Raw genomic sequence first — 71,815 nt, 5'->3', positions numbered from 1 at the left:
ACTGTGCGGCCGAGACATGTTTAACATGCTGACCCCGTGTTAGTTAAGCCTGACACCAGTACTGTAGGTCTCAGTAGTGTAGGCCTCAGTGGTGTAGGCCTACACGGGGGTAAGAGGAATAATGTTGCCTCTGCCTCTACGTTATCACGGGGAGGAGTAGCGCGGCCTGATTCCCGTGTGGATGTAAACGTTCTCGTGTCGGATGCTCTCTCGTTGATGGTGAACAACACGTGGCCGTTTGGACAGCGTTCACTGACGGGAAACCGCGGACCCCACTGGCCGGGACACGTGGGGACCCTCCCGGCCGGAGCCTGACGCGCGGGCGGTGGATACCTCAGGGCTGCTTTGTCCATATGCAGGTGACCAGTCAACTGGACGGTAAACAACCTCCCCGCCAGCGGTGTAGGCTGCGGGGCGACCCGGAGACTCCTGCAGGGACGGGCCGCTGGCCGACGGGCAGGTGATCCGTGACCTGTCTCCCTGCTGCTCATAGGGTGTGCAGACACGATGAACTCGACACCGAACCGCCGACCATCCCGTGATATAGGCCCCCGGCGCCCCGCGGGGAGAGACCGGTTACCGAATCTACTCTCCGGTCTCCCGGGGAGCAGACGGAGGAGCGCGTGAGGAGAATCATAAGAACGGAATAAAAGCCGAGACTGGGCGACTAGACACATCGAATATTATGATCAACACGTAGAACATTATGATAAACACAGAACATTATGATAAACACATAGAACCTTATGATAAACAGAACCTTATGATCAACACGTAGAACCTCATGATAAACATACATTAGGATCAACACATAGAACATTATGATAAACAAATATAACCTTATTATAAACATGGACCATTAGGATCGACACTTGACATTAGGATAAACATTATGATCAACACATAGAACATTATCACATATAACATTATGATAAACATATGATCAACACATAGAACATAATGATAAACATTATGACAAACACATAGAACATTTTGATAAACACAGAACATTATGATCAACACATAGAAAATGATGATCAACACATACAACATTCTGATTACTTCTTAACAGGTACTCTGTTTCTGCACTGCGTGCAGTCATCGATGAGCCATATAAGGGCCGTTCCGGCAGGCGGGTTATGGCATAGCGGCGTGTTAAAGGCCTCTTATGACTGGAAGGGTTCGTCCTCCAGGCAGACCTAGTAGATAACGATCTATTTAGCGGTCAGGAGGGGAGAAAACATTGAGGATGATTAATAACGTATTAATATTTTATTGACCGCTTAAAACGCAACCGTGACGTCATCCCTCCCTCTACGCAGTCCGATTCAAAGGTCTTCTGGGCGCGAACATATGTGTGGAGATGCTTCCAGATAAGCGCGCGTTATCCACAACTAATTACTACGCAGAGGTCTCATCCATGCTCTTAATTTATTCATTTCCTTTTATATTTAGCTCGTTACTCTGTTGGGCCGCGGGGACGCGCCTCCAAAAGGCCCGTAGTGCACGGAGACGGACCGGAGGGGCTTGTATTGGCCCTTGGGCTTATGAAGAAAATCATTAGCCGTATTGGCGGCGCTATTACGCGCAGGGGTTAATGGTTCAATCCATGTTAAGTGCTGGCGGTGAACTTGTGAACTGGACAAGCTGCGCCTCGGAGCGACGTACCGCGGCGGCTCCTCGACACGCATCGCTTGGCCTCTAGCGACACCGCGCGGCGGGGCCGCGCACCGCTCCTGACAGCTGCGCGTCCACGGTTCTGCAGGCAGGAGACCCGGGAGAGAAAGATGGAGGGGTTTGATCGCAGAATGTTTCCGCTGTCGGAGCAGTCAGAGTGTTGTGATTCCGTGTGAAGACAGATGGCTGAGATTTAAATTTCGGAGTCACATGGTAGATGACGGTATTCAAACTGCAGCACAAGTGATTTTGTAATGAAGGCTTAATGGAGTGGGACGCGTTGTACACTATGGGTTTAGACCAGTAGACTACTAGACCATTATACTGTGGGTTAAAACCATACAGTGGGTTTAGACCAGTACACTATGGGATTAGACCAGTACACTATGGGATTAGACCAGTACACTATGGGTTCAAACCAGTACACTATGGGTTTAGACCAGTATGCAGTGGGATAAAACGAGTATCCAGTGGGTTTAGACCAGTATATAGTGCTTTGGGACCAGTACACTATGGGTTCAGACCAGTATGCAGCGGGATTAGGCCAGTATGTAGTGGGATCAGACCAGTATGCAGTGGGATTAGACCAGTATGTGATGGGATCAGACCAGTATGCAGTGGTATTAGACCAGTGGTGGGGACCCCCCAGGGAGGGGGTCTCTGTTGGCTCATTAAGCCGTCGGTCTCTCCCGGTCTCCCCAGGGGTCCTGACTAAATGTTTCAGGTGATTGTTGGATTATAATAATAATTTCTGGTGTGAGATCCTGGATTGAGTCAACACACTGCTTCTCATTCTCTCTTCTGAGGGGGGGGGGGGGGGGGGGGGACCGGCCCCGGTCTTCAAGAATTACCGGTTGGCTTGAAGCCCCAGATCCTGCCTGCGTTCTGCACGCTATCGAGGGTGATGGTGGAAGACTGTTGTAACACAACGACACAACATAACACAACAACACAACATACAGTGGCACAACACAATAACCAACAATACAATCTAACACAACTACACTACACAAAATAACGTATACCACTTCCTTACGGGTTGGAGTAACACACTGAGCCACCCGCGTGGATAGGGGACCACCTAGAGGTCTGCTGGGGTAGTACACCCCCACCCCACACAAACACACACACACAGACCCACACACACACACACACACACACACACACACACACACACACACACACACACACACACACACACACGACACACACATACACACACACAGACACACACACACACACACGACTCACACACACACACACAAACACACACAGACACACACAGACACACACACACACACACACACACACACACATACACACACAAACACACACACACACACACACACACAGAGACACACACACACATGACACACACATACACACACACACAGACACACACATACACAAACACGTACACAGACACACACACACACACGAATCACACACACACACACATACACACACACACACACACACACAGACACACACACAGCGACACACACACATGACACACACATACACACACACACATACACAAACACGCACACACAGACACACACACACACACACACAGACACATGCACACACACACACACAGACACACACATACAGACACGCACACACACACACACACGAATGACACACAAACATCCAGACACCAACACGGACACATATACATAGACACACGTTCACACACAAACTAGAATCCTGTAAACTAGTTTGTGTGTGTATGGGCGTGTGCGTGCATGAGAGAATACCAGGGTCTGAGTTTAAACTAAGACGATTTTTGTGTGTGAGAGAGAGAGTGTGTGTTTGATTTGTGTGAGTGAGAGAGAGTCTCTTTAGTTGTGTGATGTCACATGTTTAAGGACATAAGACGTTGTCAGCAGGAAGTTGCATGCTTCGAGACAGAACGTGACCTTGGTCTTGAGGAAATGGATGGTGATGCTGTTGTTCTCCAGACAGTGGACTTTGAGCCTGCTAGAGTCCACTGTCTGGACAGGCTCGGGTAGAGCAACGTTTCCATGGTGATGGAGAAGATTTCTGTCAGACTCAGAACCCGACTCTCTGGGAGAAATAAGTTATCAAATCAATATCAAATCAATATCACATCAATATCACACTAATATCATATCAGTATCACATCAATATCAAATCAATATCAAGTAAATATCACGTCAATATCCCATCAATATTACATTAATATCATATCAGTATCACATCAATATCAAATCAATATCAAGTCAATATCACGTCAATATCATGTCAATATAACATTCATATCACATCATTTTCACGGCAATATCACGTCAGTATAACGTTATACCACATGAATATCACGTCAATATAACATTAATATCTCATTTATCTCACATTAAATTAACATCATTGTAAAATAACCTAAACTTGCTCTCTTTTAGAAACACCCCAAATAAGTCACCTGCAATTCACCACATCACAAACATGCATGGATCACACAAACACTACACTGAAAAGGAACACTACATCACCGCAGCCATGTGCGGCCCCATGGTGTCCACTAGAGGGCAACCTCCGCCTGTACAATAGTGTCCACTAGAGGCACCATCGCGTCCACTAGAAGGCGCCCTCCGCCTGTACAAGACGTCCTTTAACCCAATATCATCCCACTGCAGACGCAAATGGGCGTTCTCGTGTGGTGGGGGTTCCCGTTTACGCAGACTGGAACGCCCCCTTCTTATTTTTCGTCGCCTGTATTAAAATACTTGATATTACTTGATATTACTGTATTAAAATGTCAAAGTGTACTACTCTGAAACCATGTAAATAGTGTTGTAAATAAACTTCCAAAGCTTTTCAAATCTTCTTTGGAAAATAACTTCACATGGTGTGTCTTTTTACAATTTATTCGTTACCAACATTCGTATTGTTGATCAGTGTTGATCATCAAGTTACCGGACTGCTACCCATGCAAGTGAGCGGAGCGTTCCACGGCATGGAGAAGACCCGTGTATTAAAGGCCTATAAAATGTCTGTTTATGGCATAGATTTCTCCTCAGATTAGGCCAATTAAGCAATGATAACAAAAACAAAAAAAACACAAACGCTCGATCAAAGCTCGATTGACCCGATCAAAGTTTGATTGACCCGGGTCGGGTCAATCAAAACCCTCATTGTTCAACATGAATTGGCTAAACAAATGACCACTGTAGCATATTTAAACACAATTCAAATTGTGCAGAGAATTTTTTCCATTGATCATTATCATTGGCGACTGGCGATCAAACATGTTGGTGGGGCACAGTAATAGACAGGGGGTCTGAGGTTCTCCCCCCACCCCCCCATAATTTCTTTGGAATTTAATAGATTTGATTTCCTGTATTCTGGTGCATTTTGGGGATGGCCACTACCTATTTACCTGCTTTTCATTGAGATTCATAGCCTACATCCTGACTTGCAGGACCTGGACAAGCTTACACTGCATATACAGACCTACTTCATGGCCATTCCACCAGCTTCTATTTGACCCATTGTTGTTATTCTGATATTGAGACAAATCATGATCACTGTCCTATAGCGTCCATTTTTTGTGAGTCTCAATGTCTACTTCAAATGCAGTTAGAAGTATGGGACAGTTGCTTCATTTTGTTTACATGCTACAGGCCGAAAGACTAAATTAATATGTAACTTACTTGCTCCTTTTCAGTATAACATTGCTTGGGGAGTCCAATTCCTCCACTGAAAAGGGTGGAAAGTGCTTACAACTCTCTGCTAGTTAGCGATCAATGACACTGTTGTTTTTTATTGGTCGTCATGAAAAAAAACACGAGGGGTAACACTGTTGTTTTTTGTTGGTCGTCATGAAAAAAACAAAAGGGGTAACACTATCGATATTAATCAAATAAAACATAGGGGCTAACACTGTTGTTTTTCTTTGGTCATCATGAAAAAAAACACAAGGGGTAAGACTGTCGTTTTAATCAAATTAAAAATAAGGGGTGACACTGTCGTTTTTTATCGGTCGTCATGAAAAAAACGTAAGGGGTAACAATGTTGTCTTTGTCAAATAAAATATAAGGGGTAACATTGTCGTTTTCTATCAGTCGTCATGAAAAAATATATAAGGGAAATAATGGAAATACACACATACATTTTATGTATATGCTATCATGTCTATTGTCACATATAACCACAGACCTATTTAAATTATAATTCTCAGTGGAAGGTGGAGAGAGCTGTGAGCTAACCCCCTGGAGACCGGGGTTCAAGTCTGGTTGATGTCCTTAGTTGGAAGACTCTTATCTCTATTTCATGTGAATTATAAAGTCAAGTATAACCTTTGTGATGACTTTATCCGGTGTCTTGATGGTGCATTGTTAAGGTCGGAGGATAACACTCCAAACAGCACATGTTCGGATCCCCGCAAAAATGTTGACAGGGGTGCCACTGTTGTTAATTATTGGTCAACATGAAAAAAACGTGAGGGGTAACACTGTTGTTTTTTATTGGTCGTCATGAAAAAAAACATAAGGGGTAATACTGTCGTTTTTTATTGGTCATCGTGAAAAAAAACGTATGGGGTAACACTGTTGTTTTTTATTGGTCGTCATGAAAAAAAACATAAGGGGTAACACTGTTGTTTTTTATTGGTCGTCATGTAAAAAACATAAGGGGTAACACTGTTGTTTTTTATTGGTCGTCATGAAAAAAAACCTAAGGGGTAACACTGTTGTTTTTCTTTGGTCGTCATGAAAAAGAACATAAGGGGTAACACTGCCGTTTTTTATTGGTCTTCATGAAAAAAAACATAAGGGGTAACACTGTTGTTTTTTATTGGTCGTCATGAAAAAAAACATAAGGGGTAACACTGTTGTTTTTTATTGGTCGTCATGAAAAAAAACATGAGGGGTAACACTTTTTTTTTTTATTGGTCGTCATGAAAAAAAACATAAGGGGTAACACTGTTGTTTTTCTTTGGTCGTCATGAAAAAGAACATAAGGGGTAACACTGTCGTTTTTTATTGGTCATCATGAAAAAAAACATAAGGGGTAACACTGTTGTTTTTTATTGGTCGTCATGAAAAAAATCATAAGGGGTAACACTGTTGTTTTTTATTGGTCGTCATGAAAAAAAACATAAGGGGTAACACTGTCGTTTTTTATTGGTCGTCATGAAAAAAAACATAAGGGGTAACACTAGTTTGTTGTTGGTCGTCATGAAAAAAAACACACGGGGTAACACTGTTGTTTTTTATTGGTCGTCATGAAAAAAAACATAAGGGGTAACACTGTGGTTTTTTGTTGGTCGTCATGAAAAAAAACAAAAGGAAAATAATAGAAATACACACACACATTTTAATGTCATTTATATCCTCTTTATTGGTAATAGATTATTGTATACTGTCATTGCCTCAGTGGTGCAGTGGAGTGCACTCTGCCTAACCCCCTGGAGACCGGGGTTCAAGTCCTGTTGATGTCATCTGTTGGAAGACTTTTATCTCTATTTCATGTGAATTATAAAGTCAAGTATAACCTTTGTGATGAATTTATTCGGTGTCTTGATGGTGCATTGTTAAGTTCGGAGGATAACACTCCAAACAGCTCATGTTCGGATCCCCGCAAAAACGTTGACAGGGGTGCCACTGTCGTTAATTATTGGTCAACATGGAAAAAACATGAGGGGTAACTCTGTCGTTTTTTATCGGCCTTCATGAAATAAATATAAGGGGTAACACTGTGTTTTTTTATTGGTCGTCATGAAAAAAAACATAAGGGGTAACACTGTTGTTTTTTATTGGTCGTCATGTAAAAAACATAAGGGGTAACACTGTTGTTTTTTAATGGTCGTCATGAAAAAAAACCAAGGGGTAACACTGTTGTTTTTCTTTGGTCGTCATGAAAAAGAACATAAGGGGTAACACTGCCGTTTTTTATTGGTCGTCATGAAAAAAAACATAAGGGGTAACAGTGTCGTTTTTTATTGGTCGTCATGAAAATAAACATAAGGGGTAACACTGTTGTTTTTTATTGGTCGTCATGAAAAAAAACATAAGGGGTAACACTGTTGTTTTTTATTGGTCGTCGTGAAAAAAAACATGAGGGGTAACACTTTTTTTTTTTATTCGTCGTCATGAAAAAAAACATAAGGGGTAACACTGTTGTTTTTTATTGGTCGTCATGTAAAAAACATAAGGGGTAACACTGTTGTTTTTTATTGGTCGTCATGAAAAAAAACCAAGGGGTAACACTGTTGTTTTTCTTTGGTCGTCATGAAAAAGAACATAAGGGGTAACACTGCCGTTTTTTATTGGTCGTCATGAAAAAAAATATAAGGGGTAACACTGTCGTTTTTTATTGGTCGTCATGAAAAAAAACATAAGGGGTAACACTGTTGTTTTTTATTGGTCGTCATGAAAAAAAACATAAGGGGTAACACTGTTGTTTTTTATTGGTCGTCGTGAAAAAAAACATGAGGGGTAACACTTTTTTTTTTTATTGGTTGTCATGAAAAAAAACATAAGGGGTAACACTGTTGTTTTTTATTGGTCGTCATGAAAAACAACACAAGGGGTAACACTGTTGTTTTTTATTGGTCGTCATGAAAAAAAACATAAGGGGTAACACTAGTTTTTTGTTGGTCGTCATGAAAAAAAACACACGGGGTAACACTGTTCTTTTGTATTGGTCGTCATGAAAAAAACATAAGGGGTAACACTGTTCTTTTTTATTGGTCGTCATGAAAAAAAACAAGGGGTAACACTAGTTTTTTGTTGGTCGTCATGAAAAAAAACACACGGGGTAACACTGTTGTTTTGTATTGGTCGTCATGAAAAAAAACATAAGGGGTAACACTGTTCTTTTTTATTGGTCGTCATGAAAAAAAACATATTTGAAAAAAAAATAACAAATGTCCTTGTCAAATAAAATATAAGGGGTAACACTGTTGTTTTTCATCAGTCATCATGGGAAAAAAACACAAGGGGTAACACTGTTGTTTTTTATTGGTCGTCATGAAAAAAAACATAAGGAGTAACACTGTTGTTTTTTATTGGTCGTCATGAAAAAAACCATAAGGGGTAACACTGTTGTTTTTTATTGGTCGTCGTGAAAAAAAACATGAGGGGTAACACTTTTTTTTTTTATTGGTCGTCATGAAAAAAAACATAAGGGGTAACACTGTTGTTTTTTATTGGTCGTCATGAAAAACAACTCAAGGGGTAACACTGTTGTTTTTTATTGGTCGTCATGAAAAAAAACATATTTGAAAAAAAAAAAAAAAATGTCCTTGTCAAATAAAATATAAGGGGTAACACTGTTGTTTTTCGTTGGTCGTCATGAAAAAAAACACACGGGGTAACACTGTTCTTTTGTATTGGTCATCATGAAAAAAACATAAGGGGTAACACTGTTCTTTTTTATTGGTCGTCATGAAAAAAAACATATTTGAAAAAAAAAAAAAAAATGTCCTTGTCAAATAAAATATAAGGGGTAACACTGTTGTTTTTCATCAGTCATCATGGGAAAAAAACAAAAGGGGTAACACTGTTGTTTTTTATTGGTCGTCATGAAAAAAAACATAAGGAGCAACACTGTTGTTTTTTATTGGTCGTCATGAAAAAAAACATAAGGAGTAACACTGTTGTTTTTTATTGGTCGTCATGAAAAAAAACATAAGGGGTAACACTGTTGTTTTTTATTGGTCGTCGTGAAAAAAAACATGAGGGGTAACACTTTTTTTTTTTATTGGTCGTCATGAAAAAAAACATAAGGGGTAACACTGTTGTTTTTTATTGGTCGTCATGAAAAACAACTCAAGGGGTAACACTGTTGTTTTTTATTGGTCGTCATGAAAAAAAACATAAGGGGTAACACTAGTTTTTTGTTGGTCGTCATGAAAAAAAACACACGGGGTAACACTGTTCTTTTGTATTGGTCGTCATGAAAAAAACATAAGGGGTAACACTGTTCTTTTTTATTGGTCGTCATGAAAAAAAACATATTTGAAAAAAAAAAAAAAAATGTCCTTGTCAAATAAAATATAAGGGGTAACACTGTTGTTTTTCATCAGTCATCATGGGAAAAAAACAAAAGGGGTAACACTGTTGTTTTTTATTGGTCGTCATGAAAAAAAACATAAGGAGCAACACTGTTGTTTTTTATTGGTCGTCATGAAAAAAAACATAAGGGGTAACACTGTTGTTTTTTATTGGTCGTCATGAAAAAGAACATAAGGGGTAACACTGTCGTTTTTTATTGGTCGTCATGAAAATAAACATAAGGGGTAACACTGTTGTTTTTTATTGGTCGTCAGGAAAAAAAACATAAGGGGTAACACTGTCGTTTTTCATTGGTCGTCATGAAAAAAAACATAAGGGGTAACACTAGTTTTTTGTTGGTCGTCATGAAAAAAAACACACGGGGTAACACTGTTGTTTTTTATTGGTCGTCATGAAAAAAAACATAAGGGGTAACACTGTTGTTTTTTATTGGTCGTCATGAAAAAAACATAAGGGGTAACACTGTTGTTTTTTATTGGTCGTCATGAAAAAAAACAAAAGGAAAATAATAGAAATACACACATACATTTTAATGTCATGTATATCCTCTTTATTGGTAATTGATTATTGTGTACTGTCATCGCCTCAGTGGTGCAGTGGAGTGCACCCTGCCTAACCGCCTGGAGACCGGGGTTCAAGTCCGGTTGATGTCATCTGTTGGAAGACTTTTATCTCTGTTTCATGTGAATTATAAAGTCAAGTATAACCTTTGTGATGAATTTAATCGGTGTCTTGATGGTGCATTGTTAAGTTCGGAGGATAACACTCCAAACAGCTCATGTTCGGATCCCCGCAAAAACGTTGACAGGGGTGCCACTGTCGTTTTTTATCGGCCTTCATGAAATAAATATAAGGGGTAACACTGTGGTTTTTTATTGGTCGTCATGAAAAAAAACATAAGGGGTAACACTGTTGTTTTTTATTGGTCGTCATGTAAAAAACATAAGGGGTAACACTGTTGTTTTTTATTGGTCGTCATGAAAAAAAACCTAAGGGGTAACACTGTTGTTTTTCTTTGGTCGTCATGAAAAAGAACATAAGGGGTAACACTGCCGTTTTTTATTGGTCGTCATGAAAAAAAACATGAGGGGTAACACTGTTGTTTTTTATTGGTCGTCATGAAAAAAAACATGAGGGGTAACCCTTTTTTTTTTTAGTGGTCGTCATGAAAAAAAACATAAGGGGTAACACTGTTGTTTTTTATTGGTCGTCATGAAAAAAAACTCAAGGGGCAACACTTGTTTTTTATTGGTCGTCATGAAAAAAAACATAAGGGGTAACACTAGTTTTTTGTTGGTCGTCATGAAAAAAAACACACGGGGTAACACTGTTGTTTTGTATTGGTCGTCATGAAAAAAAACATAAGGGGTAACACTGTTCTTTTTTATTGGTCGTCATGAAAAAAAACATATTTGAAAAAAAAATAACAAATGTCCTTGTCAAATAAAATATAAGGGGTAACACTGTTGTTTTTCATCAGTCATCATGGGAAAAAAACACAAGGGGTAACACTGTTGTTTTTTATTGGTCGTCATGAAAAAAAACATAAGGAGTAACACTGTTGTTTTTTATTGGTCGTCATGAAAAAAAACATAAGGGGTAACACTGTTGTTTTTTATTGGTCGTCAGGAAAAAAAACATAAGGGGTAACACTGTCGTTTTTCATTGGTCGTCATGAAAAAAAACATAAGGGGTAACACTAGTTTTTTGTTGGTCGTCATGAAAAAAAACACACGGGGTAACACTGTTGTTTTTCATCAGTCATCATGGGAAAAAAACACAAGGGGTAACACTGTTGTTTTTTATTGGTCGTCATGAAAAAAAACATAAGGAGTAACACTGTTGTTTTTTATTGGTCGTCATGAAAAAAAACATAAGGGGTAACACTGTTGTTTTTTATTGGTCGTCATGAAAAAGAACATAAGGGGTAACACTGTCGTTTTTTATTGGTCGTCATGAAAATAAACATAAGGGGTAACACTGTTGTTTTTTATTGGTCGTCAGGAAAAAAAACATAAGGGGTAACTGTCGTTTTTCATTGGTCGTCATGAAAAAAAACATAAGGGGTAACACTAGTTTTTTGTTGGTCGTCATGAAAAAGAACACACGGGGTAAAACTGTTGTTTTTTATTGGTCGTCATAAAAAAAACATAAGGGGTAAGACTGTTGTTTTTTATTGGTCGTCATGAAAAAAAACATAAGGGGTAACACTGTTGTTTTTTATTGGTCGTCATGAAAATAAACATAAGGGGTAACACAGTCGTTTTTTATTGGTCGTCATGAAAAAAAACATAAGGGGTAACACTGTTGTTTTTCTTTGGTTGTCATGAAAAAGAACATAAGGGGTAACACTGTCGTTTTTTATTGGTCGTCATGAAAAACAACTCAAGGGGTAACACTGTTGTTTTTTATTGGTCGTCATGAAAAAAAACATAAGGGGTAACACTAGTTTTTTGTTGGTCGTCATGAAAAAAAACACACGGGGTAACACTGTTCTTTTGTATTGGTCGTCATGAAAAAACATAAGGGGTAACACTGTTCTTTTTTATTGGTCGTCATGAAAAAAAACATATTTGAAAAAAAAAAAAAAAATGTCCTTGTCAAATAAAATATAAGGGGTAACACTGTTGTTTTTCATCAGTCATCATGGGAAAAAAACAAAAGGGGTAACACTGTTGTTTTTTATTGGTCGTCATGAAAAAAAACATAAGGAGCAACACTGTTGTTTTTTATTGGTCGTCATGAAAAAAAACATAAGGGGTAACACTGTTGTTTTTTATTGGTCGTCATGAAAAAGAACATAAGGGGTAACACTGTCGTTTTTTATTGGTCGTCATGAAAATAAACATAAGGGGTAACACTGTTGTTTTTTATTGGTCGTCAGGAAAAAAAAACATAAGGGGTAACACTGTCGTTTTTCATTGGTCGTCATGAAAAAAAACATAAGGGGTAACACTAGTTTTTTGTTGGTCGTCATGAAAAAAAACACACGGGGTAACACTGTTGTTTTTTATTGGTCGTCATGAAAAAAAACATAAGGGGTAACACTGTTGTTTTTTATTGGTCGTCATGAAAAAAACATAAGGGGTAACACTGTTGTTTTTTATTGGTCGTCATGAAAAAAAACAAAAGGAAAATAATAGAAATACACACATACATTTTAATGTCATGTATATCCTCTTTATTGGTAATTGATTATTGTGTACTGTCATCGCCTCAGTGGTGCAGTGGAGTGCACCCTGCCTAACCGCCTGGAGACCGGGGTTCAAGTCCGGTTGATGTCATCTGTTGGAAGACTTTTATCTCTGTTTCATGTGAATTATAAAGTCAAGTATAACCTTTGTGATGAATTTAATCGGTGTCTTGATGGTGCATTGTTAAGTTCGGAGGATAACACTCCAAACAGCTCATGTTCGGATCCCCGCAAAAACGTTGACAGGGGTGCCACTGTCGTTTTTTATCGGCCTTCATGAAATAAATATAAGGGGTAACACTGTTGTTTTTTATTGGTCGTCATGTAAAAAACATAAGGGGTAACACTGTTGTTTTTTATTGGTCGTCATGAAAAAAAACCTAAGGGGTAACACTGTTGTTTTTCTTTGGTCGTCATGAAAAAGAACATAAGGGGTAACACTGCCGTTTTTTATTGGTCGTCATGAAAAAAAACATGAGGGGTAACACTGTTGTTTTTTATTGGTCGTCATGAAAAAAAACATGAGGGGTAACACTTTTTTTTTTTAGTGGTCGTCATGAAAAAAAACATAAGGGGTAACACTGTTGTTTTTTATTGGTCGTCATGAAAAAAAACTCAAGGGGCAACACTTGTTTTTTATTGGTCGTCATGAAAAAAAACATAAGGGGTAACACTAGTTTTTTGTTGGTCGTCATGAAAAAAAACACACGGGGTAACACTGTTGTTTTGTATTGGTCGTCATGAAAAAAAACATAAGGGGTAACACTGTTGTTTTTTATTGGTCGTCATGAAAAAAAACATATTTGAAAAAAAATAACAAATGTCCTTGTCAAATAAAATATAAGGGGTAACACTGTTGTTTTTCATCAGTCATCATGGGAAAAAAACACAAGGGGTAACACTGTTGTTTTTTATTGGTCGTCATGAAAAAAAACATAAGGAGTAACACTGTTGTTTTTTATTGGTCGTCATGAAAAAAAACATAAGGGGTAACACTGTTGTTTTTTATTGGTCGTCAGGAAAAAAAACATAAGGGGTAACACTGTCGTTTTTCATTGGTCGTCATGAAAAAAAACATAAGGGGTAACACTAGTTTTTTGTTGGTCGTCATGAAAAAAAACACACGGGGTAACACTGTTGTTTTTCATCAGTCATCATGGGAAAAAAACACAAGGGGTAACACTGTTGTTTTTTATTGGTCGTCATGAAAAAAAACATAAGGAGTAACACTGTTGTTTTTTATTGGTCGTCATGAAAAAAAACATAAGGGGTAACACTGTTGTTTTTTATTGGTCGTCATGAAAAAGAACATAAGGGGTAACACTGTCGTTTTTTATTGGTCGTCATGAAAATAAACATAAGGGGTAACACTGTTGTTTTTTATTGGTCGTCAGGAAAAAAAACATAAGGGGTAACTGTCGTTTTTCATTGGTCGTCATGAAAAAAAACATAAGGGGTAACACTAGTTTTTTGTTGGTCGTCATGAAAAAGAACACACGGGGTAAAACTGTTGTTTTTTATTGGTCGTCATAAAAAAAACATAAGGGGTAAGACTGTTGTTTTTTATTGGTCGTCATGAAAAAAAACATAAGGGGTAACACTGTTGTTTTTTATTGGTCGTCATGAAAATAAACATAAGGGGTAACACAGTCGTTTTTTATTGGTCGTCATGAAAAAAACATAAGGGGTAACACTGTTGTTTTTCTTTGGTTGTCATGAAAAAGAACATAAGGGGTAACACTGTCGTTTTTTATTGGTCGTCATGAAAAAAAACATAAGAAAAAAAACACACGGGGTAACACTGTTGTTTTTTATTGGTCGTCATGAAAAAAAACAAAAGGAAAATAACAGAAATACACACATACATTTTAATGTCATGTATATCGTCTTTATTGATAATTGATTATTGTGTATTGTCTTCGCCCCAGTGGTGCAGTGGAGTACACTCTGCCTATCCCACTGGAGACCGGGGTTCAAGTCCGGTTGATGTCATATGTTGGAAGACTCTTATCTCTATTTCATGTGAATTATAAAGTCAAGTATAACCTTTGTGTTGACTTTTTTCGGTGTCTTGATGGTGCATTGTTAAGTTTGGGGGATAACACTCCAAACAGCTCATGTTCGGATCCTGCAAAAACGTTGACAGGGGTGCCACTGTCGTTAATTATTGGTCAACATGAAAAAAAACATAAGGGATAACACTGTCGTTTTTTATTGGTCGTCATGAAAAAAAAATAAGGGGTAACACTGTTGTTTTTTATTGGTCGTCATTAAAAAAAACATAAGGGGTAACAATGTCGCTTTTTATTGGTCGTCATGAAAAAAAACATAAGGGGTAACACTGTCGTTTTTTATTGGTCGTCATGAAAAAAAACATAAGGGGTAACACTGTTGTTTTTTATTGGTCGTTATGAAAAAAAACACACGGGGTAACACTGTTGTTTTTTATTGGTCGTCATGAAAAAAAAAAAAAAAGGAAAATAATAGAAATACACACATACATTTTAATGTCATGTATATCCTCTTTTTTGATAATTGGTTATTGTGTATTGTCATCGCCCCAGTGGTGCAGTGGAGTACACTCTGCCTATCCCCCTGGAGATCGGGGTTCAAGTCCGGTTGATGTCATCTGTTGGAAGACTCTCTATTTCATGTGAATTATAAAGTCAAGTATAACCTTTGTGTTGATTTTTTCGGTGTCTTGATGGTGCATTGTTAAGTTTGGAGGATAACACTCCAAACAGCTCATGTTCGGATCCCCGCAAAAACGTTGACAGGGGTGCCACTGTCGTTAATTATTGGTCAACATGAAAAAAAACATAAGGGATAACACTGTCGTTTTTTATTGGTCGTCATGAAAAAAAACATAAGGGGTAACACTGTTGTTTTTTATTGGTCGTCATGAAAAAAAACATAAGGGGTAACAATGTCGTTTTTTATTGGTCGCCATGAAAAAAAACATAAGGGGTAAAACTGTTGTTTTTTATTGGTCGTCATGAAAAAAAACATAAGGGGTAACACTGTTGTTTTTTATTGGTCGTCATGAAAAAAAACACAAGGGGTAACACTGTTGTTTTTTATTGGTCGTCATGAAAAAAAACTAAGGGGTAACACTGTTGTCTTTGTCAAATAAAATATAAGGGGTAACACTGTCGTATTTTATTGGTCGTCATGAAAAAAAACATAAGGGGTAACAGTAGTTTTTTGTTGGTCTTCATGAAAAAAAACACACGGGGTAACACTGTTGTTTTTTATTGGTCGTTATGAAAAAAAACATAAGGGGTAACACTGTTGTTTTTTATTGGTTCGTCATGAAAAAAAACATATTTGAAAAAAAAAAGAAAAATGTCCTTGTCAAATAAAATATAAGGGGTAACACTGTTGTTTTTTATTGGTCGGCATGAAAAAAAACATTTGAAAAAAAAAAAAAATGTCCTTGTCAAATAAAATATAAGGGGTAACACTGTTGTTTTTTATTGGTCGGCATGAAAAAAAACACAAGGGGTAACACTGTAGTTTTTTATTGGTCGTCATGAAGAAAAACATAAGGGGTAACACTGTTGTTTTTGTCAAATAAAATATAAGGGGTAACACTGTTGTTTTTTATTGGTCGTCATGAAAAAAACACAAGGGGTAACACTGTTGTTTTTTATTGGTCGTCATGAAAAAAAACATAAGGGGTAACACTGTTGTTTTTTATTGGTCGTCATGAAAAAAAACACAAGGGGTAACACTGTTGTTTTTTATTGGTCGTCATGAAAAAAAACTAAGGGGTAACACTGTTGTCTTTGTCAAATAAAATATAAGGGGTAACACTGTCGTATTTTATTGGTCGTCATGAAAAAAAACATAAGGGGTAACAGTAGTTTTTTGTTGGTCTTCATGAAAAAAAACACACGGGGTAACACTGTTGTTTTTTATTGGTCGTTATGAAAAAAAACATAAGGGGTAACACTGTTGTTTTTTATTGGTCGTCAGGAAAAAAAACATAAGGGGTAACTGTCGTTTTTCATTGGTCGTCATGAAAAAAAACATAAGGGGTAACACTAGTTTTTTGTTGGTCGTCATGAAAAAGAACACACGGGGTAAAACTGTTGTTTTTTATTGGTCGTCATAAAAAAAACATAAGGGGTAAGACTGTTGTTTTTTATTGGTCGTCATGAAAAAAAACATAAGGGGTAACACTGTTGTTTTTTATTGGTCGTCATGAAAATAAACATAAGGGGTAACACAGTCGTTTTTTATTGGTCGTCATGAAAAAAAACATAAGGGGTAACACTGTTGTTTTTCTTTGGTTGTCATGAAAAAGAACATAAGGGGTAACACTGTCGTTTTTTATTGGTCGTCATGAAAAACAACTCAAGGGGTAACACTGTTGTTTTTTATTGGTCGTCATGAAAAAAAACATAAGGGGTAACACTAGTTTTTTGTTGGTCGTCATGAAAAAAAACACACGGGGTAACACTGTTCTTTTGTATTGGTCGTCATGAAAAAAACATAAGGGGTAACACTGTTCTTTTTTATTGGTCGTCATGAAAAAAAACATATTTGAAAAAAAAAAAAAAATGTCCTTGTCAAATAAAATATAAGGGGTAACACTGTTGTTTTTCATCAGTCATCATGGGAAAAAAACAAAAGGGGTAACACTGTTGTTTTTTATTGGTCGTCATGAAAAAAAACATAAGGAGCAACACTGTTGTTTTTTATTGGTCGTCATGAAAAAAAACATAAGGGGTAACACTGTTGTTTTTTATTGGTCGTCATGAAAAAGAACATAAGGGGTAACACTGTCGTTTTTTATTGGTCGTCATGAAAATAAACATAAGGGGTAACACTGTTGTTTTTTATTGGTCGTCAGGAAAAAAAACATAAGGGGTAACACTGTCGTTTTTCATTGGTCGTCATGAAAAAAAACATAAGGGGTAACACTAGTTTTTTGTTGGTCGTCATGAAAAAAAACACACGGGGTAACACTGTTGTTTTTTATTGGTCGTCATGAAAAAAAACATAAGGGGTAACACTGTTGTTTTTTATTGGTCGTCATGAAAAAAACATAAGGGGTAACACTGTTGTTTTTTATTGGTCGTCATGAAAAAAAACAAAAGGAAAATAATAGAAATACACACATACATTTTAATGTCATGTATATCCTCTTTATTGGTAATTGATTATTGTGTACTGTCATCGCCTCAGTGGTGCAGTGGAGTGCACCCTGCCTAACCGCCTGGAGACCGGGGTTCAAGTCCGGTTGATGTCATCTGTTGGAAGACTTTTATCTCTGTTTCATGTGAATTATAAAGTCAAGTATAACCTTTGTGATGAATTTAATCGGTGTCTTGATGGTGCATTGTTAAGTTCGGAGGATAACACTCCAAACAGCTCATGTTCGGATCCCCGCAAAAACGTTGACAGGGGTGCCACTGTCGTTTTTTATCGGCCTTCATGAAATAAATATAAGGGGTAACACTGTTGTTTTTTATTGGTCGTCATGTAAAAAACATAAGGGGTAACACTGTTGTTTTTTATTGGTCGTCATGAAAAAAAACCTAAGGGGTAACACTGTTGTTTTTCTTTGGTCGTCATGAAAAAGAACATAAGGGGTAACACTGCCGTTTTTTATTGGTCGTCATGAAAAAAAACATGAGGGGTAACACTGTTGTTTTTTATTGGTCGTCATGAAAAAAAACATGAGGGGTAACACTTTTTTTTTTTAGTGGTCGTCATGAAAAAAAACATAAGGGGTAACACTGTTGTTTTTTATTGGTCGTCATGAAAAAAAACTCAAGGGGCAACACTTGTTTTTTATTGGTCGTCATGAAAAAAAACATAAGGGGTAACACTAGTTTTTTGTTGGTCGTCATGAAAAAAAACACACGGGGTAACACTGTTGTTTTGTATTGGTCGTCATGAAAAAAAACATAAGGGGTAACACTGTTCTTTTTTATTGGTCGTCATGAAAAAAAACATATTTGAAAAAAAAATAACAAATGTCCTTGTCAAATAAAATATAAGGGGTAACACTGTTGTTTTTCATCAGTCATCATGGGAAAAAAACACAAGGGGTAACACTGTTGTTTTTTATTGGTCGTCATGAAAAAAAACATAAGGAGTAACACTGTTGTTTTTTATTGGTCGTCATGAAAAAAAACATAAGGGGTAACACTGTTGTTTTTTATTGGTCGTCAGGAAAAAAAACATAAGGGGTAACACTGTCGTTTTTCATTGGTCGTCATGAAAAAAAACATAAGGGGTAACACTAGTTTTTTGTTGGTCGTCATGAAAAAAAACACACGGGGTAACACTGTTGTTTTTCATCAGTCATCATGGGAAAAAAACACAAGGGGTAACACTGTTGTTTTTTATTGGTCGTCATGAAAAAAAACATAAGGAGTAACACTGTTGTTTTTTATTGGTCGTCATGAAAAAAAACATAAGGGGTAACACTGTTGTTTTTTATTGGTCGTCATGAAAAAGAACATAAGGGGTAACACTGTCGTTTTTTATTGGTCGTCATGAAAATAAACATAAGGGGTAACACTGTTGTTTTTTATTGGTCGTCAGGAAAAAAAACATAAGGGGTAACTGTCGTTTTTCATTGGTCGTCATGAAAAAAAACATAAGGGGTAACACTAGTTTTTTGTTGGTCGTCATGAAAAAGAACACACGGGGTAAAACTGTTGTTTTTTATTGGTCGTCATAAAAAAAACATAAGGGGTAAGACTGTTGTTTTTTATTGGTCGTCATGAAAAAAAACATAAGGGGTAACACTGTTGTTTTTTATTGGTCGTCATGAAAATAAACATAAGGGGTAACACAGTCGTTTTTTATTGGTCGTCATGAAAAAAAACATAAGGGGTAACACTGTTGTTTTTCTTTGGTTGTCATGAAAAAGAACATAAGGGGTAACACTGTCGTTTTTTATTGGTCGTCATGAAAAAAAACATAAGAAAAAAAACACACGGGGTAACACTGTTGTTTTTTATTGGTCGTCATGAAAAAAAACAAAAGGAAAATAACAGAAATACACACATACATTTTAATGTCATGTATATCGTCTTTATTGATAATTGATTATTGTGTATTGTCTTCGCCCCAGTGGTGCAGTGGAGTACACTCTGCCTATCCCACTGGAGACCGGGGTTCAAGTCCGGTTGATGTCATATGTTGGAAGACTCTTATCTCTATTTCATGTGAATTATAAAGTCAAGTATAACCTTTGTGTTGACTTTTTTCGGTGTCTTGATGGTGCATTGTTAAGTTTGGGGGATAACACTCCAAACAGCTCATGTTCGGATCCTGCAAAAACGTTGACAGGGGTGCCACTGTCGTTAATTATTGGTCAACATGAAAAAAAACATAAGGGATAACACTGTCGTTTTTTATTGGTCGTCATGAAAAAAAAATAAGGGGTAACACTGTTGTTTTTTATTGGTCGTCATTAAAAAAAACATAAGGGGTAACAATGTCGCTTTTTATTGGTCGTCATGAAAAAAAACATAAGGGGTAACACTGTCGTTTTTTATTGGTCGTCATGAAAAAAAACATAAGGGGTAACACTGTTGTTTTTTATTGGTCGTTATGAAAAAAAACACACGGGGTAACACTGTTGTTTTTTATTGGTCGTCATGAAAAAAAAAAAAAAAGGAAAATAATAGAAATACACACATACATTTTAATGTCATGTATATCCTCTTTTTTGATAATTGGTTATTGTGTATTGTCATCGCCCCAGTGGTGCAGTGGAGTACACTCTGCCTATCCCCCTGGAGATCGGGGTTCAAGTCCGGTTGATGTCATCTGTTGGAAGACTCTCTATTTCATGTGAATTATAAAGTCAAGTATAACCTTTGTGTTGATTTTTTCGGTGTCTTGATGGTGCATTGTTAAGTTTGGAGGATAACACTCCAAACAGCTCATGTTCGGATCCCCGCAAAAACGTTGACAGGGGTGCCACTGTCGTTAATTATTGGTCAACATGAAAAAAAACATAAGGGATAACACTGTCGTTTTTTATTGGTCGTCATGAAAAAAAACATAAGGGGTAACACTGTTGTTTTTTATTGGTCGTCATGAAAAAAAACATAAGGGGTAACAATGTCGTTTTTTATTGGTCGCCATGAAAAAAAACATAAGGGGTAAAACTGTTGTTTTTTATTGGTCGTCATGAAAAAAAACATAAGGGGTAACACTGTTGTTTTTTATTGGTCGTCATGAAAAAAAACACAAGGGGTAACACTGTTGTTTTTTATTGGTCGTCATGAAAAAAAACTAAGGGGTAACACTGTTGTCTTTGTCAAATAAAATATAAGGGGTAACACTGTCGTATTTTATTGGTCGTCATGAAAAAAAACATAAGGGGTAACAGTAGTTTTTTGTTGGTCTTCATGAAAAAAAACACACGGGGTAACACTGTTGTTTTTTATTGGTCGTTATGAAAAAAAACATAAGGGGTAACACTGTTGTTTTTTATTGGTTCGTCATGAAAAAAAACATATTTGAAAAAAAAAAGAAAAATGTCCTTGTCAAATAAAATATAAGGGGTAACACTGTTGTTTTTTATTGGTCGGCATGAAAAAAAACATTTGAAAAAAAAAAAAAATGTCCTTGTCAAATAAAATATAAGGGGTAACACTGTTGTTTTTTATTGGTCGGCATGAAAAAAAACACAAGGGGTAACACTGTAGTTTTTTATTGGTCGTCATGAAGAAAAACATAAGGGGTAACACTGTTGTTTTTGTCAAATAAAATATAAGGGGTAACACTGTTGTTTTTTATTGGTCGTCATGAAAAAAAACACAAGGGGTAACACTGTTGTTTTTTATTGGTCGTCATGAAAAAAAACATAAGGGGTAACACTGTTGTTTTTTATTGGTCGTCATGAAAAAAAACACAAGGGGTAACACTGTTGTTTTTTATTGGTCGTCATGAAAAAAAACTAAGGGGTAACACTGTTGTCTTTGTCAAATAAAATATAAGGGGTAACACTGTCGTATTTTATTGGTCGTCATGAAAAAAAACATAAGGGGTAACAGTAGTTTTTTGTTGGTCTTCATGAAAAAAAACACACGGGGTAACACTGTTGTTTTTTATTGGTCGTTATGAAAAAAAACATAAGGGGTAACACTGTTGTTTTTTATTGGTTCGTCATGAAAAAAAACATATTTGAAAAAAAAAAGAAAAATGTCCTTGTCAAATAAAATATAAGGGGTAACACTGTTGTTTTTTATTGGTCGGCATGAAAAAAAACATTTGAAAAAAAAAAAAAATGTCCTTGTCAAATAAAATATAAGGGGTAACACTGTTGTTTTTTATTGGTCGGCATGAAAAAAAACACAAGGGGTAACACTGTAGTTTTTTATTGGTCGTCATGAAGAAAAACATAAGGGGTAACACTGTTGTTTTTGTCAAATAAAATATAAGGGGTAACACTGTTGTTTTTTATTGGTCGTCATGAAAAAAAACACAAGGGGTAACACTGTTGTTTTTTATTGGTCGTCATGAAAAAAAACATAAGGGGTAACACTTGTTTTTTATTGCTCGTCATGAAGAAAAACATAAGGGGTAACACTGTTGTTTTTTATTGGTCGTCATGAAAAAAAACATATTTGAAAAAAAAAAGAAAAATGTCCTTGTCAAATAAAATATAAGGGGTAACACTGTTGTTTTTTATTGGTCGGCATGAAAAAAAACATATTTGAAAAAAAAAAAAAATGTCCTTGTCAAATAAAATATAAGGGGTAACACTGTTGTTTTTTATTGGTCGTCATGAAAAAAAACACAAGGGGTAACACTGTTGTTTTTTATTGGTCGTCATGAAGAAAAACATAAGGGGTAACACTGTTGTTTTTGTCAAATAAAATATAAGGGGTAACACTGTTGTTTTTTATTGGTCGTCATGAAAAAAAACACAAGGGGTAACACTTGTTTTTTATTGGTCGTCATGAAGAAAAACATAAGGGGTAACACTGTTGTTTTTTATTGGTCGTCATGAAAAAAAACATAAGGGTTAACACTGTTGTTTTTTATTGGTCGTCATGAAAAAAAACACAAGGGGTAACACTGTTGTTTTTTATTGGTCGTCATGAAAAAAAACTAAGGGGTAACACTGTTGTCTTTGTCAAATAAAATATAAGGGGTAACACTGTCGTATTTTATTGGTCGTCATGAAAAAAAACATAAGGGGTAACAGTAGTTTTTTGTTGGTCTTCATGAAAAAAAACACACGGGGTAACACTGTTGTTTTTTATTGGTCGTTATGAAAAAAAACATAAGGGGTAACACTGTTGTTTTTTATTGGTTCGTCATGAAAAAAAACATATTTGAAAAAAAAAAGAAAAATGTCCTTGTCAAATAAAATATAAGGGGTAACACTGTTGTTTTTTATTGGTCGGCATGAAAAAAAACATATTTGAAAAAAAAAAAAATGTCCTTGTCAAATAAAATATAAGGGGTAACACTGTTGTTTTTTATTGGTCGTCATGAAAAAAAACACAAGGGGTAACACTGTAGTTTTTTATTGGTCGTCATGAAGAAAAACATAAGGGGTAACACTGTTGTTTTTGTCAAATAAAATATAAGGGGTAACACTGTTGTTTTTTATTGGTCGTCATGAAAAAAAACACAAGGGGTAACACTGTTGTTTTTTATTGGTCGTCATGAAAAAAAACATAAGGGGTAACACTTGTTTTTTATTGCTCGTCATGAAGAAAAACATAAGGGGTAACACTGTTGTTTTTTATTGGTCGTCATGAAAAAAAACATATTTGAAAAAAAAAAGAAAAATGTCCTTGTCAAATAAAATATAAGGGGTAACACTGTTGTTTTTTATTGGTCGGCATGAAAAAAAACATATTTGAAAACACTGTTGTTTTTTATTGGTCGTCATGAAGAAAAACATAAGGGGTAACACTGTTGTTTTTGTCAAATAAAATATAAGGGGTAACACTGTTGTTTTTTATTGGTCGTCATGAAAAAAAACACAAGGGGTAACACTGTTGTTTTTTATTGGTCGTCATGAAAAAAAACATAAGGGGTAACACTTGTTTTTTATTGCTCGTCATGAAGAAAAACATAAGGGGTAACACTGTTGTTTTTTATTGGTCGTCATGAAAAAAAACATAAGGGGTAACACTGTTGTTTTTTTTTGGTCGTCATGAAAAAAAACATAAGGGGTAACACTGTTGTTTTTGTCAAATAAAATATAAGGGGTAACACTGTTGTTTTTATTGGTCGTCATGAATAAAAACACAAGGGGTAACACTGTTGTTTTTGATTGGTAGTCATGAAAAAAAATATGAGGGCTAACACTGTTGTCTTTGTCAAATAAAATATAAGGGGTAACACTGTCGTATTTTATTGGTCGTCATGAAAAAAAACATATTTGAAAAAAAAAAAAAATGTCCTTGTCAAATAAAATATAAGGGGTAACACTGTTGTTTTTCATCGGTCATCATGGGAAAAAAACACAAGGGGTAACACTGTTGTTTTTTATTGGTCATCATGAAAAAAAACACAAGGGGTAACACTGTTGTTTTTTATTGGTCGTCATGAAAAAAAACACAAGGGGTAACACTGTTGTTTTTTATTGGTTGTCTTGAAAAAAAACATAAGGGGTAACATTGTTTTTTATTGGTCGTCATGAAAAAAAACATAAGGGGTAACACTGTTGTTTTTGTCAAATAAAGTATAAGGGGTAACACTGTTGTTTTTTATTGGTCGTCATGAAAAAAAACACAAGGGGTAACACTGTTGTTTTTTATTGGTAGTCATGAAAAAAAACTAAGGGGTAACACTGTTGTCTTTGTCAAATAAAATATAAGGGGTAACACTGTCGTATTTTATTGGTCGTCATGAAAAAAAACATAAGGGGTAACAGTAGTTTTTTGTTGGTCTTCATGAAAAAAAACACACGGGGTAACACTGTTGTTTTTTATTGGTCGTTATGAAAAAAAACATAAGGGGTAACACTGTTGTTTTTTATTGGTTCGTCATGAAAAAAAACATATTTGAAAAAAAAAAGAAAAATGTCCTTGTCAAATAAAATATAAGGGGTAACACTGTTGTTTTTTATTGGTCGGCATGAAAAAAAACATATTTGAAAAAAAAAAAAAATGTCCTTGTCAAATAAAATATAAGGGGTAACACTGTTGTTTTTTATTGGTCGTCATGAAAAAAAACACAAGGGGTAACACTAGTTTTTTATTGGTCGTCATGAAGAAAAACATAAGGGGTAACACTGTTGTTTTTGTCAAATAAAATATAAGAGGTAACACTGTTGTTTTTTATTGGTCGTCATGAAAAAAAACACAAGGGGTAACACTGTTGTTTTTTATTGGTCGTCATGAAAAAAAACATAAGGGGTAACACTTGTTTTTTATTGCTCGTCATGAAGAAAAACATAAGGGGTAACACTGTTGTTTTTTATTGGTCGTCATGAAAAAAAACATAAGGGGTAACACTGTTGTTTTTTTTTGGTCGTCATGAAAAAAAACATAAGGGGTAACACTGTTGTTTTTGTCAAATAAAATATAAGGGGTAACACTGTTGTTTTTATTGGTCGTCATGAATAAAAACACAAGGGGTAACACTGTTGTTTTTGATTGGTAGTCATGAAAAAAAATATGAGGGCTAACACTGTTGTCTTTGTCAAATAAAATATAAGGGGTAACACTGTCGTATTTTATTGGTCGTCATGAAAAAAAACATATAAAAAAAAAAAAAAAAAGGCCTTGTCAAATTAAATATAAGGGGTAAAACTTGTTTTTCATCGGTCATCATGGGAAAAAAAAAAAAAAACATAAGGGGTAACACTGTTGTTTTTGTCAAATAAAGTATAAGGGGTAACACTTTTGTTTTTTATTTGTCGTCATGAAAAAAAACACAAGGGGTAACACTGTTGTTTTTTATTGGTAGTCATAAAAAAAAACTAAGGGGTAACACTGTTGTCTTTGTCAAATAAAATATAAGGGGTAACACTGTCGTATTTTATTGGTCGTCATGAAAAAAAACATAAGGGGTAACACTGTTGTTTTTGTCAAATAAAATATAAGGGGTAACACTGTCGTATTTTATTAGTCATGAAAATAAACATATTTAAAAAAATAAATAAATGTGTCCTTGTCAAATAAATTATAAGGGGTAACACTGTTGTTTTTCATCAGTCATCATGGGAAAAAAACATAAGGGGTTACACCGTCGTTTTTATCAAATGAAACCTAAAGGGTAACACTAGCCGCGTTTACATGGCACATCTGATCCGCATAGATTTCTATGCGGCATAGATCTGTTCCTAAAATGTGATCCGAATGTACTGTATACATGGCAGTAACAAAAGTGTCCGTTGTCTCTCGCGGACACCTGACACATCGTGTCAGGTGTGTAGAGGAATTTGGATGCGAGTCCGCAGCCAAGACTGGTGGGAGAGAGTGGTCGCTCTAAGTTAAGAAGTATTTTAACGTTCAGCCTGCAAAAGTACTAGTAGTAGCCTACTCATTTACAGTTATCCCGGACGCGCGCGGACACTACGATACGCAAACACGTCATTAATAAACACCCATGTCCCGTCCCGGACACGCTTACCGGACTACTTTTACGGAGTGGTAACAAAGAAGTGAATCAGGCAATAAATCCACTTTCCTTGACAGCGGTCAAGTTCGGTGTGCTTAAAAGTACCGACGGAGCTCAGTGGACCAATTGCGAACTACTGCGGCTGCACCCCAATCTATTTGGAATAAGTGTATACATGGCGATTAATACAGACTACACCACCTCTTCTATTCGGCATAGAATCTATGGTGAACAGATAATTGTATTCCGAATGAGGCGTATACATGATCATTTTCTGTTCCGCATAGAAATCTATGCGGAACAGATGTGTCCATGTAAACGCGGCTAATGTATAGAATAGAAACGCACGCACGCACACACACACACACACACACACACACACACACACACACACACACACACACACACACACACACACACACACACACACACACACACACACACACACACACACACACACACACACACACAGATGGATCCGACCGGGATTTCCGTTGCGATGGGTTTCCTCCATCAGCGACTTATACAATAAACAAATTATGTTTCAAGTCCAATACACATTGCATTGGGCTGGTGGGGCTAGAGCCCCTCTTGCCCCTCCAGACGAACTCAGCCGGAAGAATCAAGCCATGGTCGACTAAAAATTAAATAAAAGCGCCGAACTTATTATTGTATAGTACTTTCTGGGGAGATTATTAAAAAATATATATATATATATATTCAATTTCTAATATATTTCTATTTCCTTTTCTTTCATTTTCATTTTCTTTCTTTTTTTTATTGTGAGAGTAGCGACTTGCCCCTAATGACCAGTCGCCACTGGTCATTCTGACCTGGGACATTTAGAATTGTCGGTCCTACTCCTTTTTTTCCGGTCATTGACCGGCAATAACCGACAACGGAAACTCTGCTATAAACCGGCCTAACTTTCACCGTCAACACCGAACCCCTTCTTCTTCGCACGGCTGTCAACATCCGAAACATACGCAAGTTAGATTTTCTCAAACGGCAGTTTCAAGTACGGGTAGCATAGAACTAACGTTAGCCAAGTGGGGGCTCCAATCATGATTGCTAAATCGAATGAGAGAGGTAAAATTGCCTACACTAGGTGTGTGTGTGTGTGTGTGTGTGTGTGTGTGTGTGTGTGTGTTCTATAGGTTCTATATTAAGTCATCACTCAGAGGAATGAATGATGTCAGGCCGTTACTATGTTGACTCAACTATTGATATGGAGCCGCTCCTCCCATCTCCTTCTCCTCACACTTAGGTTTCCTCCCTCCTCACCCCTCTCCCCCCTCCTCCCCCCTCTCACACCCCTCCTTATCCCTCTCCCTACTTAGCCCTCTCCCCACTCCTCCCCCCTCCTCCTTACCCCTCTCCCCCCTCTCCCACCCCTCCTTATCCCTCTCCCCCCTCTCCGTCCTTACCCCTCTCCCCCCTCCTTACCCCTCTGCCCACTCCCCCCCCCTCTCCCTTCCTCCTCCCCCCTCCTCATCCCTCACCCCACATAATTGTTGCGTCACACCGGGGGATATTTCGAATTTAGTGCTAATTTAAACTTTATGATATCACAACGTTTTTCACTTCTTGTTTTAGCAGGACAGAGATTCACGGACTCTGGTTTCATTTCTTACTTCTAAATGTGAGAAATGAAACTATCTGGCAGGTGGCAGATATCGGTTTTAGACAGGTTAGTTTTGTACAGATGTCAGACCAATCCCAGTTACATGTAGAAACACTCTGGCTATTCTATCAGATCAGACTAGATGTTTACAACAGGACCTCCAGATGATGGTCACTTACCTGTATATGTAACCAGACCCTTTGACTACTCTACCTGTGGTCTGGGGGTAATGGGCCATGAGGGACTGGTGGTCTTGGGGTCTGGCTAGGAGGGTCTTAGGGAGAGAGAGAGAGAGAGAGAGAGAGAGAGAGAGAGAGAGAGAGAGAGAGAGAGAGAGAGTCCTAATGTTTCCAACTGACGCCTGGGGCTTGGCCTCTGACATTTAAAACAACAGTAAAGTATCCCAGCGTTAACGTATCCGACGTTGACATAACACTGTAATGTTTTCCCAGCGCGGCCGACGCCCCTCACGCTGCACCAACAGGGCTGAGTGATACCAGCGGGGTGACCTCTGGCCAGGGTTCCCAGTCCGGGCACTCCCGTTCCCAGTGCTGGGCAGGGTTCCCAGTGCTAGGCCACAGCCTTGCGGATACACATGGTCCTAAATCTGCTGCTGTCTGGCTGGCAGGGCTCCGCGCCCGTCCCCGGGTAAACAGGCGCTGACAGGTTTATAAACAGTGGAGGGATGAGCCATAAGGACAGGAAGCCCCACTGGGCCAGGCGTCTATTTCCACTCACACACGCAGGAAACGCGCACTCGCACGCCGCCGGCCTTCCTGTGTCCGCCTGCAGCCCGAGGTCCTGGAAGAGAAGAGGAACGAGCAGAGGATCACCAAGACCACCCCCCCCCCCCCCCAAAGGTCAGGGGGTCTGTGCGTGTGTGTGTGTATGTGTGTGTGCATGTGAACTTTGACGGCATGAGAAGACTCACCTGATGGCGCCAGACCGGTTGATGGTTTACACAGAAACAAACAGTTTGTGTGCGTGTACATGTGCGTGTGTGTGTGTGTGTGTGCGCGTGCGTGTGTGCATTACACTGATGCTAGTTATGTAATCCCTGTGCTGGGCGTGGAGTATGATGAATGTTAAGATGAAAGATGTCCTTCTCCGCCGTTACATCGCTTAGGGACAAGGTCATTGAACCTCACTTCTCAGAGCGGAAGAGGAAGAGGAAGAGGCCATTATAGACCTCGGTAAATCGTCTACGTTTGACTCTGAAAGGATGAAGGGTCGGAAACATGACCGACGTGGCATTCTCCAGGTTCACCCTAACGTTAAGTTAAAAACATTCTACAGGTTCACCCTAACGTTAAGTTAAAAACATTCTACAGGTTCACCCTAACGTTAAGTTAAAAACATTAAACAGATTCAACCTAACGTTAAGTTAAAAACATTCTACAGGTTCACCCTAAACGTTAAGTTAAAAACATTCTACAGGTTCACCCTAAACGTTAAGTTAAAAACATTCTACAGGTTCACCCTAAACGTTAAGTTAAAAACATTCTACAGGTTCACCCTAAACGTTAAGTTAAAAACATTCTACAGGTTCACCCTAAACGTTAAGTTAAAAACATTCTACAGGTTCACCCTAAACGTTAAGTTAAAAACATTCTACAGGTTTACCCATACGTTAAGTTAAAATCATTACACAGATTCAACCTAACGTTAAGTTAAAAACATTCTACAGGTCACCCTAAACGTTAAGTTAAAAACATTATACAGGTTCACCCTAAACGTCAAGTTAAAAACATACAGGTTCACCCTAAACGTTAAGTTAAAAACATTCTACAGGTTCACCCTAAACGTTAAGTTAAAAACATTCTACAGGTTCACCCTAAACATTAAGTTAAAAACACTCTACAGGATCACCTTAAAAGTTTAGCTAAAAACGTTCTAAAAGTTTCAAGGGTTTAGTTAAAAACGTTACCTTAATAAGGTGAGCCGTTAAAGACATCATAAAGTTTTGTCTTAAGAGAGGGTGAGGAGGAAAGATCCCTGAATAATACGTAACAGCTCTTAAAATGAGTAACAGGGTTTATTGTTTTCCCGTTAAAGACAGACACGCGAGCAGTACAGGAGTCCTCTCTACAACGAGAACGCAGCTGTAACATTCACACTCATTAAACCCAAATCACAACGCATTCAGCCAAGGGAAGCTGTGATTGTTGATGAATTGGACTGAATTGGTGATCGATTGGAGATCTTCGTGAGAAGCTTCTAGAACAAGATGGCAACAACACTTCCCTTTCCAATAATTACATAAAAATAATAATATACATCAACCTCATGAAAATATATTTCTCCCTGAAACCCAAGTATCGTCGTACAGAAGGCATAAGTAGTGATGATGAGGATGACGATGATGACGGGTATCTTCATCAGACTGAAGGCACTGCTTGTTCACTCAAAAAATGGCTGCTCAATCCTCCAGAGCCCGTGAGCTCCGTCATAGGAACGCACCGGCCACTGGTCACGTGACAGCCTGCAGGTCACGTGACAGCCTGCAGGTCACGTGACACAGCCAAAGCTTTGGGATGGTTTCCAGGACTGGGAAGGAAAAAGGGAGGAGTGAATTGAGGCAACTGTTGACAGTCGTGTCCGAAAGGTGGTGAGGAGGAGTTGGAGGAGGTGAAAGAGAAGGGGGAGGAGAAAGAGGAGGAGGAGAAGGTGAAAGAGGGAGGAGGAGAGGGAGGAGGAGAAGGTGAAAGAGGGAGGAGGAGAGGGAGGAGGGGGAGGAGAAAGAGGAGGAGGAGAGGGAGGAGGGGGAGGAGAAAGAGGAGGAGGAGAGGGAGGAGGGGGAGGAGAAAGAGGAGGAGGAGAAGGTGAAAGAGGGAGGAGGAGAGGGAGGAGGAGGAGAAGGTGAAAGAGGGAGGAGGAGAGGGAGGAGGAGCTGTTCAAATGTCAGTCTTGAGAGAGACAGGGGATCTAGGTCGTGTGGAAAGTCCGACCCAGGTCCAGGTCGTGGGTCAGCGCTACAATGAGAGGAAGCCGGGCGGCGGCCGGCAGCGGCCCTCTGGTCCCAGAGGAGAAACGCTTCAGCCGTCATCACCGTCTGTCCCCACGACCTCTGAGCTGCCTCCATCTTCCCTTCTGGCTGCGGGGATCACGAAGCCTAGTACTGTTCCAGTGGGTTGAATGGTGACGCTATGAGGACAACCTTTTACACATTTACATATTGAGAAGCTGGTACAACGTATTTTTGTATTTACTAATTTTTTTAACAGTTTTCTTCTACCTTACCTAAAATACATTCATATTTTGAAAAATAGATTACAATTAATTATATGGAATAACATTCAACGCATTAAATGCATTTATCCAGTCACAAATTCGTTCACCCACAAAACCTGCAGACACCTCCAATGGTCAGGATGGAAGCGATTAAATAACACCTTGGTTGTATTATCTTACTGTGAAGTTGCATACTGTTGTGTTCTACTCCTTTGGTAAGGGGGGTGGAATAATTCTGTACGTATGCATTGGAAGATTTATAATTGTATAATTTATCTTCTGAAATCACAAAGGAATCATCATAAGTCTTTTTCACATTAGCTTTGATCTAGTGGAGTGGCTAACATGGGGCTAACATGGGGCTAACATGGGGCTAACATGGGGGAAGGGAGAGTTGGGTTCAGCTGTGATAAATGTTTACATTTGACTTTATTTTCATTGTTCAGAGTCATTTAGTTTCGGGGCCAGGAGGCATAGCTAGCATGCTATCACAGCGTGCTAGCCTAGCTTGCTATACTAGCATGCGATCACAGCGTGCTATCCTAGCTTGCTATCCTAGCTTTCTAGCTTAGCATGCTAGTGTAGATTGCTAGATTAGCATGCTAGTGTAGCGTGCTAGATTAGGGTGCTAGTGTAGCGTGCTATCCTAGCATAGCATGCTAGTGTAGCTCAGCGTCCTCGACGCTAGTCCTCGACGCGGGGGTAGAGGGTGTCGGCGGTGGGGTCCTTGCGGTGTCCGGGGGGGATGAGGTGGGCCGGCAGCTCCGAGGGGATCTCGTAGCCCTCCAGCTTCACCTTGATGAGGTGCTGCGCCAGCGCGAACTCCTGGTCGTCCAGCATGCCGTCGTGATCGCAGTCCGCCAGCTTCCAGATCTTTCCCAGCACGGTGTTGGGCAGCCGCGAGCTCATCATCTCCTTCTTGGCGTTCACCCCGGAGATCTTGCCGTTGATGGGATTGAGCGTGTAGAAGATCTCGTCGTAGCGGTGCTTGTCCCGGTTCACGATCCACTCCTCGCCGTCCTCCCCGGCGCTCACGCCCTCGCCGTAGCCGTGGCCGAAGGGCCCGTCCTGGGAGCCCTCGAAGCATCCGCCCATCACCATGGGGGGCGGGGCCAGAGACTCCTCCTCCCGGATCATGGCCATCAGCCCGGCGATCTTGTGGGCGAGCATCTTGTCCACGTTCTCGATCAGCTTCATCTTCAGGGACGGGAACTTGCTGAAGTCGTAGTGCTGCAGCTGGTCCTGTGCGCACACACGCACACGCACACACACACACACACACTTAATACGTGGATTCCACTGGTCTCACTGTTGGTCTGATCCAGTCCTCCTTTAGGTCCTCAGACCCGGTGGACTGCTGGAGTCCAGCGCTAGAACACACTGTTCCCCATGAGGTCCTCAACAACAACAGCTGTGCTGCGAACCAGAGCCTGACCTTCGACCCCTGAGACTTAAACAGGACACTCTTTAACACAGCTGGGTCCCAGAACAAGAGCAAGGCATTCCGATTTAAAACTGGCTCATGACCATCATATCAGTGTTATAACTCTAATTATTATAATGATAATAATAGTCACCATTATGAGTGTCCTATACGTGTGTGTAGGTTCTGTGTCCCCCATAATGCAGAGACACACACACACACACACACACACGCACGCACATACACACACACACACGCACGCACATACACGCACACCTGAAGACCATGCACCACGCCACGCTAACGTTGACACGTACACAAGGGTAAGGGTCAGGGTTCAAAGGTCAGGGTTCAGGGGGCAGAGGTCAGGGTCACCTGCATCTTGGTGACGTTGGGGAAGCTGTAATGGAAAATTATGTTTTCACATTCCATTTCTCTAGCTGCCTGCGGTTGGTTTTGGTTTGGTTTTCTTTACCCCCTGGGGAGCGTCGAGAAGCGAAGGGTTCCGTCTGATAAGGCACGGCCGCGACCCCCTGTATGACGTCCTGAGGAGGTTCACCGATAGTCTACCATCTGGTTAACCCATACTATAGTTTAGTAGGGAGCAGAGCTGCTCTCAGTGTCCTGACAAAAGTGTATAAGAAGTCGTTGCGCTCGTCAAAGCGATTTTTTATCGCGATGACGATATTGGCGTCCCACGATGACGCGTAGTGTTCTCGCGATATTTTCGCGATATTTAAAAAAAAAAAAAAAAAGAAACGAGCCCCGCCCATGCAGTATACGCTCTACCTCCGCTATGATTGTATGATAGGCCTCGGATCATTGTTTGTTTGTTGTATGATCGTTGCATGTCACTGTACCGTTATTACCCAAATATATGACCATAATTGTTAAGTTCAGATGACTCTTTATTCTGCCCGGTATTGTCAGTTTATGATTGACCTGGCTCGACACCCTTCCCAACACAAAGTCTCTGGGGCTGATGTGGTTAGGGTCATGGGTCAGAGGTCAGAGGTCAGGTACAGAGGTCAGAGGTCAGGTACAAAGCTCAGGGGTCAGGGTTACCTGCATCTTGGTGACGTTGGGGAAGTCTCCAGGGCTGATGTGGTGCTCTCGCTGCAGGATGGTGTAGATCTCTGGCAGGCGCATGATAAGCTCCTCCTTCTTCTTCTCCCGCCCAAACAGAGAGGGCATCTCCTTCTTCAGGTGGCTGATGATGTAGGCGTGTACCTGCAAGCAGCAGCCAATTAGATCCAAGGCCTGGGGCCATCAACGAAGCAGCTCCAATCACAACCACAGCGAATCACGGATATCTCAGCCAATGGGAGGAAGCCAAACTCTTCTGCTTCTGCCTCTATCCGTCACCCAATACCTAAACTCAAAGCTTTATTGGCATGGAAGATAAACAATTCCATTGCCAAAGCAGCCCCCCCCCCCCCCCTCTCCAGGTCCCCTGCTGTGGAACAACACGCCGTTTATACACCGCTTCCCTAATGATCAACCAGAGAGAAAGGGAGCAATCCACTAGCGCACGGATACGCGTGTGGAGGGGAAGGAAGTGCTATTGGATAGTCACGCAGTTCCTCTGAGCCGGTAACCACAATGCTAACCCATCAGCGCATTGACACTGCATCAAACTCTATGAAAGCCTTTTGAAAAACATTCAACACCTTTGAACGCCACCAAACACTTTGAAAACCTTTTAAACTACATTAAACAATTTGTAACTCCAGCAACGATTGAAACCCATTTAAACTAAATGAAACCCTTTGAAAACCTTTTAAACTACATTCAACACATTGGAACTCCACCAAACATGTATACATAGCATATTTAAACATTACAGTGGTGGGTTAGGAAGAAGAACAGTGAGGTCGGAGACTTGTGAGGTGAAAGCGAGCTGAGGGGGAGACAGGCCAGGGGGTGAGAGAGGCCAGGGGGTGAGACGGGCCAGGGGGTGGGAGAGGAGAGGGGGTGAGACAGGCCAGGGGGTGGGAGAGGCCAGGGGGTGAGAAAGGCCAGGGGGTGAGAAAGGCCAGGGGGTGAGACAGGCCAGGGGGTGAGAGAGGCCAGGGGGTGAGAGAGGCCAGGGGGTGAGACAGGCCAGGGGGTGAGAGAGGCCAGGGGGTGAGACGGGCCAGGGGGTGAGACGGGCCAGGGGGTGAGACAGCCCAGGGGGTGAGACAGGCCAGGGGGTGAGACGGGCCAGGGGGTGAGAGAGGCCAGGGGGTGAGACAGGCCAGGGGGTGAGAGAGGCCAGGGGGTGAGAGAGGCCAGGGGGTGAGAAAGGCCAGGGGGTGAGACAGGCCAGGGGGTGAGACAGGCCAGGGGGTGAGAGAGGCCAGGGGGTGAGACGGGCCAGGGGGTGAGACAGCCCAGGGGGTGAGACAGGCCAGGGGGTGGGAGAGGAGAGGGGTGAGACAGGCCAGGGGGTGAGACAGGCCAGGGGGTGAGACAGGCCAGGGGGTGGGAGAGGAGAGGGGTGAGACAGGCCAGGGGGTGGGAGAGGAGAGGGGTGAGACAGGTACCTTGGCGAGCCGCGCCCTCTTGATGAGGTCATTGAGTTTGCGCAGGGCAGCGTTCCGCGGCAGACCCTGGATGTCCCGGAACAGGTCCTGGGTCTCCGCCTCGAACAGACGCCTGGGGGGGACTAGTTAGTGAGCATCACATCTGACCAGGGGGACTAGTTAGTGAGCATCACTTCTGACCAGGGGGACTAGTTAGTGAGCATTACATCTGGACAGGGGGACTAGTTAGTGAGCATTACATCTGACCAGGGGGACTAGTTAGTGAGCATTACATCTGGACAGGGGGACTAGTTAGTGAGCATTACATCTGGACAGGGGGACTAGTTAGTGAGCATTACATCTGGACTAGTTAGTGAGCATTACATCTGGACAGGGGGACTAGTTAGTGAGCATTACATCTGGACAGGGGGACTAGTTAGTGAGCATTACATCTGGACAGGGGGACTAGTTAGTGAGCATTACATCTGGACAGGGGGACTAGTTAGTGAGCATTACATCTGGACAGGGGGACTAGTTAGTGAGCATTACATCTGACCAGGGGGACTAGTTAGTGAGCATTAAATCTGGACAGGGGGACTAGTTAGTGAGCATTACATCTGGACAGGGGGACTAGTTAGTGAGCATTACATCTGGACAGGGGGACTAGTTAGTGAGCATTACATCTGGACAGGGGGACTAGTTAGTGAGCATTACATCTGGACAGGGGGACTAGTTAGTGAGCATTACATCTGGACAGGGGGACTAGTTAGTGAGCATTACATCTGGACAGGGGGACTAGTTAGTGAGCATTACATCTGGACAGGGGGACTAGTTAGTGAGCCTTACATCTGGACAGGGGGACTAGTTAGTGAGCATTACATCTGGACCGGGGGACTAGTTAGTGAGCATTACATCTGGACAGGGGGACTAGTTAGTGAGCATTACATCTGACCAGGGGGACTAGTTAGTGAGCATTACATCTGGACAGGGGGACTAGTTAGTGAGCATTACATCTGGACAGGGGGACTAGTTAGTGAGCATTACATCTGGACAGGGGGACTAGTTAGTGAGCATTATAAACACAGAGCCCTCAGACGAGACGCCTCCACGGGCTCAGACAGGGAGCGCACCGCATCACGAACGGAAACAGACACGCAAACACACACACACACACACACACAAACACACACACACTCACACAGACGCACACGGAGACAGAGACACACGCGGACACAGAGAGCGTGGAGGCAGCCAGGAATAAAAGGGTAGCTATGGCAACAGGGTGTGGTGCTGGCGCAGCCAACCACATCATTATTCAATCAGGACTGTGTGTGCGTGCGTGCGTTTGCGTGCCTAAGTGCGTGTGCGTGCGTGTGTGTGCGTGCGTGCCTTTGTGTGCGTGCGTGTGTGTGTGCGTGTGCGTGTGTGTGCGCGCGCGGACCTGTTCTCTGAGTTCTGGAGGGGCTTGGCCCAGAAGGAGCCCAGGTAGACGCGGGCCACCTCGGGGGTGTTGATCACCTTCCCCAGGGACCACATGAGGGCGCCGTACACACGCATCAGCTGCTGGGTGTCCACCTGTAGACCAGCGCCAGGAGAGGACATCAGAGAGGACCAGAGACCAGTAGAGACCAGTAGACACCAGTAGAGCCGTGCAGTACGTTACGGCAGGTCAGGGGGTACCAGGTGGGCTCCAGCTGATGGTCTCACCTGGTCGGCCTTGTTCAGGACCACCCTGATCTTGTCGTCCTGCCCCCTGAAGGCCTTGATGGCCTCGGAGAACTCGTCCGAGATGTCCAGCTTGTGGGCGTCGAACAGCAGGATGATCCGGTCCACGCGCTCCCCGAACCACCGCAGCACCTCAGAGAAGTCGTAGCCTGCATGGGAACCGCGAAGGAGAACACTACGTCAGGACGGGACCGGAGAACCCAACGTCAGGACGGGACCGGACAGGGGAACACCAAGTCAGGACGGGACCGCACAGGGGAACACCACGTCAGGACGGGACCGCACAGGGGAACACCACGTCAGGACGGGACCGCGAAGGAGAACACCACGTCAGGACGGGACCGGAGAACACCACGTCAGGACGGGACCGCACAGGAGAACACCACGTCAGGACGGGACCGCGAAGGAGAACACCACGTCAGGACGGGACCGGAGAACCCAACGTCAGGACGGAACCGGAGAACCCAACGTCAGGACGGGACCGGAGAACCCAACGTCACAACAGAACAGGGGAACCCAACGTCACAATGGAACCGGAAAAAGGAGAACCAAACGTCAGAACAGAACCGGAGAACCCAAGAGGAGAACCCAACGCCACGACGGAACCGGAAAAAGGAGAACTAAACGTGAGAACGGAACAGGGGGAATAAAAAGCAGAACCAAACATCAGAACGTAACAGTAGAGCTGAATATTAGAACCACACACAAACACAGTCATGAATACTGCAGGTCTGGAAGGACTGAGGGAGGAAGGGGGCGTGGCCTGTGGGGGGGGGTGTAGGGTTACTGTTGGGGGCGGGGCCTGAAGGTGTTGAAGCAACACTGTGGGCGTGGCCTGGGGGTCAAGTATCACATACAAGGTGCGCTGATATTGGATACAGGAGGGTGTGAAGCGCAAGAGTAAATACAGTTACCCTCAGGTTGGACCACCACCAGACACCTGCTGGGTTAGCATGAGATAGCGGACGAGGATACCGGCTAGGTTAGCATGAGCTAGCGGGCCAAGACACCTGCTAGGTTAGCATGAGCTAGCGGGCCAAGACACCTGCTAGGTTAGCATGAGCTAGCGGACCAATACACCTGCTAGGTTAGCATGAGCTAGCGGGCCAAGACACCTGCTAGGTTAGCATGAGCTAGCGGACCAAGACATAGGTTAGCATTAACTTGTGGGCCGATTTACCTGCTAGGTTAGCATATAGGAACCCAAGATCCCTACTGGGTATGCGGTTGCAACCGACCTAGAGATTCATGCTGTATAAGCATTAACTAACAGCAGGGGGGTCCATGTGAACCACTAGCCTGTGGAGCTAACAGAGAGCTGGGTTTCCATGTGAACCACTAGCCTGTGGAGCTAACAGAGAGCTGGATGAGGAGGTGAACCACTAGCCTGTGGAGCTAGCAGAGAGCTGGGTTTCCATGTGAACCACTAGCCTGTGGAGCTAACAGAGAGCTGGGTGAGGAGGTGAACCACTAGCCTGCGGAGCTAACAGAGAGCTGGATGAGGTGGTGAACCACTAGCCTGTGGAGCTAGCAGAGAGCTGGGTGAGGAGGTGAACCACTAGCCTGTGGAGCTAGCAGAGAGCTGGGTTTCCATGTGAACCACTAGCCTGCGGAGTTAGAGTGCCCCCCCCCCCCCCCCCCCCCTCATCACTTGGGGCTCCTGGGAGGAGATCAGGCCATAGTCATGTGCCCATGTGATCCGGTTCCTCAAACACATGACTCGTCACCACGGCAACCCCCCATTCAAGCTTAGACTCACCGGAGCGATGCGAGCGAGGGAAATAAACAACTTCAGCAAAACCAGAGAGACAGACAGGCAGAGTGAGACAGACAGGCCAGAAGGCCTGTCTGTCTCACTCTGCCTGTCTGTCTCTCTGGTTGTGGGGAGAAATACAGACAGACAGAGCAGAGAGACAGAAAGTTAGAGAGACAGAAAGGCAGAGAGATACAGAAAGGTAGAGAGACAGACAGGCAGGCAGCGAGACAGGCAGGCAGAGATACAGGCTGGACAGAGGAGGATCTGGAGGGATTCGGCAGTGGCTATTTCTGAATGTGATGACCGGGCTCTTCTAGGAGGAACTGCACAGCGCGTTATCATTTGCGTTGGGGGGGGGATCTTGTGTTGTGTAATACTCCAGTTGAGGTTGTTGTATTGTCTTATTCCAGTTGTGTTATTCTAGTTGTGTTACTGTGTTGGCATTTCTTGTTAGTGTGTTAGCATGTCGTGTTATTCTAGTTGGGTTACGGTGTTGCTTAGAGTGCTAGTGTGTAAGTGTGTTGTGTTAGTGTGTGTGTGTGTGTGTTGTGGGAATGTGTTAGTGCTGACGTGTGTTTTGACATTCAGGAGGTTAAACACTTCCAGATGAAGGACACACCCTTCACTCTCCCCTCCCTCCCTCCCTCCCTCCCTCCCTGCCCTTCACTCTCCCCCCTCCCTCCCCTCATACAAATGATTTTTGAGCTCCAGTCTTCTCTTCACGGAAACGTGTTAGCTTCACCATAGCTTCATTCGGTCGGTCCGTTCTCCGCTAGCACAGCTCCCCTCACTAGCCACAGTACTAGCCCAGCCTCACACGCTACGCTATGCTATGCTAAGCTACGCTAAGCTATCACAACACAGGCTCCAGGTGCGCGGTGTCCTAGGTTCACACCGTGTTACTCAGGGTCGACCTGTCAGGAACCGAGGTCAGAGGGAACCCGCACCAGTGCTACCACCACACACCAGTACTCCCACCACACACCAGTACTCCCACCACACACCAGTACTCCCACCACACACAAGTACACCCACCCCAAATCCCAGGGCACCTCTGGTTCTGGTTCCACTCCTCCCAGGACAGGGAGGGGGGGGGGGGGGGTACCGCTAGGCTAGGGGAGGAGGGAGCTAGCTAGCAATAGCGATGTAGGATAACAACACAATAAGAGGAAATGAAAGCCAGTAACGGTCCATTGTGTCACCCCTCAATGAGCAGTTTCCCACCGCTGTATCAGCCGGCAGCAGCATGGAGCACGGAGCGCATGACTCAGGGTGCACTCCCACGAGGCCATCTGGCCGTGGCCGTTTTCACACCTAACCGTGCTCAAATCTGTCAGTGTGAGTGTGGCCAGTCTGGCCAGGCCAGGCCAATTTTGCCACTTGGGCGAGGTGTGCTGCTACGGTACGGGCCGCCACGGTACAGATGCTAATGAGCCGACACGCGCACACGCACGGCTACGCAACCTGAGCTGGATGACGTATAGTCCATGCGACGACCACGGACATAATAAAGGCGACGAGCCTTCTTTCCCATTAAACAGTAAACATATATCCAAATAAGCAACAGACTCAGCAAACTGTGTTCTGTGTGTCGTTGTCCATTGTTGTTAGAACTCTGACTGGCGGCAGACTTTATTATGGTCCATGCAGCGGACGCTTGGTGATGACGTGTTACGACGTGATGACGTGGCCAGGCCACAGTTTCGACGGCCAACGGCCACGGCCAGATGGCCTAGTGTGAGTGCAGGCCAGAGAACAATGGGGCCATTTGAGCACGGTTAGGTGTGAAAACGGCCAACGGCCACGGCCAGATGGCCTAGTGTGAGTGCACCCTCAGTGTACTGCGAGGTTGGGGGTTCTGTTCCCTCTGTGTCTCAGGAGGTAGAGCAAGGCACTAAACAGTTCAGGCTTGGGGGTTCTGCTCCCTACCTCTGCTGAGGCGTTGCTTCTCCCCTGACAGGATGCCGGGCGTGTCGATGATGCTGATGCTCTGGAGGACCTGGTTGGGCATCTGGGAGCAGATTAACCTACAGACACACCACGCACAGTATTATATACATTATATACTACACATTATTATCATCTGGGAGCAGATTAACCTACAGACACACCACGCACAGTATTATATACTATACATTATTATCATCTGGGAGTAGATTAACCTACAGAGACACCATGCACAGCATTATATACATTATATACTATACATTATTATCATCTGGGAGCAGATTAACCTACAGACACACCACGCACAGTATTATATACTATACATTATTATCATCTGGGAGTAGATTAACCTACAGAGACACCATGCACAGTATTATATACATTATATACTATACATTATTATCATCTGGGAGTAGATTAACCTGCAGAGACACCATGCACAGCAGTATATACATTATTATATACTATACACATTACTATATACCATACACATTATTATATATACACAATATACATTAATATATACATTATACTCATTATTATATACACTATATACGTTATTATATACATTATACATACTACATTATTGGATACATTATTATATCCTACTATTTATAAATTATACTCATTATTATATACTATATACATTATAATACACTATCTATAAACTATATACATTATTAATATACTATACTATTACGTTTTACATACATGAGTCTACAGATACAGTTTTACATGCATTATAAACATTAACCAACAGTGACATGATAAATATTATATACCCTATCGGTGATGATTTAAGGTCATGTAGGTCATGTAGGTGATATATTTAGGAGGGTATATTTATATCGTCAGGTCTCAAGTACTGACGCGGTTATAAATCCCACTACTCCACTGATGTGTGTGACGCACACACACTTCCCCTGGAAACAACAAGTTATTGTTAAAGGTTCCCCCTCATATGGGGCAAGATGGCATTCCTACCATTCCACACACACGCCCGCACACACACACACACGCACACTTGACTCACTCGCATAAACACAGACACACACACGCGCGCGCAACAGGGATGAGTCCAGAGGGAAAATGGTATTTGGCTAAACTTAGACCCAGAGATAAGAACGGACAACGGACACACACACCTGAGGGTGTGTGTGTGTGTGTGTGTGTGTGTGTGTGTGTGTGTGTGTGTGTGTGTGTGTGTGTGTGTGTGTGTGTGTGTGTGTGTGTGTGTGTGTGTGTGTGTGTGTGTGTGTGTGTGTGTGTGTGTGTGTGTGTGTGTGTGTGTGTGTCTCTCCGAGAGGTGAACGAACAGTCACGTCAAAACATTTCAAAATATTCACAACTCCAGAGAATCGACTCTGAGCGGACGCGGCCGAGCGCTACAGACAGGGTCACGTGCGTGTGCGTGGGCGTGCACGTACCGGTTGAGGAAGGCGTTCCCGAAGGCGTTGAGCTTCCTGAAGGGCTTGTTGGGATCCACCACCAGCGCGTTGCCGGGGATGACGCCCTCCGTCTCCCCGTGCATCACCGCGATGAAGCCGTCTGTGGTGGGCTCCGGTCCGATCCGCATCCCAGGGAAGTCCTGCTCCAGGAGATACCTGCAACACAACAAGACCAGGACCGGAGTCAGACCGGGACCAGGGGCAACACAACAAGACCAGGACCGGAGTCAGACCGGGACCAGGGGCAACACAACAAGACCAGGACCGGAGTCAGACCGGGACCAGGGGCAACACAACAAGACCAGGACCGGAGTCAGACCGGGACCAGGGGCAACACAACAAGACCAGGATCGGAGTCAGACCGGGACCAGGGGGCACCAGAACAAGACCAGGACCGGAGTCAGACTGGGACCAGGGGGCAACACAACAAGACCAGGACCGGAGTCAGACCGGGACCAGGGGCACCACAACAAGACCAGGACCGGAGTCAGACCGGGACCAGGGGGCAACACAGCAAGACCAGGACCGGAGTCAGACCGGGACCAGGGGCAACACAACAAGACCAGGACCGGAGTCAGACCGGGACCAGGGGCACCACAACAAGACCAGGACCGGAGTCAGACCGGGACCAGGGGCACCACAACAAGACCAGGACCGGAGTCAGACCGGGACCGGAGCCTCGTCACACCCCGTCACACAGGTTCACAGAGCCAGGGCAGACCAGAGACAGATCGGAACCACAAACTGGACCAGTCAGTCAGTCAGTCAACCAGTCAGTCATCAAGCCAGCCAGCCAGCCAGGCAATCAGTCAGACAGTCAGATACGTGTGGTGGATTGTTGAGTGATTCAAGTGTTTTCTCAGACCATAGGGGCACAGTGTCTGCTGCTAGTCTGCACACAGTGGGAATCAAGCCCACGATCTTTCCCAACACTACCCCCGTGTTTTGGCCTCGCGGCCCACGATGCATAGCAGCCATCAGGGCCGGGCGGGCGCGGCTCTCCACCTCCACCGGTAGCAGCTGTACTGGAGCACATCCTGCTGGCGGGGGTTCCAGTCAAACCGGTTCCTCTCTCACTTCCCTCTCTCCTGAGCAGAGCGCTCAACCTGTCAATCTGTTCCCTGGCGTCTGGATTCACCCTCCAAATGGAATCAAAGTGGCTGCAGGCTGACTTTACATAACAAACAGCCCTGATTTAACACCACAACCTGTTGCTGCTCGCTCCAACTAACTCTAAGGATTCTGTCACTGTCTTGCACAATCAGGAGTATGCTCATGTGTTTCATTACGTCATCTGGGACCTTTACAGGAAGTAGGACCGTACAGGAAGTAGGACCGTACAGGAAGTAGCCCCGTACAGGAAGAAGCCCCGTACAGGAAGAAGCCCCGTACAGGAGCTAGCCCGGTAGAGGAGGTAGGACCGATACAGGAAGTAGCACCATACAGGAAGTAGGACCGATACAGGAAGTAGCACCATACAGGAAGTAGGACCGATACAGGAAGTATTCTGCCGTAAGGTCAGAGGGGTCTACCTCAACTGCCTCACCTGTACGTCTGTACGTCCCCAATACCTCAATACCAGTACTATGATGGTATCCATAGTACTGGTACTCCTACTCATAGTACTGATACTCCTACTCACAGAACTGGTACTCCTACTCACAGAACTGGTACTACACGTTATACACGTAGAGGAGAGGCCCCCAGCTCACAGAGGAAAGGATCTTAACCAAATATCAACCCTAATGAAACAACGTGCACATTTGGCCTCATTATATAACGTATAATATATAATATTATAATGATGTTAAAGTTATCATACTGACGGGTGGATCAGTGGTTGTTGGGTTTCTCTAGGCTAAGAAATACTGACCAATGAGCGGCGAGGACACAACCACGAGCTCTACCATAGCAACTAGCTCTGCGGGCTGCAACTTGCAGTCAGTTCTCCTGTAGCGGTTAGCTCTCCCCTAGCAGCTAGCAGGCTAACGGCTCAGGAAGTATCAGCCGAGGCAGCGGCACCGGGCCCGCTGCAGAACAATAGAGGTCACGACCAAAACAACAAACAAGACACTGATCCCCTACCCCCCCCCCCCCCCCCCCCTGCCCCCCCTGCCCCCCGCTGACATCACCACACGGGGTCAGGCCTGGCTCTGAAGCGCTCCACACTCACTCCATTCATCCTGCCTCGTGAGGACGTGTTCTGGGTCAAGGGCACCGGCGGCAGCATTAAAGGTGACATATCATACCAGCGGGTGTGAGTCTGATTAGCCGTTACAAGGCGTTTGGAAATCGGCCTCTTCTGACATCACCAGTGGGCGCGTCCACCTAGATGTGTGACGGATAGATGAGCAACGTTTGCTACGGCCCACTGGGTAGGCTGGTAGACTGGTCTACCCAGCACACATCTAGGTGGACACGCCCACTTGTGAGTTTGATCACCGCTCCCACTGGAAGACTGTGGTTGTACTGGGAAGCTCCCAGTAGAACCATTAGCAGAGGTTGGTTGTACTGGGCAGCTCGCAGTAGGGGTGGTTAATGTATAAACAGTAAACAGTGATCATAAGGGTAAGTCTGTTTAGCGTAAGCAGCTTCTGCAGTGGCAGGTTGTGAACCAACACAGAACTTAATGTCACAACATCCTCATATCTTCATTATGTTGCTTTGTATGCAAGACTAAATGAACCAGCGGCCGTTCGACATGCAGCTCGTGTCGTGTCCATCAGTTCTACACCTGACGTCATCACCTCTACACATCATTTGAATGGGAATACAAAGTTTACATAAAGGAGCTATGCTGGCTTACAGAGGAGTGCTCTGGACCAGAGCCCCTACCTGGTAGAGGTCCCTAGCCCTACCTGGTAGAGGTCCCTAGCCCTACCTGGTAGAGGTCCCTAGCCCTACCTGGTAGAGGTCTATAGTCCTACCTGGTAGAGGTCCCTAGCCCTACCTGGTAGAGGTCTATAGTCGTACCTGGTAGAGGTCCCTAGCCCTACCTGGTAGAGGTCTCTAGTCCTACCTGGTAGAGGTCCCTAGCCCTACCTGGTAGAGGTCTATAGTCCTACCTGGTAGAGGTCCCTAGCCCTACCTGGTAGAGGTCTATAGTCCTACCTGGTAGAGGTCCCTAGCCCTACCTGGTAGAGGTCTATAGTCCTACCTGGTAGAGGTCCCTAGCCCTACCTGGTAGAGGTCTATAGTCCTACCTGGTAGAGGTCCCTAGCCCTACCTGGTAGAGGTCTATAGTCCTACCTGGTCTATAGTCCCCTGACAGAGGTCTAGTCCTACCTGACAGAGGTCTTAGTCCTACCAGAGAGGAGGTCCAGCCCTACCTGATGAAGGTGGTCTTCCCGGTGGAGTACTGCCCCACCAGGAGCACCATGGGTTTGCTCTGGAAGTCCGCCGGCTCCAGGGCAGGAGAGTGGAAGTCATGGAAGAGGTATGTCTCCTCCAGCGGCAGAAGCTTCTTGGAGTACAGGCTCTGCAGCCCTTCGGTCACCGTTTGGTACATCTCTCCCTCCTTGTTCCGTCCGCCCTGCTCCTGTTTCACCCAACTGAACATGTCGCACGAGTTCCCCGCACAGTAAACCTCCCAGAACCGCGGCTCCGCGCAAACACTTCCTCCTTTTCGACCGCTGGCGAAATCCTCTCTTCTTCTTCTTTTTCTTCTTTTCCTTTTTCTTCCACTTCTCAGCCCCTGCTGTGTCCGCCACGCGCCCGTGGAGTGTGTGTGTGTGTGTGTTTAGTGTTTGTTTGTGTATGTTTGTGTGTTTGAAGGGGGAACGTGGCACCTGCGACCTGAGCTGGAACACTAAACAAACACAGACTCCACACACACGCTGCTCTGTCACGGTGGGGAGGATGAGGAAGGGCGTGTGCTCGCGTCCATGTCTGTGACGTATGCGTCTACCTGGGGTTACGCCCTGTGTGACGCAGCACGAGAGAGAGAGAGAGAGAGAGAGAGAGAGAGAGAGAGAGAGAGAGAGAGAGAGAGAGAGAGAGAGAGAGAGAGAGAGAGAGAGAGAGAGAGAGAGAGAGAGAGAGAGAGAGAGAGATTCATAGACGCATTGTTTATGCAATGTTAATGTTTATTTCCCATGCAAATAAAGCTCTTTTGAAATGCATCGATTAGGGGTTGTTTGATCAGTCCAAACATCTCCTGATTATAGGAGTCTGGATCTGATCATGGAGCTCCGCCCGGCTCAACCGACCGCTGTAGTTTACCCACCAGTGGTTAAAATCTAGACCATGATCTACTGCTCTCTAGTGGACAGAGCCTGGAACAACAGCACGCCCCTATTGGAATGAGCCTGGAACATTAGCTCGCCCCCTGGTGGACAGACCCTAGAACAACAGCCCGCCCATAGTGGTCAGCGTAGGTCAGAGATGTTTGGTGTGTATTGCCACAAGGGGGCAGCACCCTTACGTATTTACTTGATCAGAAACAACGCGACAACACTTGAAAATTATTCTTTAATGAAATAAAAGAAACCAGGCAATAAATAGAAAAGCAAAGGAGCTCGAGTGAACATCAGAATTTAACCAGGAAAGCTTTCACCTACCACAGCTGAATACAACCCAACATTAAGGAGCAGGTAGAGGTTAGACAGTACAGAGACAGATCATTAAGGAGCAGGTAGGGGTCAGACGTACAGAGACAGGTCAATAAGGAGCTGGTAGGGGTTAGACAGTACAGAGACAGGTAATTAAGGCGCAAATAGGGGATAGACAGTACAGAGACAGGTCAATAAGGAGCAGGTAGGGGTTAGACAGTAAAGGGACAGGTTATAATGAGCAGAAATGGGTTAGAAATTACAGACAGGGGTGATTTAGAGAACATATCAGCATGGATTATAGCTTTTGGCAATTTTTTCTTCCAGAATATTTCCAGAAGCTTCTAAGATTAGAGTGAACAGATGTTATTTTCTCTCTTGTTATAAAAACAAACATTTCAAAACAGAAACTGACAGAAAGATAAGTACAATACATTTATCTACAGGTACTTTGGCATAAATGACAGATTGCAACTCCTCTGCTAGCACACCAATGCTAATCAGGATCAGATGCTAATCAGGATCAGATGCTAATCAGTTTGTGTGTGTGTTGGTGAGTGTGTGTGTGAGTGAGTGGGTTTGTTTGAGTATATCTCTCCCTCTTTGTGTGTCTGTACGTGTGTGTGTGTGTGTGTGTGTGTGTCTCTCTCTCTCCCTCTATGTGTTTGTGTGTGTCTTTCCCTCTGAGTGTGTGTGTGTGTGTGTCCCTCTATGTGTGTTTCTTTCCCTCTATATATGTGTGTTTGTGTGTGTATCTCCCTGTGTGTGTGTGTGTGTGTGTGTGTGTGTGTGTGTGTGTGTGTGTGTGTGTGTGTGTGTGTGTGTGTGTGTGTGTGTGTGTGTGTGTGTGTGTGTGTGTGTGTGTGTGTGTGTGTGTCTCCCTCAATGTCGGTGTGTGTGTCTATGGTTGTGTGTGTGTCTCCCTCTATGTATGTGTGTGTGTGTGTGTGTGTGTGTGTGTGTGTGTGTGTGTGTGTGTGTGTGTGTATGTGTGTCTCCCTCTATATGTGTGTGTGTTTGTCCCTCTATATGTGTTGGTGTGTGTGTGTCTCCCTCTATATGTGTGTGTGTGTGTGTGTGTGTGTGTGTGTGTGTGTGTGTGTGTGTCTCCCTCTATGTGTGTGTGTGTGTGTGTGTGTGTCTCCCTCTATGTGTGTGTGTGTGTGTGTGTGTGTGTGTGCGTGTCCCTCTATATGTGTGTGTGTGTGTCTCCCTCTATATGTGCGTGTGTGCGTGTCCCTCTATATATGTGTGTGTGTTTGTGTCCCTCTATATGTGTGTGTGTGTGTGTGTCTCCCTCTATATGTGTGTGTGTGTGCGTGTCCCTCTATATATGTGTGTGTGTGTGTGTGTGTCTCCCTCTATATATGTGTGTGTGTGTGTCCCTCTCTATGTGTGTGTGCGTGTCGCTCTATGTGTGTGTGTCTCTCTATATGTGTGTGTGTGTGTGTCCCTCTCTATGTGTGTGTGTGTGTGTGTGTCCCTCTCTATGTGTGTGTGTGTGTGTGTGTCTGTGCGTGTCCCTCTATGTGTGTGTGTCCCTCTATATGTGTGTGTGTGTGTGTGTGTGTGTGTGTGTGTGTGTGTGTGTGTGTGTGTCCCTCACTATATGTGTGTGTGTGTGTGTGTGTGTGTGTGTGTGTCCCTCTATATGTGTGTGTGCGTGTCCCTCTCTATATGTGTGTGTGTGTGTGTCCCTCTCTATGTGTGTGTGTGTCCCTCTCTATATGTGTGTGTGCGTGTCCCTCTATGTGTGTGTGTCCCTCTGTGTGAGTGTTCAGTTGTTGGAGCCGAAGTCCTGGCAGATAGCCCGGACCACGTCCTGGGAGAAGGCCTTCAGCCCGCTGAACTCGCGGCTGAAGTAGGTGTGGCGGTCGTGGGGCTGGGATGCCATCGCCTTCAGGTCCTCCATGGGCGCCCAGGCCGTGCCCACCGCGAACACCGTGATCCCTGATTGGGCCAGACAAACCCTCCATGTTAGGGATACGCACACACACAAACACACACGACACACACACACAGACAGACAAACACACACACAAGACACACACACACACACACACACATATACTCACATAGACAAACACACACATAGCCTAACATACACACAAATAAAAACCACAGCACATATGCTACACACAAATTCCTGCACACACACACACACACACACACACACACACCGTGTTTCTGAGCGTTCTGGGCGGGGCCACCGATGTCATCGTATGATTGGCCGTCGGTGACGATGATGAGGAAGTTCCTCCCGGGAACCGAGGTCCTGAAACACAAAGGAAACATCTATTACTACTGGTACTGGCAGGGCCGACGGAATGCGGGGGAAAGTGAGGCAGTCGTGGGGGGGCCCAAGGCAGAGGGGGGCCCCATGGCAATAAAAAATAAATAAAAATTGAATTATTATTATTGAATTATTATCCACCATAGTGTTAGGAGTCGCACACAGCGTCGTCTCCCACCCCCCCCCGTCAACAATTGCTCTCTACCCCCCCCCGTCCCCCCCCCCGTCAACAATTGCTCTCTACCCCCCCCGTCCCCCCCCCCGTCAACAATTGCTCTCTACCCCCCCCCGTCCCCGTCCCCGTCAACAATTCAGCACAGGGGGCTGGTAGGGGGAATCAGTACCTCTTGTATAGGGGCCCAGGATTTGGTGCAACGGCCCTGGGTACTGGTATTAGTATTACTGCTAGTACTGGTACTAAGACCAATACTCATACTGGTATTAGTATTAATACTAGTACTGGTATTAGTATAACTGCTATTACTGGTATTATAACTAATACTGGTACTAAGGCCAATACTCGTACTGGTATTAGTATAACTACTAGCACTGGTATTAGAATTACTACTAACTACTAAAACAGATACCAGTACTTGTGTTCATATTACTATTCTGAGTACTTTTGTGTATTTGAGTATTTTGAGTATTTTGAGTGTTTTTCCGTGGTTACTTGAAGAGGTTTTCGGTGACGTAGTTGATGGCCTGACCGGTCGCCGTCCCGCCGTTCATGTAGCGGATTTTGCTCAGACCTGCGACCACTTCCTCCTTGGACAGGAAGTCGGACAGACCGAACTCTATGCGCTGCTCGTAGGTGTACTGAACCGCGCCTGGAAACAGAATGCACACGACATTCAATATGGACACTGCCGATTAATTTTGAATAGGACGATTATTCATTATGAATACTGAATCATTATGAACACTAATGTTTATCATTATGAATTCTTACATGATTCATAATGAATAATAATACCATTCCGTGTGCGTGCGTGTGTGTGTGTGTACCGATGCGTGAGCCCACGTCAGAGATGTCGAAGCTCTGAGCGATGGCGGTCAGGAAGTTGAGCACCAGGCGGAAGTTAACGTCGCCGACGCTGGAGGAGCCGTCAATCAGGAAGCCGATGTTGACCGAGTTCAGACACGTCCGACCTGGGGGGAGGGGGGAGGGGGGAGGGGGGAAGGGGGGAGGGAAGGAGAGAGAGAGAGAGAGAGAGAAAAAGAGGGAGGGAAGGCGGGAGAGAGCAAGAGAGCAAGAGAGAGAGAGAGAGAGAGAGAGAGGGAGAGAGAGAGAGAGAAGAGACAATCAGAGACTGATGTGACCGGATGCTGGATGTGGTTACCGTGGTGATCAGAGTGCGAGGGGGGCGGGGCCTCACTGCACTGGAGGGCATCGGGGGAGCAGATCTTCTGGCTCAGCGAGCGCACGTGTTTGGTGGTGGAGAACCAGCTGGGCACCGACAGGCTGAAGAACCCGTTGTCCTTACACACCGCCTGGGAGGGGGGGGGAGGAGGGGAGGAGGGGGGGGAGGAGGAGGAGGAGGAGGAGGAGGAGCAGCAGGAGAACACAGTGAGGACCAGCAGTGGACCCAGACCTAGGAGTGGTGTGAGGAGGTGTGAGGAGGTGTGAGGAGGTGTGGGGAGGTGTGAGGAGGTGTGGGGAGGTGTGAGGAGGTGTGAGGAGGTGTGGGGAGGAGGTGTGAAGAGGTGTGAGGAGGTGTGGGGAGGTGTGAGGAGGTGTGAGGGGGTGTGGGGAGGTGTGAGGAGGTGTGGGGAGGTGTGAGGAGGTGTGAGGGGGTGTGGGGAGGTGTGAGGAGGTGTGGGGAGGTGTGAGGAGGTGTGAGGAGGTGTGAGGAGGTGTGAGGAGGTGTGAGGAGGTGTGAGGGGGTGTGGGGAGGTGTGAGGAGGTGTGGGGAGGTGTGAGGAGGTGTGAGGGGGTGTGAGGAGGTGTGAGGAGGTGTGGGGAGGTGTGAGGAGGTGTGAGGAGGTGTGGGGAGGAGGTGTGAGGAGGTGTGGGGAGGTGTGAGGAGGTGTGGGGAGGTGCTGTGAGGAGGTGTGAGGAGGTGTGGGGAGGTGTGAGGAGGTGTGGGGAGGTGTGAGGAGGTGTGAGGGGGTGTGAGGAGGTGTGAGGAGGTGTGGGGAGGTGTGAGGAGGTGTGAGGGGGTGTGAGGAGGTGTGAGGGGGTGTGGGGAGGTGTGGGGAGGTGTGAGGAGGTGTGGGGAGGAGGTGTGAGGAGGTGTGGGGGGTGTGAGGAGGTGTGAGGGGGTGTGAGGGGGGGTGAGGAGGTGTGAGGGGGTGTGAGGAGGTGTGAGGAGGTGTGGGGGGGTGTGAGGAGGTGTGGGGGGGTGTGGGGAGGTGCTGTGAGGAGGTGTGAGGAGGTGCTGTGGGGAGGTGTGAGGAGGTGTGGGGAGGTGTGAGGAGGGGGTGTGAGGAGGTGTGAGGAGGTGTGAGGAGGTGTGGGGGGGGTGTGAGGAGGTGTGGGGAGGTGTGAGGAGGTGTGAGGAGGTGTGAGGAGGTGTGGGGAGGTGTGAGGAGGTGTGAGGGGGTGTGAGGAGGGGGTGTGAGGAGGTGTGAGGGGGTGTGAGGAGGTGTGAGGAGGTGTGAGGAGGTGTGGGGGGGTGTGGGGGGGTGTGAGGAGGTGTGAGGAGGTGTGAGGAGGTGTGGGGAGGTGTGGGGAGGTGTGAGGAGGTGTGAGGGGGTGTGAGGAGGTGTGAGGAGGTGTGGGGGGGTGTGAGGAGGTGTGGGGAGGTGTGAGGAGGTGTGAGGAGGTGTGAGGAGGTGTGAGGGGGTGTGGGGAGGTGCTGTGAGGAGATGTGAGGAGGTGTGGGGAGGTGCTGTGAGGAGATGTGAGGAGGTGTGGGGGGGTGTGAGGAGGTGTGGGGAGGTGCTGTGAGGAGGTGCTGTGAGGAGGTGCTGTGAGGAGGTGTGGGGAGGTGTGAGGGGGTGTGAGGAGGTGTGGGGAGGTGTGGGGAGGTGTGGGGGGGTGTGGGGAGGTGCTGTGAGGAGGTGCTGTGAGGAGGTGTGAGGGGTGTGGGGAGGTGTGGGGAGGTGCTGTGAGGAGGTGTGAGGAGGTGTGAGGAGGTGTGGGGAGGTGCTGTGAGGAGGTGTGAGGAGGTGTGGGGAGGTGCTGTGAGGAGGTGCTGTGAGGAGGTGTGAGGAGGTGTGGGGGGGTGTGAGGAGGTGTGGGGAGGTGTGAGGAGGTGTGGGGAGGTGTGGGGGGGTGTGAGGAGGTGTGGGGAGGTGCTGTGAGGAGGTGCTGTGAGGAGGTGTGAGGGGGTGTGGGGAGGTGCTCTGAGGGGGTGTGAGGAGGTGTGAGGGGGTGTGAGGAGGTGTGGGGAGGTGTGGGGAGGTGTGGGGAGGTGCTGTGAGGAGGTGTGAGGAGGTGTGGGGAGGTGTGGGGAGGTGTGGGGGGGTGTGAGGAGGTGTGGGGAGGTGCTGTGAGGAGGTGCTGTGAGGAGGTGTGAGGAGGTGTGGGGAGGTGCTGTGAGGAGGTGCTGTGAGGAGGTGTGAGGGGGTGTGGGGAGGTGCTCTGAGGGGGTGTGAGGAGGTGTGGGGAGGTGCGGTGGGGGGGGGGCGGGGCAGACCTTCTTGGCGTAGTCCAGGTCGTGGACCTGGGGCAGCTCCTCGGGGGTGGGCTTGGCCACCGACAGCAGGAAGACGTTGATGCCCGAGTCGCGGGCCAGGCCGGCTGCCTGCTCCAGGTCGTCCGAGGGCCAGCCGTCCAGCAGCACCAGCATCACGCGGGGGTGGCCCCGCCGCGCCCCCCACTCCGCCAGGAAGAAGCCCTCCGCCGCGTGCTGCATGGCCTTCCCTGGACCGCGACCTCATCGTTAGCCCCGTGACATCATCATGACCTCATCGTTAGCCCCGTGACATCATCATGACCTCATCGTCACCCACCGTGACCTCATCGTTACTCACCGCGACCTCATCATGACCTCATCGTTAGCCCCGTGACATCATCATGACCTCATCGTCACCCACCGTGACCTCATCGTTACCCACCGCGACCTCATCATGACCTCATCGTTACCCACCGCAACCTCATCATGATCTTGTTGTTACCCACCATGACATCATCATGACCTCGTCGTTACCCACCGCGACCTCATCGTTATCAACTATGACCTCATCATGACCTCATCGTTACCCACCGCGACCTTATCGTTATCAACTATGACCTCATCATGACCTCATCGTTACCTACCACGACCTCATCGTTAGCCACCATGACATCATCACTGAGCCACCATGACCTCATCGTTAGCAACCATGACCTCACCACCGAGGACCTCATAATGATAACGATGACCTCATCGTTAGCCGCCATGACCGACATCACTTTGCGACCACTACCTCCATCCACTCCAGGTGTACCTGTGCAGGTGAACACACCTCTCCGTGTGGTGTTCTACTGGGCCGGGGCCCGTACCTGTGTTGGTGTCGCCCCCCAGGTACGGCAGTTCTTTGATCGCCTGCATGAGCTGCTGGGTGGAGTTGGAAAGATAGACCTCTGTCCTGGGAGTGTCCCTATACACACACACACACAAAGATACCCACACATACACACACAAAGATACATTTATATTTGTTTTTGTGCGTGCGTGTGCGTGCATGCGTGTGTGTCTGTGTGCCTGTGTGTAGATGTGTGTGTGTGCGTGTATATGTGTGTGTTTGTGTGTGTGTAAATGTGTCCGTGTGTGTGTACATGTGTGTGCTTATCTGTGTGTGTGTATATGCGTGTGTTTTGGTGTATATGCGTGTATGCATGTGTCTTTGTGTATATATGTGTGTGTGTGTGTGTGTGTGTGTGTGTGTGCGTGTCTCACCCGGTCTGCACCAGGCCCACGTGGGGTCCCGAGGGCCCGACCTTCAGCGCCGTCACCAGCTTGCTGAGGAAGTTCTTCTGGAGGCCGAAGCGCCGCTGGCCCAGGTTCCTGCTGCCGTCGAACACCACCGCCAGCTCCACCTGGCACTCTGTCGCCACGGCAACACAACGGCAACCCCGTCAAGGCCCCCGCTACGCCCCGTCCAAACCGAGGCGGGGGGAAGCGGAGCGGACCGGTTCGGACCGGTTCACGGCCCTGAGCTGCTCTCCCAGACCCTGAGCCAGCTGTCAGCCACAATATGTCAATTTGAGCTATCTATTTATAAATGTATATATGTATGTATCTGTAGTATCCTGTATCATCGTGTCCCACTCTCTGTTTATTTCAAGAGGAACCGGTTCAGAACCGGTTCAGAACCTGTTCAGAACCTGTTCAGAACCAGACAACTGAGACCTGAGGGATCACGAGCGTTAGTATGACGGACACTCCTGGCGTCATTCAACTCGCAACCCTCACATCCCAGTCACTGTGTTGTACCCCTGTGGAAATCGCCATGTTCAAGCAGTTTAACAGCGGAACGCACCGAAACCATTCCTCTGTCAGGGCATCGGGCTCTGATGCGGATCACAAGGTTCTCGAGAGGCCGGTCAGAAAAGAGGATTAACAGGCCTCTGCAGAACCCAGGGATGAGAGGCTGCAGAAGGAGAGCAGCAGGGGCCCCAGCATTGAGCCCTGAGGGACACCAGGTTCCTGAGTGACAGCTTAGCGCTGAACTCTGTGGTTCTGACTGGCAGGTCAGAGCAGAACTCTGGGATTCTGACTGGCAGGTCAGAGCAGAACTCTGTGGTTCTGACCGGCAGGTCAGAGCAGAACTATGTTGTCCTGAGTGACAGCTTAGTGCTGAACTCTGTGGTTCTGACTGGCAGGTCAGAGCAGAACTCTGTGGTTCTGACAGGCAGGTCAGAGCAGAACTCTGTGGTTCTGACTGGCAGGTCAGAGCAGAACTCTGTGGTTCTGACTGGCAGGTCAGAGCAGAACTCTGGGATTCTGACTGGCAGGTCAGAGCAGAACTCTGTGGTTCTGACTGGCAGGTCAGAGCAGAACTATGTTGTCCTGAGTGACAGCTTAGTGCTGAACTCTGTGGTTCTGACTGGCAGGTCAGAGCAGAACTCTGTGGTTCTGACTGGCAGGTCAGAGCAGAACTCTGTGGTTCTGAGTAGCAGGTCAGAGCAGAACTCTGTGGTTCTGACTGGCAGGTCAGAGCAGAACTCTGTGGTTCTGACTGGCAGGTCAGAGCAGAACTCTGTGGTTCTTAGTGACAGGTAGGACCAGTACCTGTGTTTCCTTTAATCGTCTTCTTCACTGTTGGCTTCTTCAAGGCTTTCTTCTTCAGGGCTTTCACCCACACAAAACAGCCACAGACACACACATAAAAAAACACAAACACAGACACACACACAAAACACAGGCACAAAACACACAAAAACAGACACACACACACACACACACACACACACACACACACACACACACACAAAACACATGCAGATAAACATTTTAGATAAACAGATAAACATCCCATTTTATTTGCCGTATAGTTATAGTCTTAGTATAGTAGATGACCATGTGTGATATTGTATGGGTAGTATTGTGATGTTTTCTCAGTATGTAGCATTGCAATAATACCCTTTGTATGACAGTGGTATGAAGTACTCACCAAGCTTCTTAGTAGGCAGTTTTATAGTGCTGGTGTTACTGGACATCTCCAGGGGTATGTGGACTGGTTCTGGACACACACACACACACACACACACACACACACACACACACACACACACACACACACACACACACACACACACACACACACACACACACACACACACACACACACACACACACACACCTCACTGTATAATGTGTATTGGTAGTATTAGTGTCTCCTAGTGTGTATTAGTGTGTATTGGTAGTATAAGTGCCTCTTAGTTTGTAGTAGTATTGGAAGTACTAGTGTGTAGTTGTAGTAATAATAGTAGTGTGTAGTCTAAGTATAAGTGTGTTTTAAAGTGTAGTAGAGTGCAGTGGTGTATAGTAGAAGTATTAGTGTGTAGCAGTGTGTAGTAGTGTGAAGTAGTGTGAAGTAGTGTGTAATAGTGTGTAATAGTGTGTCGTACTGTGTAGTAGTGTGTAGTGTTGTGTAGAATAAGTATTAATGTGTAGTAGTGTGTATTAGTGTGAAGTAGTGTGTAGCAGAAGTAGTAGTGTGTAGTAGTGTGCAGTAGTGTGTAGCAGTGTGTAGCAGTGAGTAGCAGTGTGTAGCAGTGTGTGGTGTGTACTTGTGAGGCTGAGGGAGGAAGTCCAGAGAGACAGGGCCTGTGATTGGACGCCGTTGGAGTAGGAACTCCTGTAGCTCCGCCTCCCCAGCACCCTGCTGACCTGGAGCGGACCCCCGCTGACCCCCACCGCCCCACTAGGACACAGAGACCCCCCCCTGGTCAGCATACCTGTCTCACCACAGGGGGGCCCCACTAGGGCACAGAGACCCCCCCCTGGTCAGCATACCTGTCTCACCACAGGGGGGCCCCACTAGGACACAGAGACCCCCCCCCTGGTCAGCATACCTGTCTCACCACAGGGGGGCCCCACTAGGACACAGAGACCCCCCCCTGGTCAGCATACCTGTCTCACCACACAGGGGGGCCCCACTAGGACACAGAGACCCCCCCCTGGTCAGCATACCTGTCTCACCACAGGGGGGCCCCACTAGGACACAGAGACCCCCCCCTGGTCAGCATACCTGTCTCACCACAGGGGGGCCCCACTAGGACACAGAGACCAGCATACCTGTCTCACCACAGGGGGGCCCACTAGGACACAGAGACCCCCCCTGGTCAGCATACCTGTCTCACCACAGGGGGGCCCCACTAGGACACAGAGACCCCCCCCTGGTCAGCATACCTGTCTCACCACACAGGGGGGCCCCACTAGGACACAGAGACCCCCCCCTGGTCAGCATACCTGTCTCACCACACAGGGGGGGCCCACTAGGACACAGAGACCCCCCCCTGGTCAGCATACCTGTCTCACCACAGGGGGGCCCACTAGGACACAGAGACCCCGCCCTGGTCAGCATACCTGTCTCACCACAGGGGGGCCCACTAGGACACAGAGAGACCCCCCCCCCGGTGAGCCTACCTGTCTCACCACAGGGGGGCCCCATCGCCCCACTAGGACGCACAGAGACCCCCCCCCCCCCCCCCACGGTCAGCCTACCTGTCTCACCCTCTTGGACTGAGAGATCTACCTGTTCACCTGCTACAGAGGGAGAACGCTAGACAGGTAGACAGACAGGTAGACAAACAGGTTGACACAGGTAGACAGACAGGTAGACAGACAGGTAGACAAACAGGTTGACACAGGTAGACAGACAGGTAGACAGACAGGTAGACAAACAGGTTGACACAGGTAGACAGACAGGTAGACAGACAGGTAAACAGGTAGACAGACAGGTAAACAGACAAGTAGACAGACACATAGACAGACAGGTAGACAGACACACACCAGACAGACAGGTAGATGGGTAGACCGACAGGTTGACGGGTAGACCGACAGGTAGACAGCAGGTAGACAGACACGTTGACAGACAGGTACAGAGCCGGGTAGACAGACAGATGGTCAGACAGGTAGACAGAAGACAGACAGGTTGGGAGCAGGCAGACAGGTGTACCTGTGGATGGCGGCTCCACACACGTTGGAGATGGAGGCATAGGGCCCGGTCCCGAACACAGACATCCTCCACTCGGCGCAGCCGGGGGGACACAGCACCACCTGGTGGTCCTCCAGCAGGTCAGCACCGCGGGTCAGGCACGTGATGGGGGAGGGGACTGAACACAACACCATCACATCACCGTGACATCAACATAACATCACCAGCAGGACATCCTGCCAACAACACAATAACATCACCACCATGACATAAGCATAACATCACAATAACATCACCACCAGGACATCCTGCTAACAACACAATAAGATGACCACCATAACAACACAATAACATCACCACCATGACATAAGCATAACATCACAATAACATCACGACCATGAAACCAACATAACATCACTACCATGAAATCAACATAACATCACCCCCATCACATCAACATAACATCACTACCATGAAATCAACATAACATCACTACCATGACATCAACATAACATCACCCCCATCACATCAACATAACATCACTACCATGACATCAACATAACATCACTACCATGACATCAACAAAACATCACTACCATGCCATCAACATAACATCACTACCATGACATCAACATAACATCACTACCATGACATCAACAAAACATCACTACCATGCCATCACAATAACATCACCAAGACCACCATGACTTATACCGTCACTTTCATCCCCACATAAAGGTGGTCAATAGAGAGCAGTCTTTCATTATTATGTAAGTTGGTGCCAAATGAGATGAGATAGGAGATACTGACCGGAATCTGAGCACAATGTTGGGTTGAATAACAACACCACACCTAGGAGAGTGAGCGAGAGAGGGAGAGGGAGAGGGAGAGGGAGAGGGAGAGAGAGAGAGAGAGAGAGAGAGAGAGAGAGAGAGAGAGAGAGAGGGGGGAGAGAGAGAGAGAGAGAGAGAGAGGGGGAGAGAGCGCGAGAGAGAGAGAGAGAGCGCGCGCGAGAGAGAGAGAGTGAGTGATGGTTAAAAAAATGAGATTAGATCCCAATTTGCTTTCTTATATAATGCTGACTATAACATAATCAGATTAAGAAAGAAAGAAAGAGTTCACTAAGTCGTTAGTCACTCACCCCTGAGTGTTGGAATGCTTCATGGGAGTGTGTGTTTGTGTATGTGTGTGTGGGGGGGGGGGGGGGGGGCTTAAGCTGTTGTTGTCATTACAGGTTTTAGATGTTACTGTCTGTCTCTCTGTGTGGAGACAGACAGACAGATTTTAATTAACATCACAATTATCTTACACTTACTGAAAATGAAACGCCTCGTCGCTATGTTTAAACTTATGTAATATTAGATCAATAATCTCTCAGATGTTAAAGACTCAGTCGGGTAATTTTCACTATTATCGTATTTTCTTTATTTTACTTTGGTTTTGGATTAGATCAGAGAGACAGACAAACAGACAGAAGGACGGACGGTGAAGTTCTCGGTTTTACCTGCAGCCGCCAGGATGAAGTGGAACTCCATGGTTTAGAGAAAAAAAAAGGCTCTTTTGAATCTTTGAGAGAGAGAGAAACAGGTAGAGACAACGAGGGAGAGAGAGACAGAGGCACAGACACACACAGGTAGAGAAAGAAAGATAGAGTGAGAGTCACACACACACAAACACACACACAGGTAGAGAAAGAGAGAGAGAGAGAGAGAGAGCATAAATCAGAATACTCATCAATCAGGACTATCAGACAACAGGTGTAAAATCCATTATTCTTACCGTTTGTCTCTGACAGCCTGTCTTCTGTCTGTCTTTGGGTCCGTATATCTCTGCTATATCCTCTGTAAAGTCGAACGCAGTGTCACTCGCCCAGAGAGAGAGAGATGTCCCTTTAAATAATCTGCCCCCATCACACACATACACACACACACACACACACACACACACACACACTTACGCCAACACACACACACACATACACATACACACTTACGGCAACACACACACGCACACACCTTCACCTGTGACATCATCAAAATGGGAGGGGTTACGTACTACATCTGAAGGACAGAGAAAGAGAGCGAGAGAGTGCAACAGAATGAGAGAGTGAGAGACTGAGATCACTTTTGAAATTTCTTCCAAATTTCTGTTTCTGTTTCAAAATCAAAGCCCTTCTCCTCATCTCAGCCTGTCATCAGGTTAGAGTGAGGCAGCTCTCCTTCCAATAGACATTCTTGTCAATAAACGTATAGTCCGGTGATTGATCGTCTACTGATCACAAATAACAATGCCCTACTCCCAGTGTTGCAACTTGGATCTGCAAGTATTCTGCTCCGGCTTACTATGTTCCGTGATCATACCTGTCTCTGTGTTCACTGTCTAACCCCTACCTGCTCCATAATGACCTGTCTCTGTGTTCACTGTCTAACCCCTACCTGCTCCATAATGACCTGTCTCTGTGTTCACTGTCTAACCCCTACCTGCTCCATAATGACCTGTCTCTGTACACCAGGCACCCAAAGGAGCGGGATGCATAGAGACAGGTCATTAAGGAGCAGGTAGGGGTTAGACAGTACAGAGACAGGTCATTAAGGAGCAGGTAGGGGTCAGACAGTACAGAGACAGGTCATTAAGGAGCAGGTAGGGGTTAGACAGTAAAGAAACGGGTCATTAAGGAGTAGGTAGGGGTTAGACAGTAAAGAGACAGGTCATTAAGGAGCAGGTAGGGGTTAGACAGTACAGAGACAGGTCATTAAGGAGCAGGTATGGGGTTAGACAGTACAGAGACAGATCATTAAGGAGCAGGTAGGGGTTAGACAGTACAGAGACAGGTCATTAAGGAGCAGGTATGGGGTTAGACAGTACAGAGACAGGTCATTAAGGAGCAGGTAGGGGTTGGACAGTACAGAGACAGGTCATTAAGGAGCAGGTAGGGGTTAGACAGTACAGAGACAGGTCATTAAGGAGCAGGTATGGGGTTAGACAGTACAGAGACAGGTCATTAAGGAGCCGATAGGGATAGACAGTAGAGACGGGTCATTAAGGAGCAGGTAGGGGTTAGACAGTACAGAGAGGTCATTAAGGAGCAGGTAGGGGATGGAGAGTAAAGAAACGGGTCATTAAGGAGCAGGTAGGGGTTAGACAGTAAAGGGACAGGTCATTAAGGAGCGGGTAGGGGATAGACAGTAAGAGGCCGCTCATTAGGGGACTCTATTGCCTGCCTCTCCATCGACCTCAGCCTGGATTAGTGGAAGCCTTCCAAATACCTCTGATAGAAAGCCCCTTGAACGGAGGCCAGCCCGCACCCCCCCCCCCGTAGGAGAGCATTCTCCCCGGGAGTGAGGAGAGAGGAGTGAGGAAGGGGAGGAGGAGGAGGAGGAGGAGGAGGAGGAGGAGAGGAGGAGGAGGAAGAGGAGGAGGAAGAGGAGGAAGAGGAGGAGGAAGAGGAGAGGGAGGAGGAGGAGGAGGAGGAGGAGAGGGAGGAGGAGGAGGGGGAGGAGAGGGAGGAGGAGGACGACACCTGAGCCTTGTGTCACGGATGCAGAACAAGTAGCTCTTTGTCTGCGGAGCGGGCTCACCGCCTCCCGCGTCCTGCCAGCTCCTCGTCCTAAAGGGAGGAGCTCCCGTCCCCCCGTGGCCGGGCGGGAGACGACACCTTACACTGCAGGGGGCAGACGTGTGAGCGTCTGTTTAGTTGTGTGTGTGTGTGTGTGTGTGTGTGTGTGTGTGTGTGTGTGTGTGTGTGTGTGTGTGTGTGTGTGTGTGTGTGTGTGTGTGTATTTGTGTGTGAGTGTGTGTGAGAGTGTGTGTGTGTGTAGTCTAGTGAGGGGAGTGTAGTGGAGGCAGATGAAAGGGGAGAGAGGGGACAGGAGACCACCCTGAGAGAGAAAGCTGCTTACAGGATCACGAGGAACCAGAGAGGGGATAGGGGAGAAGGGAGGAGAGAGGGGGAGAGGGGGAGAGGGGGAGAGGGGGAGGGAAGGGGAGGGAGGGGGGGAGAGGGGGAGGGAGAAAGGGGGAGGGAAAGAGGGGGAGGGAGAAAGTGGGAGAGGGGAAGGGAGAGAGGGGGAGACGGGGAGGGAGGGGGAGAGGGGGAGAGGGGGAGGGAAGGGGAGAGGGGGAGGGAGAAAGGGGGAGAGAGAAAGGGGGAGACGGGATGGAGGGAGGGGGTTGATGTGTGTGTTCTTGTGTGCGTGTGCATGTGCGTGCGTGTGCGTGTGCGAGAGCGTGTGCATGTGCGTGCGTGTGCGTGTGCGAGAGCGTGTGCGTGCGCCTGTGAACTAAATCCGAGCGGGTCAGGTGGAACACTTGGACCGGTGAGAGATGAGGACCAGAGAGAGGCCACCCACGGTCAAACGCTGTCACACCTCCTCCCCGGTCCGGCTGTCTGCAAGTCTGAGGAGGAACCCTCTTCATAGTAGTAGTACTAGTACTACTACTACTACTACCACTACTACCACTACTCACACTATTACTACTACTAACACTACCACTACTACTACTACTACTACTACTAACACTACTACTACTACTACTACTACTACCACTACTACTACTACTAATACTACCGCTACTACTACTACTACCACTACTACTACTACTACCACTACTACTACTACTACCGCTACTACTACTAACACTACCACTACTACTAACACTACCACTACTACTATTACTAACACTACCACTACTACTACTACTGCTAACACTACTTCTACTACTACTAACACTACTACCACTACTACTAACACTACTACCACTACTACTACTGCTACTAACACTACTACCACTAACACTACTACCACTACTACTACTAACACTACCACTACCACTACTACTACTAACACTACCACTACTACTACTACTACTAACACTACTACTACTACTACTAACACTACTACTACCACTACTACCACTACTCACACTATTACTACCACTACTACCACTACTACTACTACTAACACTACCACTACTACTACCACTACTACTACTACTACTACTAACACTACTACTACTACTAACACTACCACTACTACTACTACTAACACTACCACTACTACTACTACTAACACTACCACTAACACTACTACTACTAACACTACTACTACTAACACTACCACTACTACTACTAACACTACCACTACTACTAACACTACCACTACTACTAACATTACTACCACTACTACTACCACTACTTCACTACTACTAACACTACTACCACTACTACTACTAACACTACCACCACTACTACTAACACTACCACTACTACTAACACTACCACTACTACTACATACTTCATACTACTACTGCAGCAGGTTCACCTGCTAGGAGACATGTAGAGGGGTTAGGATGTGTTCCAACAGTCGTAATTAGTAGCAGTGGGATGTGTTCCAATAGTATTTATTTATAGTAGTGGGGTGTGTTCCAATAGTATTTATTTATAGTAGTGGGGTGTGTTCCAATAGTATTTATTTATAGTAGTAGGATGTGTTCCAATAGTATTTATTTATAGTAGTGGGATGTGTTCCAATAGTATTTATTTATAGTAGTAGGATGTGTTCCAATAGTATTAATTTATAGTAGTAGGATGTGTTCCAATAGTATTCATTTATAGTAGTAGGATGTTCCAAAAGTGTTAATAAGTGGTGGTAGAATATCTTCCAATAGTATTAATTCATAGCAGCAGGATGCATTCCAATCGTAGGATTAGTATGAGAATGATATATTCCCATAGTATTGATAAGTGGTAGTAGAATACGTTCCAATAGTATTCATTTGTAGCAGTAGGGCGCGTTCCAATCGTTTGGTGGAGACGAAAACTGAGCTTTCCTGCAGACCTGACTCCCACTAGCGCCTGAACCGCCTCGCCGCACTCTTATTGTGAAAGAGTTCAGACGCTCAGAATCGGACAAAAACAATCCTGGCCTGGCTACGAAAAGGCAGCCAGGCCTCCTGTTCGCCATGGCAACCAGAGCACCGTCGCTGAGGGGGCCCTCCTCATCATCACCACCGTCCTCTTCCTCTTCCTCCTCCTCCTCCTCAGAGAGAGAGAGAGGAGAGAGGAGGAGAGAGGTCCTCTGTAACCTGGCTCTCTGTGAGGGAGGAGCTCTGCTGGGTGTTGCTTCACCATGCGGTTTGGTTCAGGAACTCGGGGTCAATTGGGGACCTTCCACCTCCTCCTCTTCCTCGTCCTCCTCCTGCTCCTCGTCCTCCTCACAGCTCCTCCTCCTCCTCACAGCTCCTCCTCCTCCTCCTGCTCCAGCTCCTCCTCCTCCTCACAGCTCCTCCTTCTCCTCACAGCTCCTCCTCCTCCTCCTGCTCCAGCTCCTCCTCCTCCTCACAGCTCCTCCTCCCCCTGCTCCTCCTCACAGCTCCTCCTTCTCCTCACAGCTCCTCCTCCTCCTCCTGCTCCAGCTCCTCCTCCTCCTCCAGCTCCTCCTCCTCCTCACAGCACCTCCTCACGTGTAGCTCTGGCATTGCTACACTTACCTGGAGAGTAACTAATCTACCAACTCTCAGACTCTTCTACCAGATCAAACCAGAAGTTTCCAACAGGACCTCCAGATGAGGGTTGGTTAGCTGTAGAGTAACTAACTAACCCACACTCAGACTATTCTACCAGATCAAACTAGATGTTTCTAACAGGACCTCCAGATGAGGGTTTGTTACCTAGGCTAGACTAACTAACCAGAAACCGAACTAGAGGTCAAGGAAGAAGGCAGAGGAAACAGAAGCGGTTAATTTGTACTTTATTGGTTCTTAGTTGGAGCAAAGCAGTCACAAATATTTAGTCAAGTTACAGTACATCTTATAAAACACCTGGAATACAGTTAGGACTGTGGTGGATGGAGAGAGAGAGAGGGGGAGAGAGAGGGAGAGAGGGGAGAGAGTGGGAGAGAGGGGAGAGAGAGAGATTTTTCTACATCACTTCACTTCTGTCCGAGTTGAGAGAGCTGTAAGAGAAGATATGAAATAGCGATTATTTTAATTCATGACACACACACACACACACACACACACACACACACACACACACACACACACACACACACACACACACACACACACACACACACACACACACACACACACACACACACACACAAACCTGTTTGATGAACTGAGTGGAGTTGAAGAGTTCACTGCAGCCATAGAGGACCTTCTTCCCCGGTTTAGCCTGGAGAGAGAGAGGGAGAGAGAGAGAGGGAGAGAGAGAGAGGAAGAGGGAGACAGACAGAGACAGAGACAGAGAGAGAGGGGGAGAGGGGGAGAGAGAGAGAGAGAGAGAGAGAGAGAGAGAGAGAGAGAGAGGGGAAGAGGGGGAGAGAGAGCGAGGGAGAGACAGAGAGGGGGAGAGAGAGAGTGAGAGAGAGAGAGACAGAGACAGAGACAGAGACAGAGAGAGAGAGAGAGAGAGAGAGAGAGAGAGATGTGTCACATGTGTATTGCGTGAGCAGTTGCGTGTAGTAGTGTGTGTGTAGTGGTGAGTAGTAGTGTGTGGTATTGTGTAGAGGTGAGTAGAAGTGTGTAGTACTTTGTAGTAGTGTGTAGTAGGGAGTAGTAGTGAGTACTGGTGTGTAGTAGTGAGTAGTAGTGTGTGGTATTGTGTAGAGGTGAGTAGAAGTGTGTAGTAGTTTGTAGTAGTGTGTAGTAGTGCTTGGTACCTTTGCATAGTCCACTAGATTCTGGTACTCGATGTAGTTCCCTCCTCCAACCACAAACACGATAGCCTGTTACCGAGACAACGGAGGAATGGAATCATTTGACAACCAATCAGAGCACAGTGGTAATTTACACCAACAATCAATCAACCAATCAGCAGTGGGCGTGGCCTGTACCTCCTGGAAGGGGTTCTTGTTCCTGGGGGTGGAGCTGGGGAGGAAGGCACAATCACACCGCTAGTCAGACCTAGTGACAAGCACTAACTCATCTAACTAGTCCTAACAAGATTCACTACAAACATTTAACAAGCCCTAACTGGGGCTAACCATCAGTTAAAAAAGTTATCTCACCACCTCTAACAAGTGTGACAACTGTAACTAGTAGTGTAACAAGCTATTACTAGTATGACTAGTGTAACTAGTAGTGTAACCAGCTCTAACTTGTGTGACTAGTGTAACCAGTTCTAACTAGTGTGACTAGTGTAACCAGTTCTAACTAGTGTGACTAGTGTAACCAGCTCTAACTAGTGTGACTAGCGTAACCAGCTCTAACTAGTGTGACTAGTGTAACCAGCTCTAACTAGTGTAACCAGCTCTAACTAGTGTGACTAGTGTAACCAGCTCTAACTAGTGTGACTAGTGTAACCAGCTCTAACTAGTGTGACTAGTGTAACCAGCTCTAACTAGTGTGACTAGCGTAACCAGCTCTAACTAGTGTGACTAGTGTAACCAGCTCTAACTAGTGTGACTAGTGTAACTAGCTCTAACTAGTGTAACCAGCTCTAACTAGTGTAACCGGCTCTAACTAGTGTGACTAGTGTAACCAGCTCTAACTAGTGGGACTAGTGTAACCAGCTCTAACTAGTGGGACTAGTGTAACCAGCTCTAACTAGTGTGACTAGTGTAACTAGCGGTACCTCTCGCTGCCTCGTAGCATCTTGGGGTCAAAGTAGCGATAACTGTCGGTTTCCTGAGAGACGGAAGAAAAAACATTTGTCATATGACCAATCAGGGAGCGGCCCTCACGCCATGTGACCAATCAGGGCGTGGCCCTCAGGCCATGTGACCAATCAGGGAGTGGCCCTCAGGCCATGTGACCCTCAGGACCCGGTCAGATACACAGGACTGACTGCAGGGCCTGACTCTGACTCGTTTGTCCTCTGACCTCGTCCCACTAGTCACCGATCCACAACAACACGACAGACGACAGACAGACAGACAGACAGGAGACAGACAGACAGGAGACAGACAGACAGGACGAGCTGACACGACAGGAGACAGACAGGACAGGAGACAGACAGGACAGGAGACAGACAGGAGACAGACAGGACAGGAGACAGACAGACAGGAGACAGACAGGAGACAGACAGGACAGGAGACAGACAGGACAGGAGACAGACAGGAGACAGACAGGACAGGAGACAGACAGGACAGGAGACAGACAGACAGACAGGAGACCGTTGAGCAACATGTGAAACATGAAGCCACCCGGCTCCTCCCCCGGCCGCGTTCCAGAGGTCTAGTCCATCCATCACTCCCACGCTCCCAATACACACACGCACACGCACACGCACACGCACACGCACACACGCGCACACGCACACGCACACACACGCACACGCACACACACACACACACCCACACATACAAACCACACACACACTGTGTGGGAGGAGAGAATGCCTTGTCCTCTTTCATCCCTTCCACCTCTCCCTTTCCTCTACATATCCTCCTTCAACGCCTCTCCCAGTCCTCTCCTCTCCTCTCCTCTCCTCCTTCCTCCCCCTCCTCTCGGCCCTTCTCCCCCCCTCATCTCCTACCCTTTCTCCTCCTCTCCCGTCTCCTCCCCTCCCCTCTCTCCTCATCCCCTCTCCTTCCCTCCTTTCTCCTCTTCCCTCGCTCTCCTCTCCCTCTCCTCTATAAACAACAGGTCATTGTTAGTTGTCTGTAACCCCAGAAGCTGAGAATCACAAACTACTGTTACCACCTGTGTGTGTACGTGTGTCTATCTCAGTTCTGGGGAATGCGGAGGTACAGTACCGTCAGGTAAATCACTCTACATAGAAGATTGTCTTTCTTTCTCACACACACACACACACACACACACACACACACACACACACACACACACACACACACACACACACACACACACACACACACACACACACACACACACACACACACACACACACACACACACAGGATGGATGATCTCCATTTTCCAAAGCTGTCTTCTAGTCCCTTAATCATTTAGCTTTCCTGGCACGCACACACACACACACACACACACACACACACACACACACACACACACACACACACACACACACACACACCAAACACCTGGCTATTGCTCTCCGGGTCTGATAGATTCCTGGGGCAAAACTGAGACGCAAGACAGGAAGTTGGCTAGCTAGCTAACTGGCAGAAGATCCACTTGGCTACATGGCTTCCTGTTTACCTGGCTAACTACCTAGCGTCCAGGCAGCATAGCCATCTGTCCATCTGTCCAACTAGCCATCAGTTTACAAACTAGCAACATAGCTAGCAGGCTATACCGGGCTACCTGTCGGTATACCTGCATCTGTACTGGTCTCTCTACCCATCTCTCTACCCTTCTGTCTACCTGTCTGTCTACCTGTCTGTCTACCTGTCTGTCTACCTGTCTGTCTACCTGTCTGTCTATCGGTCTTACCGGGTGAGACTTCATCTCCATCAGATGGTCCAGAATCCTGGTGACCGGAAGATTCTGAGAGAAAGAGAAAGAGAAAGAGAAAGAGAGCGAAAGAGATTGGATTTGTTAACCTTTTGATATTTACTCCTCTCTATGGTATGATATTCACCCCTGTGTAGTATCTATGTTCAAGGTTTTACAGTCCATAATGTCCATGGAGCTGCTCTAGACTAGTCTCTCTCTAGTGGAGCTGTTCTCTCGGTAGGGGAGCTGCTCTAGACTAGTCTCTCTCTAGTTCAGCTGTTCTCTCGGTAGGGGAGCTGCTCTAGACTAGTCTCTCTCTAGTTCAGCTGTTCTCTCGGTAGGGGAGCTGCTCTAGACTAGTCTCTCTCTAGTTCAGCTGTTCTCTCGGTAGGGGAGCTGCTCTAGACTAGTCTCTCTCTAGTGGAGCTGTTCTCTTGGTAGGGGAGCTGCTCTAGACTAGTCTCTCTCTAGTGGAGCTGGTCCCTCTGTAGGGGAGCTGGCCTAGACTGGTTTCAGCTTCATCTTCTGGAGTCATCTTGCCCAGCTCTGGTAAATAGTTGGATGCAACAACTCATATCCCATAACCTCCTCCCTTTGTACCGTCCTTGCACTTTATGTTGCAATTCGAACTTTTGTTATTTATTGTTTAAGAAAGGACATAGAGAGATAAGAGAAGAGGACAGAATGGAAGCAAGGAGATAGGAGATAGGAGATAGGAGGTGAAGAAGAGAGGAGAGGAGAGAGAGGAGAGGAGAGGAGAGAGAGGAGAGGAGAAGAGGGGAGTAAGGAGATAGGAGGGAGGTGAAGAGGAGAGGAGAGGAGAGGAGAGGAGAGGGGAGGAGAGGGGAGGAGAGAGGAGAAAGAAGAGAGGAGAAGATGGGAGGAAGGAGATAGGAGAGGAGAGGAGGGGAGCGAAGAGAGAGGAGAAAGAAGAGAGAAAGAAGAGAGAGGACAGGAGAAGAGGGGAGTAAGGAGATAGGATAGAGGAGAGGAGGAGAGGAGGAGAGGAGGAGAAGAGAGGAGCGAGGAGAAAGAAGAGAGGAGAGGAGAGGAGAGGAGAGGAGAGAGGAGGAGAGGAGAGGAGAGAGGAGAGAGGAGAGGAGAGGAGAGGAGAGGAGAGGAGAGGAGAGGAGAGGAGAGGAGAGGAGAGGAGAGGAGAGGAGAGGAGAGGAGAGGAGAGGAGAGGAGAGAGGACAGTCAGAGTTCTAGGGGATGTGAAGGGAGCTCTGGTTATGTAACGCTGAGGGTATGGGCCTGAGGACGACTGATGTGAGTGATGTGTCCTCATCGAGGCGTTCAGATACCTCTCCAAACACAACACAGACCACAGACACTTGTTGCTCCGCGCCGGCGCCGAGAGCGGCTGCCAATAAAGCTCTCCTATATTCAATACAACTCAATTGGAAGAGACAGGATGTGTGTGTGTGGTGTGTGTGGTGTGCGGTGTGTGGTGTGCGAAGTGTGTGTGTGTGTGTGTGTGTGTGTGGTGATGATATTATACAGGGCTTGAGAAGACATTGTCAAGGAAAACATTTTCTCTAACCACCATCTGCATCCATCATCATCATCCTCACCATCACCATCATCCTCACCATCATCATCATCATCATCATCAACATGATGATGATGATGATTGTGCTCATCATCATCACCCTCTTCATCATACCCCTCACCCTCCTCTTCCTCCCCAGAGCAGTGACACGGGGCTGTGGCGCTTCCAGCCTCATTGAGCTCATGTTTGCTCCTGTTTGTACCGTCACCGTGGTTACCCTGCCATCATACTAATTAATTGTCTTCAACGGTGACGGCACGCACACTGTCGGACTGTGTGTGTGTGTGCGTGTGCATGTGTGTGCGTGCACGTGTGCGTGCACGTGTGTGCGTGCACGTGTGCGTGCGTGCGTGCGTGCGTCTCACATGCTGCTTGATCACCAGGTTCTTGACCCCCTCCATGACAAACTGAGACCCAGAGTTCATCACTCTGGAGAACAGACTGGGGAGAGAGAACACAGAAACACATGTTATTGCAACTTAACAACCCGAATTACAAACTCTTATTTCATCTATAAAGAAAGGTACAGAATCACAGCTGTAGAGAAAGGTACAGACTCACAGCTATAGAGAAAGGTACAGACAGACTCACAGCTATAGAGAAAGGTACAGACAGACTCACAGCTGTAGAGAAAGGTACAGACAGACTCACAGCTGTAGAGAAAGGTACAGACTCACAGCTATAGAGAAAGGTACAGACTAATGGAGAAAGGTACAGACTCACAGAGAAAGTTAGACTCGTAGAGAAAGATAAAGGTAAAGACATAGATATAGGTAAAGGTAGACTTATAGATAAGGAGAAAGATGCCGACTCATAGATATAGAGAAAGGTACAGACTCATAGACATAGAGAAAGGTGCAGACTCATAGATATATAGAAAGGTACAGACTCATAGACATAGAGAAAGGTACAGACTCATAGATATAGAGAAAGGTACAGACTCATAGATATATAGAAAGGTACAGACTCATAGATATAGAGAAAGGTACAGACTCATAGACATAGAGAAAGGTGCAGACTCATAGATATAGAGAAAGGTACAGACTCATAGATATAGAGAAAGGTACAGACTCATAGATATAGAGAAAGGTACAGACTCATAGATATAGAGAAAGATACAGACTCATAAATATAGAGAAAGGTGCAGACTTATAGATATAGATAACGGTACAGACTCATAGCTGTAGAGAAAGCTGCGGACTTATAGCTGTAGAGAAAGGTACAGACTTTGAGTTGCTGTATACGCAGGTGATTTCTCTGATGTCAATCTCTCAAATCTTTCCACTGTTGTCACTCTGTAGAATGGAGCAGGCTGGGGCCGACTCGGCTGCTTTAAGATGTCTCTGTGGTTCTTGTCTAGTAACTCGAGGCTGCTCTCATCAGGAGGGTTTAGGATGAGGAGCTCTGGCCGACTGCCCCACACACACACCACTGATTTAGGAGGAATCCTGCTCCAACCTCAGCAGCACACTGACTTATATTCATACGGCTGATTTAATTATTCATCTGCCCTGGAAATTCACTGGCCTAATATCCGCGGCAATAAAGATTGGCTCAATTGACAGAGAGAAATGCTCTGGCAATGTAAATTGTTTATTTCTCGTGCCAATAAAAGCTTATTTGAATTGAAATGAATTGATTTGAGAGAGGGGGAGGGGGAGGGGGAGGGGGGGAGAGAGAGAGAGAGAGAGAGAGAGAGAGAGAGAGAGAGAGAGAGAGAGAGAGAGAGAGAGAGAGAGAGAGAGACGGATAGGTGGCCACAAATAGGCTGTTAGGTGACAGCGCAACAGTCTCCATGGAAGGCATAAATAGAGACGCCAACATATCTTGCTGACAGATAGGATTAATTCTCCTTCCAGGGTATTCAGATCCCTGTGTTTTATCATGCGTCCCCTGATCCCTGTGTTTTACATGAGTCCCCTTAAACCATGTATTTTACATGAGTCCCCTTAAACCCTGTGTTTTACATGAGTCCCCTTAAACCCTTTGTTTTACATGAGTCCCCTTAAACCATGTCTTTTACATGAGTCCCCTTTAACCCATTGTTTTACATGAGTCCCCTTAAACCCTTTGTTTTACATGAGTCCCCTTAAACCCTATGTTTTACATAAGTCCCCTTAAACCCTGTGTTTTCCATGAGTCCCCTTAAACCCTTTGTTTTACATGAGTCCCCTTAAACCCTATGTTTTACATAAGTCCCCTTAAACCCTGTGTTTTCCATGAGTCCCCTTAAACCCTGTGTTTTAGCATGGTAGCGTCATCCCGTTAGCAGGTGTGTACGTGCGTGCATGTCTGTGTTCATGTGCGCATGTGTTTGGTGTGTGTGTACAGGTTTGTGTGTGTGTGTGTGTGTGTGTGTGTGTGTGTGTGTGTGTGTGTGTGTGTGTGTG

General features: G+C 45.5%; 3 protein-coding genes across 3 annotated transcripts in view; all 3 read right to left on the bottom strand.

Moving 5' to 3' along the window:
* Positions 1-29,666: 29,666 nt before the first annotated feature.
* On the bottom strand, positions 29,667-46,008 carry ehd4 (EH-domain containing 4). Its single transcript, XM_056590523.1, has 8 exons — positions 45,466-46,008; positions 42,116-42,292; positions 40,671-40,768; positions 36,968-37,134; positions 36,702-36,835; positions 35,282-35,393; positions 33,819-33,983; positions 29,667-32,572 (listed from the first exon to the last, which is right to left on the bottom strand). Exons 1-8 carry the CDS (start codon positions 45,693-45,695, stop codon positions 32,015-32,017), a joined length of 1,641 nt encoding a protein of 546 aa, XP_056446498.1. The 5' UTR covers positions 45,696-46,008; the 3' UTR covers positions 29,667-32,014.
* A 594-nt stretch (positions 46,009-46,602) lies between these two features.
* coch (coagulation factor C homolog, cochlin (Limulus polyphemus)) lies at positions 46,603-59,401 on the bottom strand. The gene is made up of 15 exons (XM_056591158.1): positions 59,291-59,401; positions 59,016-59,077; positions 58,322-58,363; positions 57,533-57,689; positions 56,142-56,275; positions 55,523-55,591; positions 55,141-55,200; positions 53,806-53,953; positions 53,409-53,506; positions 52,561-52,787; positions 50,356-50,470; positions 49,985-50,128; positions 49,650-49,806; positions 48,867-48,961; positions 46,603-48,636 (listed from the first exon to the last, which is right to left on the bottom strand). The coding sequence occupies exons 2-15, from the start codon at positions 59,044-59,046 to the stop codon at positions 48,464-48,466; spliced, it is 1,650 nt and encodes a 549-aa protein (XP_056447133.1). The 5' UTR covers positions 59,047-59,077; positions 59,291-59,401; the 3' UTR covers positions 46,603-48,463.
* Positions 59,402-64,246: 4,845 nt separating this feature from the next.
* Positions 64,247-71,815, bottom strand: part of scfd1 (sec1 family domain containing 1) — a 23,700-nt gene continuing 16,131 nt past the window's right edge. Inside the window, exons 19-25 of the mRNA XM_056590945.1 lie at positions 69,791-69,866; positions 67,871-67,924; positions 66,090-66,142; positions 65,350-65,383; positions 65,176-65,241; positions 64,620-64,688; positions 64,247-64,464 (exon numbers count right to left, since the gene is read on the bottom strand). Of these exons, the coding sequence (XP_056446920.1) occupies positions 64,441-64,464; positions 64,620-64,688; positions 65,176-65,241; positions 65,350-65,383; positions 66,090-66,142; positions 67,871-67,924; positions 69,791-69,866 (376 nt within the window). The 3' untranslated portion in view covers positions 64,247-64,440. The remainder of the gene's footprint in view (positions 64,465-64,619; positions 64,689-65,175; positions 65,242-65,349; positions 65,384-66,089; positions 66,143-67,870; positions 67,925-69,790; positions 69,867-71,815) is intronic.

Source organism: Gadus chalcogrammus, chromosome 5 (assembly GCF_026213295.1).
Source record: "Gadus chalcogrammus isolate NIFS_2021 chromosome 5, NIFS_Gcha_1.0, whole genome shotgun sequence".
Classification (NCBI taxonomy): domain Eukaryota; kingdom Metazoa; phylum Chordata; class Actinopteri; order Gadiformes; family Gadidae; genus Gadus; species Gadus chalcogrammus.
This window is presented reverse-complemented; position numbering and strand designations above follow the sequence as displayed.

What these genes read in the sequence shown, in the direction of transcription:
- ehd4 (XM_056590523.1), bottom strand. Translation starts at nt 45,695, where the DNA reads ATGTTCAGTTGGGTGAAACAGGAGCAGGGCGGACGGAACAAGGAGGGA. An exon ending in TCCTGAACAAGGCCGACCAG is followed by an intron (nt 36,836 to 36,967) that starts GTGAGACCATCA and finishes GCTGGTCTACAG; the next exon opens with GTGGACACCCAGCAGCTGAT. An exon ending in CTCCAGAACTCAGAGAACAG is followed by an intron (nt 35,394 to 36,701) that starts GTCCGCGCGCGC and finishes AGTCCCCCCCAG; the next exon opens with GCGTCTGTTCGAGGCGGAGA.
- coch (XM_056591158.1), bottom strand. Translation starts at nt 59,046, where the DNA reads ATGGAGTTCCACTTCATCCTGGCGGCTGCAG. An exon ending in CTTCATCCTGGCGGCTGCAG is followed by an intron (nt 58,364 to 59,015) that starts GTAAAACCGAGA and finishes TCACTCTCCTAG; the next exon opens with GTGTGGTGTTGTTATTCAAC. An exon ending in CCAGAACGCTCAGAAACACG is followed by an intron (nt 48,637 to 48,866) that starts GTGTGTGTGTGT and finishes TGGCCCAATCAG; the next exon opens with GGATCACGGTGTTCGCGGTG.